A 72,089-nucleotide genomic window follows, 5' to 3' on the forward strand; every position below is an offset into this window, starting at 1 on the left:
TTGTCTCATCTTTCTTTTTTTTAATTTATTTATTTATTTTTATTAGGTATTTTCTTCATTTACATTTCCAATGCTATCCCAAAAGTCCCCCATACCCTTCCCCCCACTCCCCTACCCACCCATTGTCTCATCTTTCAATGCTGAAGATGGAGCTCCTTGTTTGGAGAGCTCACCACCTGCACCTTACTTTTGAGCCTCACCCCAGTGTAGTGTTCTCAGCTTTAATATCTTTCTCTTTCCAATGCATTGTTCTGGAGCAGCCTAAGATTAGACGCATTGCTCTGTGCTTGGACACATGCAGCCTTGTGGGATTTTGGTGGTGGTTAAACGACCATGCTCTACCCATGAGAACCTCTCTGTTATGGCTTGGATCCAAATGTCATCCCTGCAGGCTTATATGTTAGATCCTGTTTTACATGTGGTGGAATGTTTTTAGAGGTGGTGGGATCTTCAGGATTTAGCTGGCAGAAGTGGATCACTAGCAGCAAATTCTGAAGAAGATAATAACTCTGGCCCACTTCTTTTTTTAAAAAATAAGATATTTTCTTTATTTACATTTCAAATGTTATCCCCTTTCCTAGTTTCCTCTCTGAAAATCCCCTATCCTCTCCCCACTCCCCCTGCTCACCAACCCATCTACTCTCAATTCCTGGCACTGGTATTCCCCTACACTGGGACATAGAGCCTTCACAGGACCAAGGGCCTCTCCTCCCATTGATGACCAACAAGGCCATCATCTGCTACATATGCAGCTGGAGCCATGAGTCCAACCATGTGTATTCTTTGGTTGGTGGTATAGTCCCAGGGAGCTCTGAGGGTGCTGGTTGGTTCATATTGTTGTTCTTCCTATGGGGCTGCAAACCCCTTCAGTTCCTTGGGTCCTTTCTTTAGCTCCTCCATTGGGAATCCTGTGCTCAATCCAATGGTTGGCTGAGAGCATCCACCTCTGTACTTGTCAGGCACTGGTAGAGCCTCTCAGGTTCCACACTTTAGTCTTCCTTCTTCTTGAGTTTCATGAGGTCTGTGAATTGTATCTTGGGTATTCCAAGCTTCTGGGCTAAAATCCACCACTTATCAGTGAGTGCATGCCATGTGTGTTCTTTTATGACTGAGTTACCTCACTCAGGATGATATTTTCTAGTTTCATCCATTTGCCTAAGAATTTCATGAGTTTATTGTTTTTAATTGCTGGGTAGTACTCCATTGTGTAAATGTACCACATTTTCTGTATCCATTCTTCTGTTGAGGGACATCTGATTTCCAGTTTTGTTGAGTATAGGCTCTTATAGTAGGATCTGATGAGTTTTTTGGTTTCCTCGGTTTCTGTTGTTATGTCTCTCCCCCGGCCCACTTCTAATGCCAGATCTTCTCTGCTTTCTATTCTGTCACTCTCGAACATAATCATTGTCATGAAACCCACCATGATGGACCTGCAAACCTGCCGGGCTGTGTGTCTGCCTCAACACTGGGACACCTGAGTGGCAACAGCACGATGCTCAGGGGAGGCAGAGCGTGGTCTAGAATGGGGATCCTCAGTCCGTGTTTTCTTGGGTAAGAAACAGCGGAGTCTGAGGGTTGCTGTGCATCCCTGTCTCCTGTGTACACGGACACCACTGGAACTTGGGAACAGGGGTCCAAGGTCCGGGTTGTCCTTCAGGGTATCTACTTCACAGGCAGGAAAGGGAAGGCAGAGCCCAGGACAAGGCAGAAACTGGTTTGGTTATGAATGAGAGCCAAGCATCTGGAGGGGCTGGGAAAGAGAAAGCCTTCTCCAGGGGATTTAGGCTCAGCTCTTTATGATGAAGCCTCCTCCTTCAATCCTTGATGAAGAGTTGGTCTCTGCTTGTCCAAACTGTCTTATCTGATGGTGGATATGAATTCATACATCTTACTCAGGGTGAACCGGGTATTAAATACCCTTTGGGTGAAGAAATGTCCAGTAAGGGAAGCTTACTGGTTGAACACTCTACAAGATACCTCATTATCATGGAGAACTCCAGATTTTCATGCTATGTGACTGACTGCCATGTTCTTCTCAGTGGTGTGTCATGGTCACCTGTTCCAGATCAGGTAGTTTGGCAGAAGCTGGCTCCACACCTGCCGTTGTCAATTCTGAAGTTTTCTGGGGTCTCAGCCTGCTCAACCTAACCAGTTCTTCTGTCTAGTGGCATGGTCTACTTAACCCCAAACAAATCCCTGTTATCATGTACCAAAATATATCTTTCTTCCCACAAGATAGTTTCATAAGGCACTCTGTTAAAGAAACACACACACAAATATACTCACCTCTGTTCAAAGTTGACAAGAGAGCAAAATTGGAGTATTATCTGATGTGCATTTAACTCAAAATTTCACTCATTTTTTACTTGTAGAGGCTATCTGTGAAATGTACCAGATAGGCACACATGTTTGGACAGTTATTTCCTGGTTGTGGTTTGATTGGGAAGATGGTGAAACTTTTATGAGGAAGAGCCTCACTTGAGAGACTTTATCACTGGGTGCAGCTTTATAGCCTGACTTCACTACCTATTCTTTCTCTCCTATTGACTGTAGATGCCACGTGAGCAGCCAGGTTCCTATCTTCGTTTCCATGACTTCCTTGATGTGATGATGTACTGTATCTCTCAGAAATGACATCTAACAAAGCCTTCCTCCCTTAAGTTGCTTTTGTGGGAATAGTATCACAGCAACAGAAAATAGCTAAAACAGGGTGTCATCCATAAAGTTGGTAATCTTTGCATCGGTGGTATTTTTGGTTTGTTGTTGTTGTTGTTGTTTGTTTGGTTGGTTGGTTGGTTTTTTGTTTGTTTGTTTGTTTTAGCTGTGCATCCTGAGATCTTTAGGGTAGAGAGGCCAGAGCAACTTGGTGAAAAAGTTCCTTTGAGTAGAATTATAACTTGAATCAGATCACTGTGGTGTATTCCCCATGGAAGTGATTCAAACAGAATAAGGTCCACCCTGGCCAGAATGGACAGGATACACTTCCTACCTGGAAAATAAGAAGTGGGTTGACCTACTTCTGATGAGGGGATAGACAGGTCAAAAGGGAATGAGCTGACTTATTAAGTCTGAAGCAAGAAGCAACACAAAGACATGCATGCCTGCTGCTAGAAGTTTGCTAATGCCAGTTAGCTACTCCATTGGCGGGAAATGGTTCCCCCCTGACAGTGGGGCTGGAATGGAAGCTTCCTTTGTAGCTTTTCTAACCCAGAAAAAAAGGACTTCAGAACCTTTACAAACAAAATGGAAAATCCTTCCACAGCTCTAGCTTCAAGGTAGATATAAATGTGAGTCATAGCAATGCTCTGCCATCTGACCAAGACGCAGTGGAGCATGGAGGTTAAAGATGAAGATTCTGTAACCAGCTGACCCAGGTCCACATCCTGTTCTATCACTTGCTGGCCACACATAGAGACATTAATTTCTTGATGCCTTGGTTTCCCCAGCCATAAAAGAGGAGTGCTGATAATTTTGTGTAACAGGAGTTTTGTAATAAACAAGAGCATGGAGCTATAATGGGTTTGACCAATGGTATCTAAAACTTAAGACAGGATTTTTATAAAAAGTATATGCACTAGTAAACTTTTTTTACTTTAGAAGTACAACCATGCCCTACTACACAAACCATTAGCCAGAGATTCAAGAAAGTATCTGACTTCTTTATCTCTAGAAGAAGCTACTGAACAATGACAAAAGAGATAGAAGATAATGGGATTTTTCCCCCCATGGAAACGTCTAAATAGCCTTGTCTCCTTTGCTCTGTCTCGATGAAAAATACTTAGTGTTCTATATGTTACAGTTAAGAGCACAAAGAACAGATATCAAGGCTCTTTAGCACATAGTCTATGTAGGAGCTGACTATGAGTGTTAGTGCATGGACAATGGGAAGGGCGGAGTGGATGAGTGAGCCTCAGACCTGTCTTGCTCACTTTCAATAAACACTGGACTTGAAAGCAAACCTTGTCCTCCTAGACAGGATGGACTGGATTGGGGTTTGTCTCCCAGATGGAACACTGAGGAATGTTGTTCTAAAGAAAGAGCCATAGCAGGAAAGCGAAGGTATTTCAGAACACTGAACTGCCAGGGCCTTAGCCATGGCCTTTATGGAGGCGTGAGGTGGCATGCATACCAAGCCCAGTCATAAATAAATCATTCATTTTTTTTCTAAAGGATGTTTTCCAGTGTCTCTGTTGCGCTCCTCATGATAGGCTCTGGCTGCAGAACTGCATAGCTCTATGAGGCTTGTTATGCAAAATGGATATATTCCATTTTGTGCCAATATGAAGACAACACGTGGATACAGACATTCTTCCATCTTCATCAGTCTCCATGATCAGAGCAAATGAAGATAAAACTGATAAAAACTGATAAAGGGATAAAAACAGCAACAGCCATCCACTATGCCCAGGAATCCAGGAAGAATAATTCCTGTCATCATTTTAAAACTTATTATTCTGTAATGACAAATGAATATTTTAATGACATTCTCATTCTCAGGTCACATTCTTAGTAACTCATCTTGAGGGAGAAATTGAAGGTCAACCCCAATGCACTGAAAAATAGACCTCTTGCTTTTGCATTGATCTTCTCGGTGTCTCATTCGGGAGCATCTCAAAGACATTGAAGGAGCATCATGTTAAAAGCATCCCAAATGATATGTCTTCATGGGATATGAGACTTGACTGTAAGAACACGTATCCATCCTTTTCTTTCAATCCTACAACCCAGGGTTTGCGCTATGTGTTTCTGATTTCCCACATTGTAATGGATATTCCAAGTTGTCAACTAGACTCTATCTGGAATGAACTACAATCCAGAATCGGAGGGCTCACTGGTAATCCAGATCTTCAGGCCAGAAGATACAAGTTTCTGACCTGGATGTTGGCAAGGAGATCTTGAGGCTTTGTGGCTGTGAAAAGCTTAGGCCCAGTCCAGGTAGTATACGCCTTTAATCCCAGGATTCTCAGACTAGGAGATCTCTGAGGAGTTCAAGATCAGCCTGGGACAAAGCAAGTCCTGGGTCCAGGTGTGGTGGTACACATGTTTAATCTGTGCCACAGCCTCTGCTAGAGACCTACATAAGGACATTGGAAGAAATATGACTCACTCTTATTTGACTGCTTGCATCAACTTGCCAGCAAATCTGTAGGAACCTCCTTCCTAGAGAAGACTAGTTGAAACAACTAGCCTCGTGGGACTGAGAAACTACTCCATTCTTAGACTTCCCATTCACAGCTGACCTTTGTTGGGTTGTTTGGACTACAGACCTATGGCTGCCACAATTTCAGTGCAAAGAACTGCAAAGCCTAGAGGGCCATTCATTCAGGCCACCTGTGCACTGAGCATTTTTTCCATTGTGTTTCTCATTGTGGGAAAGACTCGCCCTCTGGAAGTTGTGATTTGCTCTTGAAGAAGAAGATGTCGCTCACCAGCTTTTTACCTGTGCCTACTCAGCTGTCTGAGGGCCAACATGAAGCTAAAGAAAGGGGCAAGATCTCAGAGATTATTGAAGACCTCTCTGGATTCCTCTTGAAGGGCGCCTCCCTCATATGGATACAGGAAAGGCTGGATTCCATGGTTGCTGGAGGAATTTGGAGATGGAGGTGCTTTCCCTGAAGTCCCTGTGCCCCAGTTTCCTCTGGATATGGGGCAACAGAAAAAAATGTCCAATGCTCTGGCCATTCAGCTGGATCAGGAAGGAAAAATTAAATATGACACAATTGCTAGACAGGGACATTCCAAAGACAAGGTCATTTATAGCAATGTACTGATCTTGTTCCAAAGGAGGTTATGAATCCAGATGACCCAGAACTGCCAAAGTCTGATGAAGAGACGATTAAAGAAATAACAGAAAGGACAAGAATGGCCTTGGAGAAGAATATCAAGGAAGAATGTTGCAGCCCAGCCTGTCCATGCAGCTGAGACACTGCCTCCTGCTCAGTATATCCACTACACGCCATCTCAGCAAGGAGGAACATTCAATTCAGGAGCTAAATAGAGGGTTATTCGCATCATAAAAAGGCAGAAAGACCCAGTGGAGCCTCCAAGATTCAGGATTAGTAAGAAAACTCCCCAGGGACCACCATCTCCTCCTGTACCTGTGATGCAGTCTCCTCCTGGGAAGATGGCTGTAAAAGAACAGCAGGCATAGAAGATCCCACCATGTGTATTCAAGTGGAAGAACTCGAAGGGTTATACAATTCCACCAGATAAACGGCTGGCTGCTGATGGAAGAGGACTTCAGACTGTCCACAGAAAGGAAAAATTTGACAAACTGGAGGAAGTGCTATCCATTGCTGAACAGAAGGCCAGTGAAGACGTGGAAGTGTGAGCCCAACTGGAGTAAAAGATGGCTCAAGAAGAAAGGGGGAAACACAAAGAGAAACTTAGAGAAATGGCCCAGAAAGCCAGATCTTAATAGCGTTCTCACGCCCGGCCAGGAAGAACACAACAGACCAGAATCTTCTGCGGCAAAACTTTATTGCTTACATCTTCAGGAGCTAGGAGCGCAAACCCCCAGCCCCAAAAGCGAAAGCCACCCCTCTAATGAAACCGAAACCCCTTTCCTATTTAGGAGAGTTATATTTCGCCTAGGACGCATCACTCCCTGATTGGCTGCAGCCCATGGCCGAGCTGACGTTCACGGGAAAGGCAGAGTACAAGTAGTCGTAAAATACCCTTGGCACATGCGCAGATTATTTGTTTACCACTTAGAACACAGGATGTCAGCGCCATCTTGTGACGGCAAATGTGGGGGCGGCTCCCAACATCTCCCCCTTTTCTTTTAATAAGAGCAAATAGGCCACCCATATTAATGAGAGTGGAGATAGAGGTCAAATCCCCAGTGTGCAGGTAAAGGAGCCATGTACAGGATTAGCTCTTAGGCTCACAGGCTTTTACCCAGAGCAACCCTGACCTGCTCCCGTGTCGTTTTGCCTGGAGAGAAGGACACTTGGACACTCAACCTTCTTGAAAGATGACATGTCTCCCTAGAATAGGCTCATATATGCCGCAGAGCCTTTCTACTGCAGTGCTTAGCCGTGCAACTCTCTCGGGCTGCTGAAGCACACTCACTCTATCCCGTGCAATGAGACTAGCCTCATGGGATATAAGAGCTGAGTGGCCAGCGACCTATTGCCTAAGCATAGATATATCAGGGGAAGCTCCATGTTCTAGTCCTGCAAGCGCCTGGGCAATAACCACCTTGTCTCTCCTAGTTTGGGCCTTAAGCTTACAGACCAATCAAAGAAGCAACACTAATCCACAGCAAAGTGTATCTCCAAATAATATCAATCCCACCCATTCTTTAAAGAAGGAAAATGCTGAGGAGATCCAATTGGGTAATCCTTTGGTCAGGGACAGGTCCAAGCGCGTGGAGTTGACCTGAAGTCTCAATTCCCGAAGGATCTGTTCAAATTCAGCCATCTAATTCTGTAACATATACTGAAAAAGACTTTTTGACAAATTAGCTGCCCTAGTAAATTTAACATACTGAATGGAAGTAACACACAATCCCGGAAACTTTTGTTTACATCCCAGCTGAGTTATTTGCCATAATACATCTAGTTGTTCCTAGACAAGATCTATGAGTTGATTAACCAGCATGAGACCTCTCTGTATCTTGACATTAGCTGAGGCCTGTTTATCTATGACTGTAGTCACTGAGGCTGACAAAGTGTTAATGGTGTCAGTCATCTGGACCTGTCCAGACAGAGCCAAGGCTGTCTGAATCAAGGCTAAACCCAGTTCCTAGTTAGTGGTAAAAAAGCAGGAGAATACTTGAGCATTATACATCACCGTCATTGGGAGTGGAAATGTCGACATTATTCCCCAACGCTGCTCTCTCTTTATTATTGACGCCCTGGACATCACCAAGACGAGGGACATCAGTATTCCCTTGGTCAGTCTGGATTTTTTCGGGTGAGTCTTTCTGGTATCCAAAATGGGTTGTCTTCATTCTGTGGGAAAACACAGACCGCTCCCCTGGATCTTATCAAAATAGGATCCGGGCCATACCATTTATTATCAAGGACATTTTTCCACTTAACCATCTCATTGGGCCTATCTGGCTCTGAACAATGACGTTCAGCCGCAGTATGGCCATGAGCATCAATATTTAAAAAATTGAGTGTAAAGAGTGCCATAGACACAGACACTCTTGGTGCTCGGGGTACAGTCTCCTCAAAAGTTCCCCTCTTCTGTTTTATAAGATAGGCTTTGAGGGTGCGATGCGCACGCTCAACAATACCCTGTCCTTGAGGGTTGTATGGAAGTCCAGTCAGGTGGGTCACGTCCATCTGACGGCAGAACTGCTGGAATTTTTGAGATGTATAAGCTGGTCCATTATCAGTCTTAAGGAGTTTGGGTTTCCCCCAAGCACTCCATGCCTCAAGACAATGTTGAATCACATGTGAGGCTTTTTCTCCGGTTAACGGAGAAGCAAACATGATGCCAGAACATGTGTCAATGGACACATGGAGATATTGAAGTTTTCCAAAGGAAGAAACATGTGTAACATCCATTTGCCAGACCTGTAGAGGTTGAATACCGCGTGGGTTAATTCCCACATGAGGAACTGGCAAGAACTCACAGCAGCTTTGACATTGAGTAACAATGTCACGGGCTTCTTTTCTTGTCAAGGAGAAACGACTGCGTAATGTTTCAGCCGTCACATGAAAATTGTTATGAAAATTTCTTGCAGCCTCTACCGGGGATGATAGGGCAGCAGCCACCACTTTAGTGGCCTTATCTGCCAAATCATTTCCCAGAGCCATGGGGCCAGGTAGGCCTGAATGGGCTCTAACATGAGTAATATAAACAGGAAATCTTCTAGATAACAAAACTAATTGTATCTGCTGAAAAATATTGGCAACTCTACTGGAAGGCTTAATCACTCCAGCCACTTCTAAAAGATTTACTGCATTAACCACATAACAGGAATCTGACACAATATTAAGGGGTTCTAAAAAGGTTTTTAAAACTTCTAAAACCACTAAACATTCTACCACTTGAGGTGAATTTTCATTATATTGTTTGGATACCACTTTACCATTAGCCACATAGGCACCTATGCCAGTTTTTGATCCATCAGTATATACCACAATCCCATTTTTAAGTGGGTTTCTTACTGTTATTTGTGGAAAAACAACAGATTGATTTTGGGCAAACTGTAAAATTGGATGTTTTGGATAATGGTTATCTATTTGTCCTGAAAAGGAGGTAACTAAAACTGCCCAATCATTAGATGTGGCTGCCAAGGTTTGAACCTGTGCAGCGGTATAAGGTACAATTAAAAGATATGGACTTCGCCCAAAGTGGGTGATTGCTGCTTTTAGGCCTTTAAGGGCAAGCTGTGCAATTGCATCAGGATACCAATCTATTATTTTAGCTGGGGATACGTTTGGATGGATCCACAACAATGGCCCATTCTGCCACAAAACTGCGGTTGGCAATTGTGCTGTCTTAAAGACACACAAACTGAAAGGCTGCGAATCCTCAATACGTTGTAATTGTGCATTCTGTAAGGCTTTTTTCACCTTTTGTAAGGCCTGGTTAGCAGCTAGAGTAAGGGCCCTAGGGGAGGAGATATGAGGATCTCCTTCTAAAATACCAAACAAAGGCCTTAACTCAGCGGAAGGAATCTTTAAAAAAGGTCTGAGCCAATTAATATCTCCCAACAGCTTTTGAAAATCATTTAAGGTATGGAGGTGATCTCTTCTTATCTCTACCTTTTGGGGCACAATCTTATCTGGGGACACCACAGAGCCCAAGAATTGTCCTGTATCAGAAATTTGGACCTTTTCTGTGGCTATCTGTAAACCCCACTGACTTAAAGTTTTAAGTAGAAAAGGATATGCCTTTTGTAGCATGGTAAGGTCTTTATGGCATAGGAGGATGTCATCCATGTAAAGGAGCAAAATTAAAGAGGGGAATTGTTCCCTCACTGGCAAAAGAGCTTCTTGTACATAAAGTTGACACATAGTAGGACTATTGGACATTCCCTGTTCTTGATGTCCTAACCCTTTTCCTTCTTTATAACCCATCTTTGCCATGATATTTTTTGCTTTAGCTGAATACCCTCCCGATGGGGCGTTTTCATTGGACAAAATAAGGCCCAAATGCTGCATAATATCCCTTCCCCAGAGGTTAACCGGGAGTGGGAGCACATAAGGTATGAATTTCCCTTGCTGCCCTTCAGAGGATTCCCACGTCAAGGCAATGGAGCTTATAGTGGGACATGATTGATAACCTAGGCCCTGTAATGAATGAGATGACTCTGTAGTGGGCCATGCTTTGGGCCACCAATGTGTAGAAATTATACTTTTATCTGCTCCAGTATCAAGGATGCCTTCAAACTCTTTTCCGTTGATCTTAAGGCGGAGCTTAGGTCTATCATTCAAAGATACAACCAAATAGGCAGAATCATTTCCTGAGGAGCCCATTTTCTTTATCTCAGGTCCTGCAAATTTCTCCCTGGTATTATCAGGGAGGAGCAGCAGCTGAGCTATCCTATCTCCTTTACTAATAGAAAAAACGCCTTTAGGGCTTGAGCACAGGACCTGTATTTCAGGGGAATGTTGACAATCCATAACTCCAGGGTGGACTACTAAGCCCTGTAAGGTGAGTGAACCCCGGCCGAGAATAAGGCCCATGGTTCCCGGGGGCAAGGATGGTATAGGCTCCACTGGCACCGGCTGAATACTCATTTGAGGCATTAATAGGAAGTCGGAGGCGGCACGCAGGTCCACCCTTGTGGGTCTTCCTGGGTCGCCTCTCTGACTGCTTCCTGGGTCCTGACAAACCGGTTCCCATATCTTTGAGGGCCCTGGGACCGAGGGCCCGATGACCCGTTTTTTGGCACATAAGCTGATTGACTATCAGGTGGGGGAAGGATTCTGCCCTTTATATCCCTCACAGAGCGACACTGGTCGGCTCTATGATAACCCTTGCCACACTTAGAGCAAAGAGTGAGAGTCCCTCCCTGTTTATCTGGAGCTCTGCAATCTTTCTTAAAATGCCCAGGCTTTCCGCAGTTAAAACATGTCCTCTGATTATTTCTGCCCATGGAGCGGTTTTGGGATTGAAGGATGGCAGCCGCTAAACCTGCATTGCTGAGAGGTCCCCCAAGCTCTCGACAAACCCTGAGCCAGTCTTGTAAGCCTTTGTTCTTTCTTGGGGCTATGGCCGCTCGGCACTCCTTTGTGGCTTGCTCATAGATGAGCTGTTCTACCAGAGGCGCGGCTTGCTCTGACTCTCCAAAAATACGCTCTGCTGCCTCTGTCATTCTGGCCACAAAATCTGAGAAGGATTCCTGAGGTCCCTGGATTATCTTTGTTAATTGCCCAGTGGCTTCCCCTGCTCGGGAGAGCGCCTTCCAGGCCCTAATAGCCGTGGAGGAAATTTGGGCATAAGCTCCCCAATGGTAGTTTGTCTGATCAGCAGAATAAGCTCCCTGACCCGTTAACAAGTCAAAAGTCCAATCTCTCTGCTCTGGAGTCAAAGCAGCTGCGTTTGTTCGGGCCTGCGCTTGTGCAGCTTCGTGCCAAAGCGCTCTCCATTCCATATATTTGCCCATACTAGGGAGAGCGGCTTTTACAATCGTTTGCCAGTCAGCAGGAGTTAGTGCCATGCCGGCGAGCCTGTCTAACTGCACCAAGGTAAAATTAGCATTGGTTCCGTATTTACGGACCGACTCGGCAAGCTCTTTAATTTGTAAGTATTCTACCGGAGCGTGGACACGCCCACCCTCGGCTCCTTCAAAGACCGGAAATGCCTGTTGTATTTTCCTTTGTTCCTCTCTGGGAATGAATGAGTCTGCGCACTGCCTCTCTGCGCACTGCCTCTCTGCGCACTGCCTTTCTGCGCACTGCCTCTCTGCGCACTGCCTCTCTGCGCATTGCCTCTCTGCGCATTGCCTCTCTGCGCATTGCCTCTCTGCGCATTGTCTCTCTGCGCATTGCTGACGCACTACGCAGGGCGGGGGCTCCGCATAGGGCGGACCTTGAAACCGACTGCCCGGAGGTTGAACAGTACGCTGGCTTTCGCCAGCCGCTTTTGGCTTTTTTCTTGACCAATTAGCTGGCTGGTAATGGGCTGCTTTTTCCTCCCAGTCTGTTTCCTCAGAGGAGAATTCTTCATCTGCTTCAGAGCTACTAAGAGCTGGCTTCCTGAGCTCATCTAGTGACGAGTATCTCCTAGAGACCTCCGCTAATCGATCTTTTTTCTTTTCTTTTTTCTTTTCCTTTCTTCTAATCTCTCCCCAGGTATTCTTACCTGACCTAAACTTTTCCTCGGGTTCAAGACCCTTGGAAAGGCCTGTATACTTATTTTGTGTACCATATTTTCTCTTTGCTCCTACTCTCTCTCCCCGCTTTACTTCTGATAGATTGCCCTGAATTTCATCTAGAATCCGCCCTGCCTTAACCACTTGATAACATGTGAAAAGGAACAAAAGGGCTTCTAACACTAGAAAAAATTCAAGGCCAAACATTTTCCACTTTACTTCTGATAGACTGTCTTGAATTTCCTTAGAAAGTTCAAGGCCAGGCGTACCTCGTAAAGCTGTACTCACTGGTACTCTCGTTCCCCAGCTGAAAAGTTCTGAATTCATGCAGTTGAATCCTTCTTAACAGTCTGCTTTACGGGAACCTTTATTACCGCGACCCGCAGTTCTGGTTCTGGAATGAGGGATCTTCCTTGCGCCGGTGAAACTCCCGTCCCGAGTTTCCTCCCGGGTTTTTTCTTCCCGGATTTTTTCTCGTCCCGGAATTTCTCGTCCCGGATTTCAGCACCAATTCTTAATAGCGTTCTCACGCCCGGCCAGGAAGAACACAACAGACCAGAATCTTCTGCGGCAAAACTTTATTGTTTACATCTTCAGGAGCTAGGAGCGCAAACCCCCAGCCCCAAAAGCGAAAGCCACCCCTCTAATGAAACCGAAACCCCTTTCCTATTTAGGAGAGTTATATTTCGCCTAGGACGCATCACTCCCTGATTGGCTGCAGCCCATGGCCGAGCTGACGTTCACGGGAAAGGCAGAGTACAAGTAGTCGTAAAATACCCTTGGCACATGCGCAGATTATTTGTTTACCACTTAGAACACAGGATGTCAGCGCCATCTTGTGACGGCGAATGTGGGGGCGGCTCCCAACAGCCAGAGAAAGGGGAGCTGGGATCAAAACCAATGTGGATAAAGAGGATGGAGAGGCCCGTGAAAGAGATGAAATCCGTCATGACAAGAGAAAAGAGAGGCAGCATGACCGGAACCTTTCCAGAGCAGCTCCTGAGAAGAGGTCAAAACCACAGACAAATGAAAATGGAGATATCAGTGAAGTCATTGCTCTTGTTGTGCCCAATCCTAGAGTTTCCAATGAAGTTCAGTATGACCAAAGACTTTTCAACCAATTCCAGGGTATGGACAGTGGATTTGCAGGTGGACAAGACGAGATTTACAATATTTATGATGAGGCCTGGAAAGGTGGCAAAGATACAGATCAGAGTACCTACAGGCCCAATAAACATCTGGACAAATCATGTATGGTGATGACCTCGAAACCAGGATAAAGACCAACAGATGTGTTCCTGATAAGGTGTTTTCTGGTTCAGACCATAGACAGAGAGGCCGAGAAGATCCAGTTCATTTGAGGAAGGTCCTTTTGGTTTGGACAAGTTTTTGGAAGAAGCCAAACAGCACCATGGCTCTAAAAGACACTCTGTTAGCAGTCACCCCATGGAACACAAGCCTGAGGGCAAGAAAAAGGAGAAGGAGGGGGGGGGAGTGAAGGAGGGAGGGAGGGAGGGAGGAGGAGGAGGAGGAGGAGAAGGAGTAAAGAGGCCTCTTAAAACTAAATCTGAGCTGGGTGTGGTGGCGCACACCTTTGATCCCAGCACTCAGAAGGCAGAGGCAGGCGGATCTCTGAGTTCGAGGCCAGCCTGGTCTACAGAGTGAATTCCAGGCCAGCCATGGTTACACAGAGATACCCTGCCTCGAAAAACCAAAAACCAAAACAAAACAAAACCAACTAAATCTGACATATACAGCTGAGGACTGCCTGGTCTGGCCTCAGTGAGAGACACTTGAGACCCCAGCGAGTGGGAACATCCTCTTGAAGCAGGGCAAAGAAGAATGGAATGAGGAACTGTCGGAGGGAGGACCTGGAGGGGAAAAAAGACTGGACTGTTAAAAAAAAAAAGACTAAAGATTAAAAAGTAATAATAATATTCTCAAAGGCTCTCTATACAGGTAATACTTTTCCAGCCACATCTAAGGCAGTTTTTATTCGCAGAAGTCACATTTTCAAGACATTTAATCTTATTTCCAAACCATATTTACACTTACAACTCAATTTAGGCTAAGCATCTCTCCACAGACCCTGTTCTGTGCTTCCTAAGGACCAGCATAGCTTTGTAGGACTCTGTCGATAATTCCGTGGAGCATTCTTTGGTCAGAGTCTAAGTTTAAATGGCACTAAAGCTGGAAGATGAGTGTGCAATCAGTCCGACTGTCCCATCACCAAAAGAGGAATGGGAAAGGGGGATGGGGAGAGGGGAGGGGGAGGGGGAGGGAAGGGAAGGGAAGGGAAGGGAAGGGAAGGGAAGGGAAGGGAAGGGAAGGGAAGGGAAGGGGGAGGAACAGACCTAGGCCAACAGAATCAGGAGAAGTACAAGTTTTCTTTAGAAGTTAGATAGATTTGTGGCTATGTAGCAGAGCACCAAGGACTGGTAAATAGCACAGTGGGAGTATATGGACCTAAGTTCAGATCCTCAGATTCCATGGAAAAATTGAGCATTCACCAGCCTGCAACTCCATCCCTGAAGACAGAGATAAAAGGACAAAGAAAGATAGAACCCAGGGCTCACTGGCTAGCCACTCTGGCTGAGATAGAGAACTCCAGACCACACAACGAAACATCCTCTTCCCAAAGAGAGCTTAAGAGCCACTGAGGAAGGTGCCTGATATATCCCTGGATTCCACGTGAAAATACACACTCACATGCACACACACACACAAACCTTTGTACATGTAGACATACATACTTATACCCAAAGACACAATTTTAGAAAAAGAAGGAAAAAGGAAGGAAGGACGGAAGGAAGGAAGGAAGGAAGGAAGGAAGGAAGGAAGGAAGGAAGGGAGTTCATATATTATGCTCCAAAGCTAGTAGTGACCTACTTGGGAGTCTATAGAATCATGAACCATCATATTCAATAAGCTAGAGCACAATTTGTACTTGAAAATTTAAAAATACAGCTTAGACAATATAGTGCACTGATTCTATTTAAAGCACATATCAGGTTTCAAGACTTATGCTGGGTGTATGCCACCCTAGCACCTGAGAGCTTTGATCAAAGATAGTTCTTTTCCAAGGGAGAGGGTTGCTCATCTTGGAGAATCTCCTTGAAAAGAACAATCAAGGAAAATAAATGTTTCCAATATATATTCAAACAAATTTATCAACATGTATTTTAAAGGATAATCATTGAGTACATTCTATAGCAAGAGAAAATGAGCAAAACTGGACCTCATTGACATTTTTTTCCCGATGTTGGAATTCTGCCTTCTCTACAGTTGTTTTTTTCATTGTGAGATACATGATTCCCTACTTTCTTGTTTGTTTTTCAGATATGATTCCAGAGCATGCTTCACTCGTTTTCATGGGGACCAATGAGAGGCTCCTTTGATAATTCAGACCTATGCATAAATTACCAACCTTAGAGCTAAGGATTCAGTCACCCTGAGGTTAATTAGTAGGTAATAAATTTCCAGTTCATGTCCATCTTGAGAATTTAATGTACTAGTAGGAATAACATTGCTTTTTTTTTTTTTCAGAAGCAATGCTGCAGACTCATTATCAATGGTGTATGCACCTGGATGGTTCATTTTTATCTCTATTCTCTCTGTAATGGGCTCCTTTTATATCTGGTGGCCCAGTTTCTGGTCAGGAACACAGCCACATCAAGAATTCATGCAGGGGCTGGGGAGATGGCTCAGTGGGTAAGAGCACTGACTGATCTTCCAAAGATCCTGAGTTCAAATCCCAACAACCACATGGTGGTTTACAACCACCCATAATGAGACCTGACACCCTCTTCTGATGTATCTGAAGTCAGCTACAGTGCACTTATTTATAATAATAAATAAATCTTTGGGCCAGAGCAAACAGCGAATGAGCCAGCAGAGTTGACCAGAGCAAGAGGGACTGACCGGAGCAAGAAAGGTTGACCAGAGCAAGCAGAGGTCATAAAATTCAATTTCCAACAACCACATAAAGGCTCGCAGCCATCTTTACAGCTGCGGTGCACTCACATACATGAAACAAATAAATAAATCTTTAAAAAAATCATACAGTATCAGTTCCACAATTCTGTCTTTATTAGCATTATTCTTTGCACAACTGAGCTAAAGGGATGCTTTCTAAACTAGGGGATGCTGTGAGAGGAGGCTGTGTGGATTGAGAGTTCAGCCATATACAAGGAGTTCAGCATCCATTTACCACTGTGAGGCAGCAGGCAAGTTCCTTGTCTCCTGTGTGTCTCATTATCCATTTATCAACACAGAATATTTGCCAAGGCCTTCCTGTACTAGGGCTGTGCTAGACAGCCTCAGATGAAAGACTGGCAAACAGATCAAAGATGCTGTGGATAGACACAATAAAAATTCATGTAGATAAAAGACAGCATTACACAGGCACCATGTCTAAGAAACCAAAAAGGGAGGGAGAAAGCAGGGCAGAAAACTCACCCCGACACAACAAATGTTTAGCAAACACTTCCTAGAGCCAATGATGTAGGCACCACTCAAGGTGATTGAAAAGGTAGAGAGATATACAAAGATAAATAATGGTGGGCTCTGCTCTCCACTACCAGCTGGGGAAATAGTCACAGAAACAAGTCAAGGCAGACTGAAGCAGTACTTGTCAAACTGTTACTATTTATTCATTCTAACGGGGGATTGCAGATGTAGCAGCTGGGCCAAGCTGTGAAGAAGTCAGAAAGACTTACCAAAGAGGACATGAAATATGGACACCACATCACCTCCCCAGCACAAACCCAACTCTATTCTGAAGGGTGAAGACCGCTCTCCTTTTGTTCTGTGCTACACTATGTGGCAGGTACTAGGATGTATGTGAGAAGGTGGACTCTACCCTTTTCCTCCTATACCTTGTCACCTAGTGGTGAATACAAATGCATACAAATAGGTAGTAGAGATATGTGTGCATTTTTTTCTTCCCCTGTCAGTTGTAAGTTCCCCTCCCTGCATCCTTGTGGCCTAGAAGAAGTGAAAAAATAAAGGCTCCTTAGGAAAGGAGTCAAGTACAGGGAAACTTACTCTATAAGGTTACCAGTCCAGATCCACCTTCCTCAGCCCAGTTTACTGTAGTAAGCAAAGGCTAACAATGGGATATGGCTGGCATGAGTGCCCTGGTTTCCTCTTCTCAGAATAGAACATGAACGAGATATAAGAGAGAATGAAAGAAAGATCCAGAGAGTGGATCCTGCGAGTCATTAGCAGCCTTAAAGAGACAATGACCTGCTTCTCTGGACATAATTCTAGAATTTGAGGTCCAGTCATTAACAGTAAAGTGACTAAAGTGACAAAGTCAGTAACATTCATGGTGACACAACTGATGTCAGTTTTTTGTCTAAACCCCAGGAAATGAGTATCAAGATGCTTTTAAAAATCTTTAAATACTTAAGGGTGTTGATGTTGTTGTTGTTGTTGGATTTTTAATTTTTTTTATGAGTTAACCAAGATAGGCCAAGTCTTTGCTATGAGGTGAATCATGTCTTGAAGCTCTACTCTCCAAAGTGATGGTGCCGAAATACGGCTTCTCTTCTGGGTTCAAACATCTAGGTTCAGGTAAGCATGCAATCAGGCTGGGTTTGGTGCTCTTAGAAGAGGCACCATGTGAGGGCACAGTGAAGAGGTGACTTCCTATTGGCAACCGAACTGCCCAGCCTCCAGAAGTGAAAGAAATTTAAAATGCTTTTGTCTAAGCCTCCCGGCCACTGTTACTTTGTTATGACAGTTGTGTTGATTGGTGTAGTCATGCTGCTATGACAAACACCCCTCAGATCTCAGAGGCTTCACCTAACAAAGGGATAGGCACTGCTTTGTGCAAAGTAGCTGTAGTTCCAGGCAATTCTACAGAGCAACCTCCTGCAACAAGAAGTCTCTGTAACTCAAGGGAGCTGCCCTGATGGTTACCATCTCAGCATGTGGCAGGGGTGGGAGGTGGGTGGGGTCTGAAAGGTTTGGTCAGCTGTCAAGGCAGCTTCCAAGGAAAGGTTGCTCTGGGAGAGAGTCCACTATGGGTAGAAAGTTAACACATCTCACTGACTTCCTGTGAGAAGTAAGAGAGAGAGAGAGAGAGAGAGAGAGAGAGAGAGAGAGAGAGAGAGTGTGTGTGTGTGTGTGTGTGTGTGTTTTATTCTGTGTGTATGGACAGAATGTATTGCAAAAGTAACTTTTCTTCACGAGATGGAATTGTCATCTCTGAGGCTTACTGTTGAATAACTCACCCTTCCTAGTTCTCTCTGAGCTCTGGCTGACTGGTTCAACTCAGCTGTTCTGGATCAAACTCCTCTCCAAGCTGACTGATTCAACCTGGCTTCTCTCAGCTTCTGACCGAATTCCTCTGCTTGGCTTCAAACTACCTTTGGCAATCTGTTCTAATCTTCTGGTTCCTTCTTATTCTCTGGTTCCTTCTGTCTTCACCAGTGTCTAGCTTGTTCTCTCTACTATCTGTCTCCATAAAAAAAATGCCCAGGTAAAAACTGTCTCTGTACTCCACAAATTGAACTGCCACCAACCAAACTGCCTCCTAACACTAAACTCCACTGTGCTGCCTCTCCACTGACTCCTGGGTGCTGGGATTAAAGGCATGTACCCCAATGCCTGGAACTAAGTTTTCTGTGCCTGGAACTCGCTCTGTAGCAGGCTGACCTTGAACTCAGGAATCTATTTGCCTCTGTCTCCTGGGGTTAAATGTGTGTCTGTATTCCAGCTAGAGTGTCATGTTGCTGGGTTAAATACCCTCTACATGTGTGTGAAGGTCAAAGTTTTATATTTTTGGTATCTGCCTAGATTTTTTTCCACTTTATGTATTGAGGCAACATCTTTGGATAATCCCAGAGATCACTGTTCTGGGTAGCTGGACTAGCTGATTGCTCTGTGAATTTCCTGTCTCTGCCTTCATGCTGGGTTACAGGCAGTTGGCTGTGCCCACTAGGATTTACACAAGGTCTTAGAATCTGAAGTCTGGTCCCCACCCTTGCAGGGCAATACTTACTCACTGAGCCATCTCCCCAATCTCAAATCTCACTCTTTCTCTCATCCATCCATCTGCGACATACTCATGAGGGTAAAGAAATGACAAAACGAATCAGACATATATTTCTCTCTCCTTCCTCTTCTAGTGATCAGGTGGCTACCTGGAGCTTCTTTTTAAGATTTATGTTGTCTATATACTCAATAATCACTCCACTTCTGCAAATCAGATTACAAAATAATTATAAACGCCAAATGTGATTCAAATTGCCTCTTACAGTTTGAGGCAGACAGGAAGATGGTGTTAATTTGCTGCACAATTGCTCCATGCAAGTCTGGGGCCATTAAAATAAATGTTACATCACAACAGCACACAGCATCCTGCGCATAGGAATTCATGGCCCTGAAAGTTCCAAACGCTGTCATTTTGTGTGAACCTCTCTAACTTATGGGAAGCAGGGGAGTTGTATTAGCAGAATTTGAACTGACAAACAAAGCGTGTGACTCAGAGACTGTGTGTTCCTGAGTTCCCATTAGTATGAAGTAATCAAGTCTCTTCCCTTGAAGTGAAATTAAAAACCTAGAAAGAATGTTCCCTTTTTTCATTTCCTCTGGGTCTGTGATGTTTAGAATCAAATTTCTAGCTTTAATGATGAATGACCCTATTTAGAAATAGAAAATTCATATTAGAATTTCTATTCTTCTTTCTCTTAACTCCAACACCTCTTTCCCTAAGAAATGATGAGTCAAGGAAGCAGGATGGAGCTGAGACTTTGATGGGAAGACTTCAAGCCTAAGAGAGATTCCAAAATATATCAGGTACAGATTTTTCCATGTTTAACCAGGACCGAAGAAGCACATCTGCACAGATCACATGACCTATTGCTTAAGTCACTGTGTTTGCCCCTGTTGTACATGCCGATGGTTAGTCAAAGTTATAGAAAAGGATTCTATTTCCAATACTGGTTTGAAAACATATTGGAATGACAAAGTACCCTTCCAATACTGAATTAATGTCATTGAAAATCCCTAAATCTCCGAGGCATACAATTAAAACTCAAAGGACATAGCGTGCTGCTATAGAAATTCCCTGGTGAGACTGGGTGCAGGCTGAGAGGCAGACACACTGGTTACTTTTTCATTGCTATAACAACACATCTGTCTTGACTCATGGTGCACAAGGGTAGAATACTTTATGGTGGGGAAGGTCTGGAAGAGTTCACAGTTGCAGCAGTGTGGTTATGATTTCTTACATCTGGACAGAACAGGAAAGAGAGAAGAGAATGATGATACTTCAATCACACCTGGAACAGCTGTGAAAATCAGATCAACTTTACTTGGAGTGATTCAAGGCTTGTGTAATTTGAGGGAATGGGGTAGCAATATCCAGAATTGTCAAAGGTCACTGGCTGAAGGCTTAAGGTACCAAAATGCCTCATTAGTATGGGGGAAGTACTTCAGGAATCTCAGGTGCTAACTGAACAGGATCTTATCAGGAGAATAAAAGTTGATCCTGTAATCTAACTAAGGCTACTTGCAGACATTCCTCAGGTAGAGGGTTTTGAATTCCCAAGACAAGGTCAGAGAAGGAGACACCCTGCTAATGAAGGCAGTCCTTCATATTGCAGAGTCCCAGAAGGCTATCTGATCAGTGGTGGACTTTGACTTTAATTAGCTGAGTTTTCCCACCCAGCCTGTAGACCCATCCCATAGGATACTACCATCTATATTCAAGGTAGCTCTACCAGTCTCTGTCTAACCTTTCAAGAAACTTACTTAGAGATAAACCCAGAGGTGGGCACGTAGTCCAGCTGACAAAGAGAATTATCTTTAGCAAGTAGTATGAGCTCTTTGGAAGGAATATGAGCGTTACAGTGGTACCCTATGGGATATTTTTCTCAAGTCACATGCATTTAATTATCAATAGTAGTTATTATTATCAATAGTAATCATTAATAGTAGTGTGACCATGGGCTCTTTGTCAGGAACACACTCCGTTGTATTAATTATCTTAAAAGCCACCGAGGAAATAGATGGCTGCTCTTATAAAACTCCAAGCACGTGGAGCTGCCAATGGCTTACTTTGTTCTGAGACCCACATGGCAATGGCTGCCTGTAGAATTTGGGATCCAGAGGAAGGGAATCATCTGTTTTGAAAGGCTTTGGAATCGAGTGTGAACATTATGTAAGAAAGAAGAAGGATGAGAATGAGGAAGAAGGGAAGGAGAAGGAGGGAGAGAGGAGGAGGAGGAATGTAAGTGAATAAGTTAAAAAATAATTAAAAAAAGAAGAACTAATACCATGTGACTAATAGATTAAACAAACAAACAAAAGTATTAAGATATATTAACACAGCTGATCACTACTTCCACTTTTATGGATTCATAAACTAAAACTGTCATCAGATAGCATCTTGGACCTACAGAAAGATACCCCCCCCCCCCATCTCAGTGTAATTGCCTCTCTGTATACTCACCAATTTTTTTCTTTCTATTTATTTATTCATTTTATATCCCAATCACTGCTACCTTTCCTGCCCCCTGCCCTATGGTTCTTCTTCAAATCTCCCCTCCCCTTCTCCTCTGAGAAGATGGCAGTCCCTGGATATCCCCCAACCCTGATATATCAAGTCTCTGGAGGGTTAGGTGCATCCTCTCTCACTGAGACCAGACAAGGTAGCCCAGTTAGGGGAATGGATTACACAGACAGCCAACATGAACGGATAGCTCCCACTCCAGTTACAGGGGCACCCACATGAAGAGCAAGCTGTACATGTGCTACATATGTGCAGGAGGCCTGGGTCCAGCCCTTACTTGTTCTTACGGTATCACAAAGTTTTACTCATAATACCCAGAAACTGGAAACAACCCTGATGTCCCTCAGCTAAAGAATGGATACAGAAAATGTGGCTTATTTACACAATAAAATGCTATTCAGCTATTAAAACCAAGGACCTTCTGAATTTTTCAGGCAAATAGATAGAGCTAGAAAATATTATCCTGAGTGAGACAGCTTCCTAGAATAACTGTCCTGTGAGAGAGTCCACCCAGAAGTCAATGGAAACAAATGCAGAAACCCACAGCCAAACATACAGGCAGAGCTCCTGGAGTCTTGTGGAAGAGTTTGGAGAAGGTTTGGGGGGGGGGGGGATAAAGGAGATAGGCACTCTACAAGAAGACCAACAGAGTCAACTAACCTGGAACCTTGGAGGCTCCCAGAGACTGAATCGCCAATGTTTTTTGAACTTGCCTTGATTCATGACATATTTTTGCTCTGTAAAACTTTAAAATTTCATAAAATTTGCTCTCATGTTGGAACACGGAATTCGGGGTAACCTAAATCTGTGTGTCCTAGCCCACAGCCATCCAAAATGGTTCCAGAATAATTATCTCTTACTCCCTTTAAGTTGAAAAAAAAAAGATAACTGAAATACACCTTATAGAAACAAACTAGTGACACAACACATTGCATTTGTCTGTGATGACAATGTAAATGGAATTTGGAGATGCCCAAGTCAGCTGTGGGAGCACAAAGTGTGACTCTGTTGATGGAAAGCTCCTGCAGAAAACCCAGAGGTTCTGCTCTCAAAGACCGGAACCTCAGCTTTTTAACCATAGATACCTGCTGTCCTGGATACATTATTTTATAAAATATAGAACTGAGAGTTAGAGAATCACAAGATTCTCACAGAAGGGGAATAGTAACCAGTCAATAGCTATGGATGTCACGTATGGGCTTCTTAAAAAAGAGGAAAGAGACAGGAAAAGTGAGAAGACAGATTCTCCCTTAGTGCATTGTCCTCAGGTTTTTCCCCTCCCCCCACTTATATGCAAGGCTAGAGAAGAACTCAGGCTGTCAGTGCCCTGCCATCGGCATCTTAAGCAACAAGCTTCAGATGTTGATAAAAAGAAACTGCTATGCACAAGCCAGAGTTGTTAACACATTTCAGAAACTGAGGGAAATCTTTCCCCTATTTGCATATGTCGATGACAGCAACCAGAGTAAGCCCTTTATGTGGTGCTCTAGGGACCCAAGAAACTCAAGGGGGCCTAAGGAAGGAGAGCAAAATCTGGCTAGGTGACAAGCCGAAGGGTTGCAGTTCAGCTATCTCTTTCCCTTCGTATGATCCCTCCCCACCCTACACATAGACACACATGTGCATATATACCCACTTCTTAAGTCTCTTCAGCCTCATCATGTGATGAGGAGTCTTAATATAATTTAGCTTTTACATTGCTTCAGTGACATTTGAGATTCCTAAATTCTAACTCCATTCCCTCCATTCGGGTGACTGAGCCTCACGCATGCTAGCCAAGTGCTCTAGCAATTGAGTGATATACCTAGGAATCCATAGATCTTATTAAAATTATACGATCTATACAACCAAAATGTATATTTAAAATTATATCATATGACCAACACCCAATGCAAATATTTTTCTCCAGTGTTGCCAGCTTCTCAGTTTTAATGACATAGATTAATTTTGCTAGATAATGTGCCTCTCATAAATTAATTTCTATGCCATTCTGTGTCTGACTTCTTCAATTGTCGAGCTTGTGATCTTCTTTGTTTCATGTAGTTGTTGATTATTTATTTCCATTGCTGGGTTTGTTGTGTGACTATAAGAGTGCACGTATTCATTCATATAATGGTAGACATTAGGCCAATTGTAATTTTTTGTCTCTTCTTCATGGTACCTCTGTGACTATTCTTAAGTATTTTTGAAGGAACATGTACTTCTTCTGGCATATGTCTGATGAAGATGACACTGTTGAGTCTTTGTGAAGGCACAAAGCTTAAGGAGAGGCCATTGGATTTCCAAAATGACTATACAACTTTTACATCATAGAGAACCACAGTTACTCTGCACTCTACTCGTTGGCTTCTTCCATCTCAGCCATTCCCATGGCCACGGTCTAGTCAAGAGTTTGTTTATTTTTCTAATAAATAGACCACTGGGTTGACTCTTTTATTCCTTATTAATTTGTAGTAATTCATTTATCACTTAAAATGTGTAATGGGGGGTGCACAAGTATAGCAGGTGCTTTTGTCTATGTGGGGCTATGTGGGAGACAGAGGCAGACAAGTGTCTATGTGCAGCTATGTGAGGACAGAGTCAGACATCAATTGTCTTTGTGCAGCTATGTAGGGGATAGAACCAGACATCAAGTGTCTTTGTGCAACTATTTGAGGACAGAGGCAGACATTAAGTGTCTGTGTGTGGAAATGCAGGGGGACAGAAGCAGATATCAAGTGTCTTCCTCTATCAATTCTCCAGATTATTTCATTTTCCTGTTTGTTTGTTTGTTTGTTTATCTGTTTATTGTGGGAGGGGGTCAGAGGACAACTGGTAAGAGTCAGTTCTCCCACAATGTGAGTCTTGGAGATCAAACTCAGATGATGAGTCTGGGTGGCAAATGCCTTTACCCACTGAGTTACACAAACACACACACACACACACACACACACACACACACACACACACACACACACACACACACTGGCACTCCTCTTCATTTTGTCTTTGAGACAGAGTTCTCATTGAACTGGGGGCTTACCAGTTTGGTAGACTGGCCATCCAATGAGCTCTAGGGATTTGCCTATCTTTTCTTCCTTGTCTCCTCAGCATTGGAGATAAAGATACCTACTGCCACCCCTGGCCTTTGCCTAGAAAATAAAACTCACAGCATTTGGAAACAAACTGGCTGGCCTAAAGAATTTGGGCAAAAAAATGATTTATACTGTCAGACGTCATCACTATAATTATCAATATGTCAGCAATTATAATATGAATTTAAATATTATTATATATCACTCAAGAAATTTAAAATTACCCCAAATCAAATTACAAAGCGTAATGTCATGTGTAAGAAGGATTCAATTCCAGAAGGATGGAAAATGATTAAAGATCCTGCATCTTGGAATTGATGGTAAACGGTACATTTTAGCATCTGATCTTCAATGACATAGACTAAGGAGCCAAGGTGCTCTTCACTCATGCCTCCTGTGTTAAATGCATGTGCTTCCTTGTCTGAACTCTGTATGAATTTGTTTTATTGCATCATTTTCCTAGAGATCTGACAGTCGGCATACCTGTCACATACCGATACTTGACTGGGGTGTTTCCCTTCACATATCAGCCACAGCCATGGTTATCTGCTATTCCTGCTACTGGCCAAGTCCGGGGTGTTCAACATGCATGGAGCCCTGACAACTGATTTAAAGAGGCTTAATATATCAGAGTGGTAGGGTTTTCCAGAAGCAGTGACTGGTAGGATGGGAGCTGCAAAGCATCAACACCCATCATGCACTAGAGGGTGCCAAAGTCCTGAGCAACTGAGTCTATCCAGGAAGAATTTGTCTTCACCTTGAAGCCTCAAGAAAGAGAAGCACCATCAAAAAGTCCCAACTCTTAGAGATGGGCTGGAACAGAACCATCAGCACTTTTGATATCAGAGGGATGATTCCAAAACATGGAACAGGTGAAGGTTGTTGCTAGTGTTAGAGGTTTTCAATGGCAGGCTCACTGATTTTATTTTGATGACTATACTAACGGCTACCTATTTGTATAGTGTTTTGAAGTTCTACATGCAATGTGACCATTTTATGGATATGAGCTTATTAAATCCTCTAGTTTATAAATAAGAACCTAGGAGTAGATAGGAAATTTGTTGATGACTGCAAAGCTAGTAAGAGGCAGGGCAAGCTCAAATCTAAGAGTCCAGCGTGCCTGAGTCTGCCTTCACCACAGGTCAATCCTACAGGGAGAGCTCCATTTCCAGGTTTCTTCTCAGAAGGAAACAGTGCTCCCCATGCAAGCAACCATGATGCTTAACATGGCTTACTAAGAAATTCTCCAATACTCCCTTGAATCTGGCCCCATATCTCACTGTAACTCCAGAGCCTCATCTTAACAATGTATTAGCATTTCTATTTCATCCTAATTTTGTTCATATTATGGAATTTTGATTAAATATGTCCCCATCAGCAAATAGCTTCTGTATGCCAGGGTTCCAAAACCACAATTGACAAACATGTCTCTCAGATTTCTGATCTCTTAGGGCTTATGTCTCTAAGTCCTGTTCCTAAGCTATGGGGAAAGAACTGAAGGAAACCTGGAGGGGGAGGGTCAATGACCTGTGTAATTAACCTCACAAAATTCCAGTCATACTGACATGGAATATTAGAAAAACAACTGGGTTTTTAAAGAACCAAACAACATAAGATTCTGGGATTGTTTTTGTGGAATGAACAAATAAACAAAACACAAAACAAAACAAACAAAAAAACCCAGCACATACATTTAAGGTTTCCTCCTTTCTTCCTTTATTGTTGGAAAATCCTTAAATATATTCAGTACTAATGAAGCTTGGGTTATTTTTAATTTAATTCCCTTTCTGGATCATACAGCAACCTGTTTTCAGACATCACTCCAAAGTTTCCTCATTCTTTGAAGACAGAGAACATACCATACCTATGATGGTTAGTATTGGTTGACAAGATTGAGAGTCCCCTTGAAGACAAACCTTGGAGCCCATGTATGAGGAAGTTTGTAGATTGGTTTAATTAAGGTGTGAAGACCTACTCTAAATATGGATGCTACGATGGGCTCAGCCAAGTGAGCCAAGATCCTAGACTATATAAAAAGAAGAAAGGTGGGTGAGAGACATCATTCATCTCCCTCTGCTTCCTGACTGTAGACACAACGTGGCCAGTCATTCCTTCTGCCATGACGCCTTCCATAATGGACTGTTGTTATAAACTGTGGCTCAAAACAAACCTTTCCATGTTGAACTTACTCTTGTTGAGTATTTTGTAGCAGCAATAAGGAAAGTAACTGATACAATATACTTTCTTTAAAAAGCCACAGGTACATTAATTATGGAAAATCAAACCATATTTTTAGGGCACTTGCAAGGAAAGATTCTATTCTAAGGAACCTTATGCTTATAAAGTGAGGGAGATGTCTCTCTTCTTATCTCTAAGTTCCAGTCTATGCATACCAGGATTTTCTTAAGATGTTCAGGCCAAGTAGACTCCTTGTAGACATGTTAACGCTAGAAAAAAAGCCAACTACTTCTGAGACAGGAGTATAACACAATGCCAAAACACAAGACCTGCTAGATCTGGGTAATGTGGTGGGGTTGGATGGCTTGCATTCGAACCCTAGGTTCTCTGCTTGCCTGCTGTAAAAATCTGATCAAAAGCTTCATTTCCTTATCTTCTATAGAGTAAATAGCATCTATAATACTTCTATAGGAGTAAAATAGCATCTACCCTCTGGAGTGGTTGCTCAGGACTGAGTAAATTTACACATATGTAAAGCATTTTTAACAATGCTAACTCCAAAGACTAAAAAATTATATATGTATATATGTGTGTGAGAGTGTGTGTGTGCTCACACGCATGTATAATGTATATGCATGTTACTAGTCACATTTATAGTGAGAGCCACAATTTTCATTTCATAGTTTTCTAGGAAAAAAGAGAGAGAGGGAGAGAGGATGGACAGAGCCTCCAGGTTGCTGCCCTTAGAAGGTACAAACAGAATCTGTAATAAAAAGGGAGCAACTTTCTCAGAATGCCTGTGCATAGCCTCACTCGCAGGCATCCTGCTGTGGCTCTGAACTCCGTTGAAGGCTGGCAAAGCAAAGCTTCAGACTGTAGTTCAGCAACAAGGTCAGGCTTCTCTTGTCACCTGAGTCATAAGGCCATTCTAGCAATGCTCAGAAAAGAAGTTCTACTAATGTGCCTGCTGTTTTGGCAACCAGGTCACCCCTCAAGACTCAATCATCTGACTCACAAACCCCACCCCCACCCTACCCCACACACAACTCCTGTGGACTAAATTGGTGGCCAGTGATTGTCTAAACTGAGGATAGCAACTCAGTTGTAACTAGGAGCTTTCCTGCTGCTCAATGAACTGATAACCAGATCTCAAGACTAGACAGAAAGGGTACATTGCAAACACGGTCTCCAGTGATGGCAGATATCTAGTCTAATGATAACAGAGCCAACCTTAACTTGTAAATGCCAACCATTGAGCACCTGCATTTAGTCAGTTTAAAACCTGGAGAACTGTAGAAGGAGATTGTGGACACCATTGACATCAGCTTGTAGGCTACCTCCAAACTGAGAAATCCCCCAAGGAAATTAATAGATGAACTGTTAGTACCTATGAAGACTGAAATATTCTCATCTTTAGATTGGATATCAATTAAATATCCAATCAGAGAGGATATTTATTTTGTCTCTGAGACTATCTGAAAGAAAGCTGGCACAAAGGCAGAGTGAGGTCGAGTTGGATGCCCACACAACCACCATCAGTGACAGCAGGCCTGAAGATGTTTTAATACACGTTTGATGGTTTTATTCATTTATAGAATGTAGTTCAGTCATTTCACCCTATCCCTTTTCTCCTTCCTCTTCCACTGAAACTCTTCTTCTCAGGAAGTTCTTTCACTTTCCTGCCAGTATCCTCTACTGTTCCGCATCCATTCAGGCTTCTCCCCTCCCCCATCACCCTCTAAGAGCCCTTTTCCTGGCATTTAGCACTGCTTATAATTAAATACACTACTCTAAAGCTTCATATTAAGGGCATGCAAATAAGAAGAACATATGGCATTCTTATATCTACGTCTAAATTACTTCACTCAGTCTAATACTTTTCAGATCCATCCATTTTCCTGCAAATTTCACAACTGTATCCTTCTTTACCACTGAACAAAGTTCCATTGTGGCTATGTACCACATTTTCATTATCCATTGATCCACTGATGGACACTTGGGCTCCATTTCTTTGCTATTGTAACTAGCATGTGACTAGCATGTGAATAGCCACATGAACACACAAGTACAGGTCCCTGTTTGGTAGAGCATAGGATTTTCTGAGTATGTTCTCAGGAATTGTTTGGCGGCTCTGTTGTAAGCTGTTCGAGGAATTTCCTTATTGATTTCCACAGTGGCTGCAGCAGTCTGTACTCCCCCAGGAGTGAGTATGAGCATGAGTGGGCCTTTCCTACACATGCCTGCTAGCATTCACTTTTTTGTTATTAGCCATTCTTACTTGAGTAAGATGAAACATCAAAGTAATTTTATTTTGCAATTACCCAATGGCTATATATTTTAAACTCTTTTAAAGTACTTTTGGTCATTTGTTTAAGAACTCTCCATTCGGTTCCATGGTCCATTTTTAGTGAAGTTGTTTGTTTCCTTGACATTTAGTTTTTAAAGTTCTTTTATATTCTAAACACTAATTATTTGCCAGAAGTACAGCGGGCAAAGATGGTCTCCCAGTCTCCAGGCTGTTCCTTCACTTGCTTAACAGCCTTCTACTTTCGTAAGCTCTCCTTTGATTGTTCTTACTTCCCTAGTGACTAGCATCCAGTTCAGAAAATCCTAGGCTATGTCTATATCTTTAAGTGTACTCTCTCCTTTACCTGATAGCAGTTTGGGATGGCCTGTTCTAACACTTAGGTCTCTGATCCATTTGGAATTGATTATTGTGCAGAGTGAGAAACAAGAATCAAGTTTCATTTTTCTAAGTGCATACATTCAGTTTTCCCAATACCATTTGTCAGATAGGCTGTCTTCTTTCTAATGTGTATTTTGAGCTTTATCAAAAATCAGGTGGCTATGGTTTATATAGTCTTATATCTGAGTTCTCTATTCTATTCCATTGGCCTGTGTCTCTAAATGTGTGCCTGTCCTGTAATTTTTTTCTTACAGGTATGTCTCTACAATACAACTTAAAGTCAGGTATTATGATACTTCAGCTTTGTTCTTATTGTTCAGGATTGATTTGGCTATCCAAGATCTTTTGTGCTTTTACATGAATTTTTATTATCTTTTTTCTATTTCTGTGATGAATTGAGTTCTCAGTTTGATTTGGATTGTGTTAAATTTGTATATTGCTTTTGATAGGGTGGCCATTTTCACAGTATTAATCCGACCAATCCACAGCATTTTAGGCCTTTCTGTCTTCTAAAGTCATATTCAATTCTTTCTTCAGTATTTTAAACGTTTTTATTGTAAAAGTATTTTACTTCCTCAGGTTAATTACAAGTTATCTTTTATTTTTTAGTTTATTTTGAATAGAATCATTTCCCTGTTTACTTTCTTAGTATATAGTTGGCATTGGTGTATAGGATGCTATGGATTTTGGTATGGCCTATAACCTTCTATTTTGCCGAAAGTGTTAATCAACTCCAGGGGTTTCCTGCAGTAGTCTTTATGCTTTCTTATGTATAGAATCATGTCACTTGACAATGAAGATGATTTAATTTCCTGATGTCCCTTTTATTCCCTTCTCTTGCCTTGTTGCTTTAAGCCCCAGGTACTGTACAAAAAGGAGTAGAGAGAGTGGGCATCCTTATCTTACTTCTGACCTTGGTGAAGATGCTTTGGGTTTTTCTGCATTTGCTATGATATAGGTTTATCACATGGATGTTCTATTGAGTTGAGATATGTCTCCTCTATTCCTAGTCTCTCTGGGACATTAAAAAAAAAAAACCTTTCTACTAATTCTTTAAATTTTTTATGTAATGTATTTTGATCTTACTCATCCGCTACTCCTTCTTCTAACTCCTCCCTGATCCAGGCTCCACCTCCCCCTATTTCCAACTTGTGTCTTCTCTTTTAATAGCTCACCAAATCCAGCTAGTGTTACCCATACATGTACGGGAATGTGGTCATCCATTGGCGCATGGGCAACCTTCCAGAGGTCACGCCCTTACAGAAAGCAGAATCCCCAGAGTGATGTTGGATTTTATCAAATTCTTCTTTACATCTATTAAGACTATGATGTGATTTCTAACCTTGAAACCATTTATGTTATGGGATACATCGAGTGATTTACATATGCTAAGTTAGGGGATGTACATGAGTTCTCTTCGGGCTAAGCAGAGGCTTCAGAAGGATCATGATGTAAGTTATCTTGCTGTTACCCCTACTAAGAGGATTGAGCTATGAGGAAGTAAGCAATTCTAGAAGTCAGAAAGCCAGTTTGCTAGAAATGATCAAACCAGAGGTAGTATTTTATGTTGGAAAGACAAAGAATGGAAAGCACTTCCCCACCCTACTCAAAGCCTGCATCCTCAAATGACTATATTCAGGGGCTGTTAAACAGGAAGCTTTAAGGAACAGTCATCGTGAGTCAGAGGAGAAGTAGCCAAAATGGGGTTCTGACAGCATACTGGAGGAACTGACTTATCCTGAGCTGTGAAGAAGCAAGAGAGGGTATTAGCTATTAGGTATCTTCAGTGTAGCAGGCCTGTATGTCTCAAGAACTAAAATGAGTGACACACTATGGGATTTGTCTGAGATGTCAACAAAGACAAGGAAACAGGGATTCAATGAGCAGAACATGTGATGAGAAAATGTTTAATATTCACATGGAATGAAGTTCAAGCTGTTAGGGAGATATGGAACACTTCAGCAAGGACAGTTTGCCTCTAATTAAGCCTTAATAGGTGTCTGGCTCTAATTGGTTTTGATTCTTTTTAGCATGTACTGAAATTATTCCCCATTCAAAGATGGTCTCAAGGTCTGACTTGCCAATTTGGGAACTAAAGAAAAATTATCTTTAATGTCTTGTTATGGGCATCTTCCAAGTGATATTATCTATTTGCAGAAGCCCACAGGTGAGTCTCTGCCCCTAATTCTCTATTTCTTATGTAGACTCCTACCCATTCATGGTTTTTTTCCATGTCTAGGGTTCATGAGATATTTAGCTTAATTCTCAGCTGCTGAACAATGACGACAACAAAATCATAAAGTATCCTAGATATAGGTCACTTGATAGGGAAACCAATAAGATTCTCACTTTCAATGTTTTCTCCTCTTAAGAGCTGTCCTTTCAATTTTATATTTACCCATAACCCTTTAGGAGAGACAGCATGCCATAATGAGAAAACAAACTGCCCAGAATCTGGGAAGCCATACAGAACAAGATCTGAAGGTTCACTGTACAATCTATGTTTCAGGTTCCAGGGCCACAACAGGCAATCTCCAGGCTACAGGTCCAAGTGGGGCCCACCACCCCTTCCTGATGGTGTATTCATAATAGGAGAGAAACTCAGGCAGAAACCAAAGTGGGAAGACTAGGAGAGGAAATTAAAATCCTTTAGTTGTTGTGTATTAAGTCGTTGCAGCACTCAAAGGCAGCCATTCAAATCATTCAGAAAGTCCTGAATAAATGTTTCAGTAATGAGACATGCAGAAGGGAGCTTGTCACCCTGTGATAGTCTCCCTGCAAAGAGTTTGATTTAAGGTTGGTATCAAAGCATGAACCATGCTAAAATACAATTACAAAAGAAACAGGAATTTCATTAGTGGGTTGCAAGGAACAGCTTGGGAGACTGGAGAGAGCTGATAGGTAAAGGCAGGATGAAAGAGGAGAGAAAGAGGCAATATCCATGGAGACAGAGTCCACTGGTCCTTCTGCTGCCACACTGGACAGAAGGGTGGAGAAGCTGACTTCAGGGAGAGGAAGAGAAGAGAGGATGTCCTTTCAGTGTTGAGAGTCATGAGTTTGAAGGAGAGCATCCACTTCCTGTGATGGCTGCCACCAGGATTTCTTTGCTCCTTTGTCTCCAGGCATCCAGCATGCCCTGCTTCTCTATTCATGTGATTCTGATAAGCCATAGAAAATGTAATTCAAGAGAACTGAGGTAAAAGGATCAAATGATTAGATGTTGAAGTCCAAGCTCTCCTACTTATCAGTGTTATCACATGGGTATCAATAACTTCCTAACTCGTCTTCATCTCCTACCATGTGTAGTGTCTGTCTATGAAACAGGCACTGGTACTTATTGAGTACTTGACAGACAAGACAGTGCTTGTAGTCATTTGGTTCCAAGAGGGCTGATGTGAATGCTCCCAAAAGTAAGGAAATGCAACCCAAAGTGCTGCAGAGACACCAAAGTCATGTGACAAGACAGTCTCAGAAGTTACACTGACATTTATATTTTAAAGTGAAAGAAAACAATTAAGCTTTTTTCATATTTACTTGAGTTATTAATTAACTAGATAATTATGTGACATATTATGTTTACATAAGCATTGTAGAAATTGGTATCAATTACATAATTTGTATATATGTGCATGAGGTAAGGGTTTAAAATCATCTTGTTTTTCAATTCTTCTCTCATACAATGCATCCCAGTGACAGTTTCCCTTCCCTCTATTCCTTTCATATCCCCCTTTTCCCCTTCGCCCCATATCCACTCTTCCTCCATTTCCCTCCAAAAAAAAAAAAAAAAAAAGAGAAGACCTCCCAGGGATATCAAACAAACTTGGCAAAACAAGTTGCAATCAGACCAGGCACAAACTCTCATATCAGGGCTGGGCAAGGCAACCCAGGAGGAGAAAGGGATCCTAAGAGCTGGCAAAAGAGTCAGAAACACCCTCCACCCTCAATGTTAGATGTTCCACAAAAAAACACCAAGCTAACAACCATACCATGTATGCCAAGGACCTAACACAGACCCATGCAGGGTCCATGATCGCTGCTTCAGTCTGTGAGTCTCTCCAAGCCTTGCTTAGTTGATTCCGTGGGCCATGATCTCATGTTCTAGGGCCCCCTGACTACTATGATTCTTCCTCCTTTCTTCCTTGGGGTTCCTCGGACTCCAAAGAGAGGGACCTAGTGGAGCTCTCCAGCTGGGCACTCTCTCTGCCCAATGTTTGGCTGTGGGTTTCTGCGTTTGCTCGCATCATCTGGCAAAGAAAGCATCTGTGAAGATGTTTGGGCTGGGCACCGATTTATGAGTATAGCAGAATATCATTAGGAAGAGTTTCACTGATTTTTTTTTTATTTATAGAGATAGTCAACTAAAAGTTTTGAGACTGTTGCCTAAACAATTAGTGATCTAGGCTTAAAGATGAAGTAAAAGAAAATAAAGCATTTTTTAAAATGAAGGCACTATCTCAAGTAGATGCAAGTATCTACAGACAAACAGTGTGGTAAGCAGTCTTTATTGTCAAGTTGGCTGGATGAAGATGTGTCCATGGTGATAGTGTCACATGCTTCTGGGTGTGTGTGTGATGATATTTCACAGACCATTAGATGACAAAGTTCTGAAGTAATCAATGGATTAATCCATTGATTGATTTATAACATGATAGTATTATTGGCAGGTACTAAAGAGAAAATAAATCACTGAGAACATGAGCTTGGAGATATACCATGTCCCCCCGGCTCCCTCCTCTAGTCTCTTTCTGCTTTCCATTCATCAACACTGAAGAACAGCTTCTGCCACATGGCTCTCACTTGTTATGATTTTCTTTCCAAGTGCATGGGGCCAAACTGCCATGAAGGGAGCCCTCTGAAACCTGGAAACTGTTGTAAGTTTCTTCTCCATTAAGCTGTTTCTACGGGATACAAAGTCACAGGAATGAGAAGAGTGTTTGCTACAGAGAGTGTCTGTTCAGGATTCCCCTTTCCTCTCCTCTCCTCCAAACTCTACAGAAAAGAGTCCATTTTGAATCATTCTTCTATTCTGAGAGTGACCCAGAAATTCCTATTCTTTTTGAAAGCGTGAGTGGCTGTTACTCTATTTTAGGAACAGAGGACATATTGTAAGTCTTTCTTCCTGTCCCCTCTTCCCAGGTGGTGGGAATTACACAATGGTGGGAATGGGTGGGAGTTATACAAGGGTGTCAGGGATCTTTTCACACTAAGATGAGTATCTTTTAATACATAGTTTTACTATTCATCTAATATACTCTCACACAGGATAGGATTTCAGTTTCTAACCCTGATGAAATGAGAGATCTAGTAATTATAGAGATAAATGGTTTAACGCATCACAAACAACTATCAGAGAATTCTGAAAGTAGACATTAATGTTCAGATTAAGTTGGAAAGTCAAAGCAACCAGTACAGAACTTGGGGAAACTCATTAGATATTTGTTCTCTTTAGTCTCCTGGTTTTGACTCGAGGGCTCCCCTGTTGTAGAACTAGACAACATGGATGAGCAACAAAATGGCAAGAGAAAACAGTCAATCAAGATGTACAGTACAAGAGGGAGCCAGAGCTTTAAAACAAATTAAAAACAAATGATAGTTACATAAAAACAAAAATCTTTATCTGGGGAAGGGGAACAGTATGAGTGTGTGCCTGGTGCGCAGAATCCCTGAGTTTACTTCCTAGCACCAAGAGAGAGAGGGAGAGAGAGAGAGACATAGAGACAGACAGACAGACAGACAGACAGAGACAGAGACAGAGAGACAGACAGAGACAGACAGAGACAGAGAAAAAGACAGAGACAGAAGAACACAAGTGAATCTGATACAAATTTCCACCTTAGGAAAACAAAACAAAGAGTAAATTGAATCTGAACCAAGCAGAAGGCAATAATAAAGATCATGACAAAAATCAATGATTTGAAATTGAACGATCTGAAAAGCAATAGAGTGAATCAATGAAACTTAGTGAAGCTTTTTTTTAAAAATGGATAAAAACACAAATTACTAATATCAAGAGTGGCATTGCCAATATCAAGATACCACTGTACCTCCCATTACCAGTACAAATCTATCAAGCGCATGCTAATAATTCTGAAATCTAAGGTGAAATGGATCAATACTTAGATAGATACAAACAACCAAAATTGTTCAACAGAAATAATCTCAATAATCAGAACTTTAGGAAAGAAATTTAATCTGTAGTTCAATTCTCTCTCCAGCTAAAGCTTCGCATTTGTGTGGCTTACTTCATGAGTTCTGCCAAGCATTTAGGGAGGAAGTTACATCAATTTTATACCAACTGCTTCACGAAGCACCTCCCAACTTGTTTTATGCCATCATTGTACTGACCACATTCAACGCTGTAAGGAAACAAACTGCAGACCCGTGTGTACTTAGGAACCTGAAAGCAAATGCAACAACAAAGCAAAAGTCATTCCCAGTGATAGCTAGCATAGAGATCCAGCATGAGCAAGTGGGACTTAATTCCAAGACTGTAAATCTACCGATTTATAAAATCCAAACAACATGACCTCCACTTCTATCGGGGGACAAGGCCCTATAGGTGATAATGGGACACAGTGGGGCACATGAGTGGTATCAGGATCACCGAACTTCTGTTCCCAATAGAGGTCATTTATATTAATTATGTTTCTCATTGTTGTAACCAAACACCCGACAGAAGCAAATTAAAGAAGGAAGGGTATTTTGGGCTCATGGTTTAAGAAGGGATACAGTCTACCACAGAGGGTAGGCAGGGAAGTGGGCACACGAGGCAGATGGTCACATTGCATCTGAGTCAGGAAGCAGAGAGCTGACAGGAAGTAGAGCTCAGACAGAAACCTCAAGGTTCATCTCCAGCAGCCCACGTCCTGCAGTGAGGCTCTGCCTCTTCAAGGTTCCATAACCTTCTGAAATAGAGTCTCCCATTTGGCACACTTCTCTTGAACCCACAGCCCACGGTGATCTCACAGAACTGCACTGGTAGCCTTTTCTGGTTGTTGTTGAACATAATCACTCAAGAAATTCTTAGGAGCTATCTCTGGAGAGCTGGACACAGTTGTGGGTATAATGCTGCCTAGAGAAGAGACACAACAATACCTCCCACAGCCTCCTGGGAAAGATCCAGTCTCAGGCCTCAATCCAGATCAACAGAACCAACACCAGCTCAGAAAAGGACAAGCAAAAAAAATTTTTTTTTCTGAAGAACTTAGCCAACATAGAAGCTTTCTTTAGCGGATAATGCACTTATACAAACATCTGATGACCCCTTTCTTTCTAAAGTGACACTGAGACCTGGGGACTGGCTGTTCTTCTCTTGACAAGAGGTCCTGTTACAACAATCCCCTAGAACTGAATCACAGACTGGTACAGGCCTGCCAAGAATCCTGACTCACCAGCCAAATGGTACTCCAAGGACACCCAAGGACATGGCTGGAGCTGCAGCCACCTGTGAAGCAAACTGAGAACCAAAAGGCTGCCCAGACCCAGGCTCGGTCTGTGGGATGTTTGCTGGGAAGGTCAGCCAGATCTCAGTTCCACCCTCCTCACCTCTTATGTCTTTAGTGGCTAGTTTTAGTTCTCAAAGCTAACTAGAACACCAAATTCCTTTCACTAAGACTCAGACTAAGACACAGACTTAAAAGAATGAGGAAAACCTGCCTTTATGGGAACTTTGGAAAATTAAAAGAACTGAACAGCAGTCAGAATTGCAAAGCTGGTAATATATATTTTATAAGGGTTAACTTTCTCATACTTCCTTTTATAGAGCAAGAGATATTTGAATTCCTCTTCTAGTCAAAGAGGGAAAGTAAGCCTTGAACCTCCAAATTTACTCAACAATCAGATCAGCTCAACCCGAAATCTCACAAATTCCATCTTAGACCTGTCAAGGTCACATATGCCCATTGTCAACACAAGTTAGTTCTCAGTAGCCTGCCCTCCTGGAATCCCGAACCATGTCAGTCAGGCATTTAGCCCAGGACACCATGAGCAGCTTGGATGCTGTGTACACTTAAGTTTCTACCCATCTTGGGGTGTGGGGAATCGATTCAACTCTTCAGCTGTGTCACATCACATGGTCCCTGGTAAAATGTTTCACCAACGAGTTTAGTGTAGAAGGCAAGACGAGCTTAGCAAAGCTTTTAGTTATACTACGCACTTGATGCTGTATTAACTGCTCCTGAAGTCAAGACAGAGGATACAGTCCCCGAACAGTTGTCTCCATCCCTAGTCAAGTTAATTCCATCTTTTTTTCCTGTTTTCTTCAAAGGCCTTATGCACTAACCCTTTCCCTGTGGCTGTTTACCCATCAGAAGCCTCACTCAGCAGAGGAGGAGCCCTCTTGTGGCCAAGATGGTATCTTATTTGTCCGTAGAGGCCCAGATCCCAGCATGGTGCCTGTCACGTAGACTCAATAAATGTTGAACGAATGGGCAACGTCCTGCTATGTGAATGAGAATATTCTCCAGTAAGTGTGCCGTCCTAACGATCTTCTCTGAGGGCATTGGCCTGCTGTTTCCCCGTGGTGTTAGAAATGGAGAAGGCTGACTGAATAATTCCACGGCTTCCTTCTGAGCTCTTCCCTTAGACACAGACCACTGTCAGGTTGCTAATACTGTTTCCCTGGGCCCACCACGAAGGATGCCGAGCCTTATCACTCTAAGGTGTTTGCTTCACGTAGCAACTTGCTTTTTAATGAGCTTGTTTATCTCACCATCTCGGATGTTAATGTGGTCGGGAGGGAAGCATGCTGATTGACTATTACCAAGCAAAGTGGAAAGCCTCCAGGGAGAGCATCAGCTACAAGCTATGTGCTAACAATTATTCAATAACCAAATTTTCTTAAAAGAGAGAGAGAGAGAGAGAGAGAGAAACAACACAAGAAGAAGTTGGAAAAAGCACAAAATGAGCCACAGAAAAATAGGACAAGTTTGAAAGTTGCTCACATATCCAACTCTCAGCTTCTAGCTGGAGCCTGCTGGACTGTAAAGTGACTTCTGGCACGTCTACTTTACAGAGAGAAAATAATCCTAGGCATAAAGAAAGGTAGGTTTAAGGCCCACTGCTCCATCTTTCTCAATCTTTCCTTTTCTGATTTGCTTTCATGGTAGCAGTCTGGTTGTTGACATCTGGCATTTTCTTACAGGACAGCTCCAGCTCGTTGCTCTGTATTTGCAAACTTCCCCCCAGCCCCCTCTAGATGAGTTCTCTACTCTGTGATATGATGTGACCATAGGCTGGTCTCATTGTCAGCCTAGCCTAGGCTGCTTTCCTTCTGCCTTCTACTGGACTCAGCTTCTCCTGTCCGGTGCCGCTACAGTACCAAGTCCCATCACAGAAACTTCATGCTTCGAGGGCAGTCACTGCTGCCAGAGTTCCTTCCTCTCAATTGTCCCTAATAACATTGTCTTTCTCCCAAAGTCTTTGAGATTATAACTGCCTCTCTCTATGGCTAAACTCTGTGTGCCTCCATACATCTTATCTGTTGTTTTAACCTTGTTCACACTTCTGTAGTTTTTAAATTCACATTTCTTAATTTGCACTACCTATTTGGTATAGGTTATTTATGCAAATATTATGCAAATAATATACATCAAATCAGCAGTGACACCTAGCTGTCACTTTTCATTTCCTAGTTCTCTATAGGTTTTGGTAGCTTACCCCATCCTTCCATCAACATGTTTGGGCCTCCACTGTAATCAAATCCTTATCCACAATGTATAATTAAGGAAAGTGTGACTCTGAAGCTAAGCCACTTATCCAAAGGTATTTAGACATCTAATTACTTTTTCCTAAGGAAAAACAACTTCATGCAAAAATAACACAAACATACTCTGAAACAGGAAGAAACTTTAAATTCTCCTTAGGGAGGTGAGGAAAGACAAGAACAAAGCAAAAATTAAAAAAAAAATGTGTGTGTGGAGTGGATGGGTGGACTGATCTCAGAGAGAAGCCAGGCCATTTCTCTATGGCAGGCACCTACTAGAAAGACTGTGTGCCTGTAGGTTCAGTAGTTTGGAGAAACTGTCTCAGATAGTGATGCACATTTGTCTGGCTGTCTTATTTGAAGCAAGCACAGCAACTGGAGGGAGTGAGAGATTGGAGAGAAAGGGGGTGGGCTGGCATTCATCCATCTCAAAGGCGGGGGAGGTGAATTTCTCCATTTAGAAAACACAGTTGGATGACATGACATGGCCAGGGTAGAACAGTCCTTCAAGGCTTGTGGTCGGAAAGCAATTGAAGATGCCCAGAAGTCTTATTTGCAAACATGCATCCCTGTCTTTCATCCTCGCTCAGCTCCTCTCGGGCAAATGGAGCATTTGTTTCAATCTCAGGGCAACTCTGCTAGCTGTTTATCACAGGGAACGGGGAGAGAAGCCAGGAATTTTTTAGGAAGGATTGTCTATAATGCCAGAATGTGGACTCCAGGTGAAGAGGAACGAGGCCAAGGTGGGGTGGGGGGCCGAGGGGGCTGGGAGGGCTGGCAGATTGTTAGGCTTAAGGGGGTAGAAGGTAATTTTTAAGTAAGTTAGCTGAGCTGAGCGGAGTTAACTTTGTACCTGGAGTTGAAATTTTGGATGACCTTGTGGTCTGCAATATCTTGTTCTCAGGTTTGTCCTCACTATTGAGTGTGATGCTTGATGTGAAGCCAGCAGTGCCAGATGACGCATGAAAAAGGAGGCTTGCCAGGCTCAGGGGAAGCTCGGATTTAGAAGGGGAAAGACAGTCTGTCCAGAGCTTCCATCTATTTTATAAGCACATAGGAAACCTCTTTTCTCTTCCCTCCCCATACTCTCAGCATCTCTCCCTCTCTGTCTCTCTGTCTTTCTCTCTCTGTCTCTGTCTCTGTCTCTGTCTCTCTCTCTCTCTCTCTCTGGCTCTCTCTGTATTTCTGTCACTCTTTGTATCTGTCTCTCTCTGCCTCCCTCTCTGTCTCTGCCTCTCTCTGTGTCTCTCTTTGTCTCCACCTCTGTGTCTTTGTCTTTCTCTGCCTCTTCCTCTCTCTCTCCCTTCCTCTCTCCCTCCCTTCTTCCCCTCTGCATAAGCAACTCCACATTTCCCAGAATACTTTTTCTCTCCCCTTGTTCCCCTTCCTATGATAAAACTTTCCTGATAAAAGTTAGTCCAAACAGAAGTCATCTTCTCCCACAGCTGTGATGTGCCACCAGTGCCCCTGCTGTGACCCCTTCTTTGTCTTGATTTAATGACTACTCTTTGCTGTCTTCATTTGACCATAAGTCCTTCGAAGGGAGTTTTCCAGGCTGATTCAGTTTTGCAAATCCCACACTGTCTACCACATAGCAGAAACTCCATAAACCTTTGTTAAATAAATACATGATGTGGCTAAATGGAGTTCTACAAACGGGCGGTGCTGCCTGATCAAGTGAGAAACCAACCCAGTTTAAACTTAGGCTAAAGGAGACAATGGAACTAATGAATAATGAGCGCCTCTTGAATACGGGGAATCAAAGTCAGCTCTTATATTTAGCATCAGAGGTGGGAACTGAAATTACTGTCTCAAAAAAAAAAAAATCAGTCTATTAGGTTAGCATTTACATAATGGCAGAATCAAAGCAGCTTTGGCTCTTTGAAATCTGCCACAACTAACCTAGCAATGTTTGTTCAATATATTAAAATTAATAATAATGGCAGACAATAATAGCAGCTAACGTTTAAACCCATGTTACTTGTTAGCTATTGTGCACACTATTGACATACTTTATTCCCACAGTGCTGTTTGTAACACACAGCTCTATAAACAAAACAAGGCCACAAAGAGTTTGTTATTTATCTAAACTTATGCAACCAACAAGCAGCCGAGCTAAAACCTCAGCTCCAAATTTTGTGAGTTCAATTATTTACATCTGGAAGACTTGTGATTTTGATGTTTATTTGAAGAAACCCTGCATTCATGTGGAACATAGATACACATGAAGGCAAAACACCCATACACATGACATAACAGAATTAAGTATATATTTTTGGCTGTTGGATGATCTTATATTGAAATACTTTCTCTTGTTGCTTCTTAAGTAGATGAACACCCCACTGTAGCACTGTGATGTCATGAGAGTGGCCACCATACACACTGCACCATACACGATCTCCTTTATAGTTCCAGAAGGTTCTCTGGCCAAAGACTGGTATCTGCTGGGCAACACTGACAATTTCATTCAAACTGACATTTCCACGGTGTTTAATGTTCTGCTTCTTCCTGTCTCTTGGCGGCTCCTTACTGGTTTTAGGATGAGAGCAGAGGCAGAAGCTACCACGTTATCTGGGCTGACTGTTCTGATTGGTCAGTTTCACTATGACCCTCCATCCTCCCCAGTCACAGCTTGCTTTCACAATGCCATCGCCTATGGTTTGGGGAGGCCAGTGTGGATGTGGTGCTGACCTCACCTCTGGTGCGTGTCTGGTACAGCTAAGGCACACAGGCTGCAAGAGCACCGGTCCTCCCTCCTCATTTACACACATGGAAACTGAGACCCAAGAGCGAGCCGCCATGGCCCGAAGCCCATTCTGGAAGAGCACACCGGTGAAGACTCTGCTCACAGCCAGGACACACAAGGTGTGCACCTGTTTGATCTCACCGGAGTCACACGTGGGGCACAGGATGGAGAAGGCTACTTTCATATGAGCCCGGATTCAGAATGGCCAGAGAAAGTTATCCATAGTCTCGTCCCAGTTCCCACGTTTAGTTCCTGTTTTCTCCCACTTTCTTTGCCTCTGAGCACAGCTCTGTGTCTGCTGCCACCATCTTGGTCTGAGTCATTGTCATAGTACTTCTGCATCACTGCAAAAAAAAAAAAAAAAAAGAGTTCTAATCAAGGCTAATCACTGCACAGTCCAACATCAGTGCCACAGCCTGGCCCCTGCTAAATCTCACACATGTCCTGACACGGCTCGTCTCCACATCCTCTAAGCAAATCCCATCTCATTCAGATTAACTGCCCGCCCTTCCAAGGTTTGACTGCCCGTTACCTTGGGCCATGCTCCCGCACTGTCCCCTCGGCTTCCACCTCAGGTACTTGCAATCTTCCCACTGACCCTTCTCTCTGCCTGGCCCTTAGTCCTCACTTCCTTGCTGCTTTTGCTCAGTTGTGACCTCCCCAGGGATACCCAGTGTCATGCTGCTAACAATGACAGTATCTGTCCAGGTTTCCATACATAACTGAAAAATCTACTTATCTTGCCTGTTTGGCTTTCACATATTAACTTCTAGCATGCTATACACTTATATACATATGAATTTTGTTGTCTTTTACTGTCCTCCACCATCAAAATTAAGCTCTCATAATTTTTAAAAAATACTTTATTAGTGTGGCCCAAGAAGTGCCATCTGGAACATAGTAAGTTCTCAGTGAACAACTTTTGAATGAATAAATTTAGTACCAGTAATATTAAATAGGACATCTGCATCACCCCTTCAAGGCTTGGGAATCATCATAGAGCAGGCAAGAAGATTGTAAGAGCTAGAGGATGAAGCGCTAATACAAGTCTGTCTTCTGGACATGGCATGACCACTGCCATCAGGAGCACATAGAAGCTGTGACCACCCACACAAAGTTTTCACATACCCACAGACAGAGCAAGAGATAGACAGAGACAGAGATGTGCAGAGACAGAGAGAGATGGAAATAGAAGGGAGATTAGCTGGGAAGAAGGGGGTCAACAGGCTCAGGAGGGCATCAGAGATGACAGTGGGGTGGGGCGAGGATAATCATAATACATTGAATTCATGTGTGAGATTGTGAGACTGCCAAAAAAGTTAAGCATGGAAAAGAGTTAAATAACAAGTCTTTCCCTAATGCTCTGTACCCTGTTTACATCTAGGTCAACTACATCCTGTAAAACAGCACCATCCATTAAACCAAGTTAATGCCCATTTGAATTTGAATTTCACTTTGGCTTAATTTATGAATTTATTTCTTGTTTTTGTAGCTGTGCGTGGATTGATGACCACGTTTTTTTTGTTGTTGTTGTTTTTTAATTTAGTTTCATGTGACCCCATCTTACAAGTCATTTTAGTTTACACAAACACAGAGATAACTTCAGCAAGTCCTAGGGATCCACAGGAAACTTTCTCCCCCTGTGGAAGACTCCATGGTCATTTAGAAATAGGGCATATCTTGACTATCTGGGGCTGCGTGTGAGAGAATGTCCTTAACCTCTCTCACCTGTGCAGATGTGAGGCAAATTGGACTCATTGGTAATTCTGTCTTCTAGGTCAGCCAAGCTCATTACCACCCTCAGCCCCGGCAGCTCAATGATTTGTGCCATTAGTCCCCAAACATAATTAAGTGTTCACCCTATGCCAAGTCGTGACCCAAGTGCTGGGTATGCAAACGGGGATATCTCTGAATATCTGCTGTCCACTTAATCCTTAACATGAATGCATTCTGTAGCCCACAAAGTGCTTCAGTGTACACTTGCCCTCTGTAGCAAGAAGAACAGACAAGTATGGGGACACTCTGAGGGACTGACCAGCTCAAGGTCATGTGTCTTACAATGCAGACGTAAAGTCCCCATTTTTAGCCCTTTTGCTCTTTTGCTAGCCTCTGCCTTTTACAAATTCGGCCTGTTTGGCTCCATTCTGAAGCTCACACTGACCTCCTGCCTTGGCCAGAATTCCTGGTTCCTTCCTACTTCCGAGTGGGAGGATCACAAAGCAAGAGCCACGTCCTTGTATAGTCTCCGTCCTTTCCCCCTTAGCAGTGAGCACATTGAATCAGATATAAAGTATGCAGCCAGGGTCACTGCTAATGCGATCTCAAGTCCAGAGGGCTCTGTGTTCACAGATCCCGCAAACACAGACATGCTGATGTGTTCCAGGAAAGTCAGATTATGGCTCAGGAAGGATGAGTATTATGTCTGCTTGGCTTTTAATAGCATCACCTGGCAGATGGGACCAAGCCTGCATTCTTGCTGCACTCTCAAATCCACAGTACACGCTATGTTAAAAATGCCATCTGGCCATCTGGTCACATAGTGTCACACAGCACCCTCAGGGCATCCCACCAGATCGGATTCTTCCTAGATTTTGGCCAGCGCCAAGCCTGCACTGCGGGAAAGATTTGTAAGGACCAGGACACCTTATTTCACTTGAACTTAATGTTGCATGTCTATAGTCCTGAGCAGGCAGCTGAGGCCTTCTCCTGCTTCTACAGAGCACACTGTTCAGAATGATTCTGTGGGTTGTTCACCCCTTGCCACGTCTGTGCATCTGTTAAAACAAAACAAAACAAAACAAAACAAAACAAAACAAAACAAAACAAACAAAAAAACAGCTAAGAAATTGACACTTCACAAATGCATGGATTTTGGATGGATATTTTCCCCTGAAGGGTGCTTTGTATAAGACATTGCTTCTCTTCGGGGATTTCAAGGGCAAGTTGCTCCCTTCATCTTTATTTGCTAGTTGGGAAAATGGATGAGGAAGGAAATGAAAGCTTTGCTGATAAGACGATGAATTGGGAGCAGATTTTCCCAAGAATGAGAGCCTAGGCAAAGCACTCTCAACAGGAGTCTAACCCTGAGGACAGGGACCACAGGGGGATGGGCTAATGAAACAATATCCAACGTCTGAGTACAGAGGGGATGCCGGATTTAAAAGAATATCATCACATTCATGATCTGCTGTGGTTAGATAGGGCTGCAGTGTGTCCCCATAGGCTCATGTGTGGGAAGTTGAGTTTTTACTGGAAGAAGAGGAAGTTGGGGGAACTAGGAAGGTCATCAGATTATTAGGGAAGCTTCCATTTAAAAAGGCTTAACGTAGTTCTCATGGGACAACAATTAATTACTGAAAGAATAATTATCATTAAAAGAGAAATACCAGCCACTCCCTGGGTCCTGACTCAATATCTCTTCAAGTAAGGATTCTCTCGATTCTCTCTGATTGCCCTTTTGCCATTGTGAAGCCGCTTGTCATGATATCCTCAGCAAGGCTGAGCCACTGCAATCATTACACCCTCGAACCTCCAAATCTGCAAGCTAAAGAGGTCTTATTTCTTCATAAGTAAGTGTCAGGAATTCCATTACAGCAGCATAAAAGAAAGCTAGCAAACGCCTTCATTTTGTTTGGCCTCACAATTATCTGTGTAATAAGGCAGAGAAGGTGTGATTGTATGCTCTATTCTTTATACCTTACTTATAGACAAGATATTGAAAGACCAATGATGTGGTCAACTTTATACCACACAAGCAGGAACAAAATTTCCTAGCTACAACACCAAGGCCTTTGGTATGTGGAACTGTTTTAGAGTATGGACTCTTCACATACCAGCCAGCTCACTGGTTCAGGAGCTTCGTCAGCAACAAAGCATAATAATAATAATAATAATAATGACGATGATGATGATGTCCTTTGGTCTATGTGAAAACTAGAGATAATTTATATAAAAGAGTTAGCCTAGTTACTGCCTTAGAACAGAGAACTAGTGAACAGTTATTATAATTCATATTTTAGAACATATCACACGCAAACACAATCTTATTATCTTTTTTTTTCAAGCAAGGAAGATGAAGTATATAGAGATTTTAAAATGAATCCCTAAGGAATTCTGGAGTCACACCAACATCCTACTGTAGGGGAGGGTAGAAGCAAAGTAAAAAGAGACAGGGGCGTGCAGGCACAGACAGGCCAGGGCCAGTGGGACATCCTCAGGACGGCATTTCTTCTAAGGGACATTTATCCACCATGCATTTCTGGCTGTAGTATGGGGCCTTTCTGTGTCTACATTGCTTCTGACTTATTATCGCACCTCGCCTGGCCCCTCAACAAGTCCCTCACTGCTTCTCCCTGACTTCTCTAGCTACAAGCCTATATCCTAGTGGGTTGATGAAATTGGTGATGTTGCCAGCTCTGTCCAGCTGAGAATGGGTTCTGGAATCATTAAAACTTCAGCAAGAGCTGTGCTATTGTTAGGACAGTAAGGTACAAAGAGATGTCACGGCTAGCCTTGAAGCACTCGGTTGCAGATGGGAGACAGATAAGCGGATCATTATTCAAGGATAACCACTTATTGTAGATAATTGGAACTGATAACCTTTGTGAAAGAGGCTATTTGGAGCCACTTTGCTGCTGTGAATGGCTTCCGATTCCACCTTGCAAACTTTATAAATGATATCCAACTTGACCTCGGTGACAATGACCCTGGAATTATTATATCCTGTTTTTAAAAGTTGAGAACATTTCAGCTTGGGTAGGCTAAGTGCCTAGTTCAAAGTCAGACAGTTCATCAGCAGCAGAATAGTCTTCAGCCCTAATCTACCCATCTTTATATAAAAGCATCCCCAGGAAGATTTTTTTTTAAATGTTGGCGGGAAAAAGACAGGTGTTTCCTAGCTCAGGAAAGTGACCACTTAAATATCTTAATAATGAGCTCAGGGGCTTCCTACACATTTCCACTCTAATGTTTTGTTCAGGCTATGGAGTCTGATGCCTGGACACAAGCCTCGGCAATACATTAATACTCCTTGTGCCTCAAAATTGCCATCTAAGAAATGGGACTAACAGCAGTACCTCTTCTCAGGGATTCTGGGAAGGTTTCAGATTTTCATCTTGCCAAGAACTTGGCACAATGTCTAATGGATGTGAAATGTCCAGAAAATGGTGTGTGGAATGTTGAAATAATAGTTACTACTTCCTATTGAAGCCTCAACTTCCAACCACATCCTTCACCACATCTTATACTTTCTGTCTCCACACTGTTGATCAGAGTTCCTTCCAATTGAGCTGTCTTTTACATGGTCTCTCCATCTTGTTTCACTTACCCCAATTTATCTTATCATGTGCCACAGCATCCTACGAGCAGCAAGGACTCCATAAATCTTGACAATGCTACTAATGAAAGGTTAAGCTAGAGTTTATCCAAGATTCAATTAACTGCACAAAACCAGAATTTCTTACAGTATGTTTTTTCATTGACTGCAAGGTATTAAAGTGCATTATGAGTCAAAGAAAAGCTATGTCCCCGATAGTAAAAATATGGTATGTCTTGCACTGTTATCTCTTTAAACAGTAGTCATCAATCTACAAAATATATAGCTTTCATCTGCTGCCTCTTCTTCAGTAGAAAAGGAAGTTAACTTGGCAGTTTGAACTTATAATCAGGAAGATGACATTCATGTCTGAATTTGAAGTTTTCATAAGCTTGCCTGTCATCAGATTCCATTCTCTCAGAGTTCTCTGTATTTACCATCAGCCTGGCTCAAATTGTATCAGGGCATTAACCCAGTCAAGGCCAGGGACCTTATAACATCACCCACAGCCAACACTAAAGCACCAGAAAAGCAAAGTAGGGTTTTTGTGAGAGAGCTGTTCCCTTGTAGACAGTAGACCCAGGGATTTAGCACCATCATGAGGAGAAGGAAGAGGAGAAAGAAGAGGGGGATTAGGGAGAAGAGGAGGAGGAGTAAGAAGAGGGATAGGAGAAAGGGGAGGAGGAGGAGAAGAAAGGGGAAGAGGAGGAGAAAGGAGAGAAGGAGGAAGAGGAGAAGGAAGAGGAGGAAGAAGAGGTGGAGGAGAAGGAAGAGGAGGAAGAAGAGAAGAAGGAAGAGGAGGAAGAAGAGGTGGAGGAGGAGGAGGAAGAAGAGGTGGAGGAAAAGGAGGAGGAGGGGGAGAAGGAGGAGGAGGCATCCAGCTGAATTCTGGGCTTCATATGCCCTTTCTAAAACAGGTAGAGATCCCCTGCCTGAAATACACAGCACTCCAATAGGTAGAAAACATGTTCTTCTTGGCATTGACCTCTGTCCACTGAGAAACGTCTGGTTCAATTGAATATATATAACTCAGTCATAAAAGAAGGAAGAAGTCCTGTGATTTGTGGCAACATGGATGAGTGTGAAGACCATGTTAAGTGAAATAAGCCAGGCACAGAAAAACTAATACCATGTAATCTCACTCAGATGTGGAATCTAGAAAAGCTAATCTCATCCGTTGAATGCAAGAGTACAGAGGTCGTTACAGAGCTTGGGAAGAGCTAACGAGAGGAACAGGTTCTAGTGTTTTCTTGCATATAGAAAGGTTAAAGGTTGCACATTTCAGAATGACTAAGGAAACAGGATTTTCAAATGTTCTCATCACAAAGAAAGGCTAAGTATTTAAGACTATGGATTTGATTCCTGCACAATGTACACATTGATGTAAACAAATTTTTGAAAGGAATAAATATGAACGATTTTAGTGATAATGAAATTTCAAGAAAATTAGCTAAAAATTTTCACTACAGTGAAAGTGTGTTATCGGGTGTCACACTATCATTGGCCAAGTCAACTTCCATTCCATTATAGTGACATATTCTGAAACCAACCAAGTCACCAAGTTCTCCGAGCTCTGAGAACCCATGAGAGTTCATGCTGCTATCCATTAGTAAAGGCTGACTTGTTTCATTAGCTCAGTCTCAAGCACTTTATATGACCCTACCATGTGAGGAAAGAAATAAGAAACATCTCTCATGTTAGCAAGCAGAGAGAACTACATGTCTGACATTTTAGACTAACATTTTCTCCTTGTAAGAAAAAGACTTTCTTCTTGTTTCTATCCATTTAATACTACAGATAACAAACACTGGGTATTGATCAGTCTAATCATAAATAACAACAAAGTTACAGTATAAAATTAGCTGTATTCATGACAGTTTCTAACAACTACTTTGAGCAGATATGACATAGATGCTCATTTTAAAGGGAGGAATAGCTAATATCGAGAACTCACTAGGTGTCCAGTGCTTGTCTGGGCACCTTACATGGATGTATGAATTTAACTTTCACAATAATAGCAAATATTCATCATATCTCTTATTTTCAGACACATGAAAACTGAAGAAGTACCAGGAATCTAATATACCCAAGATTGCACAGTCTAAAAATTGGCATAGGTGAGAGTTGAATTTGTGTAGCTTGGCTCTGTGGTCCTTGGTGGTTTTCCCCTTATATCCTACCTTTCTATTGTCAAATGGCATGTACAGTTGATGCATGGAAGAATAAAGTATTAACTAATTGCCTGGGTCTGTTGTTGCCTAAGGAAGCCTCTATCTACACCCCTACTCTAACCACACAGAACATTTGGATTCTAAGGCAGAGCGAGCCGTTCCCATCTAGGAGCTCCTTGATCCCATCCTAGGAGCACGGGGAAGGAAAGATAGCAAAAGCCAAGTAAGTCACAGATCCTCAAAGACAGATAATGACACATCCTGACAGAATGCCTCCACCTAGCCAAGCAAATAATAACTATCCTGGGAGAAGTTGGGCCAGCTGGACCACTCGGAAGCAGGATCCAGGAGATGCTGCCCAGGGTTCTGAAGGACTCTGGAAGGCGATTCCCCTGGAGAGAGATCGTTCACCTCAGAAGAGCTACAATGTCCTTCTCCCACCTCCGTTGTGAAAGTGAACCCCAGAAATCCAGGGTAAGGGTGATAATGAATCTTGAATCTGTAGGAAGTGTGGCACATGCATTTCTCTAGCATGTGTGTTTCTCCTCTGAGGTTGTTACAGATCAAGTGATCAGACACCACTCTAAGCTCTGAGCTATAGTGGAGGGAAGAGAAGGGAATGCTATTGAGAAACCCTTAGATTCTCATGGAGAAGTCTGACACAGGCACAAGTGAAGCCTGGAGGAAATGAACTGAAACAGAAGTGGGGGCTGTGGGGTATGTTATGGGGGGATACCAATGTGCAGGAGTGGAGAGAATGGCTATAAAAAAGATATCTGTTTTTCTCACCTTAAGTCAGTAAGTCAACTGCACCCTGTCCAGTTTAAGAGCAGGTTCCCAGCCCAGGAAGCCACTGGGACTCACAGAGAAACCACTGGCAAGTCTCCAATCTTTCCTGAACAGAGAGGAGCTCCCAGCCACTGCCACCATAGCAACTAAGCCCACTGACGATGCATTTTGCTTTTGTTTTGAGGACAGTTGTCTCCCTGGCTGCTGGAAGCGGTAGTGGAAGCTACTCTGGTACTTTCCTTGTTTTTATTTCTGCCCTTAGGAATGGTGATGGAGTTCCTTGGGCTGACCCTGGCACACAGTAGGCTTGCAGGAAGCACTGACCCACATTCCAACTTGTAAGGCCTGTTTCCTAAGACTTCCACTTTGCTATCTGCAAATGATATTTATCTACGTCCTTCGTCTACCAAACGTCTCCCCCATGGGACATCTCTCAGAAGTCAGGACAGCTAGAAACTGAGCCCAAGAGAGAAAGGAAGACACGGAGGGTCATGTACTGCCACCACTAGAAGAGAAAAGTGAAGCCACACCACACCAAACAGGTCTGCCTTCTCAGGTACAATGAATTGTCTGCAGCTTCCTGTTTAACAAAGGCATTCCCCCAGAGATTTCCTAGCTATAGATGGAAACTGCAGAGCTGAAAGGTCTTTGGAACGGATGTTCAGTGCAGTCCCTGTGTTCCAGGCACTGTGACTTCTGCTTGGTGCAAGTCTATTACAAAAGCACCTAAGTAAATCACCATGTTAAACATGGTGTGTGATTACAAGTGACACCCAGCTAATAGAGTGATGTGCACCAGCTCCACGGGGCATAAAGCTTGCTGCTACTTAGCCATGTGGTTACCGCCCCAGGGTGGATGTTCTGGGTAGAGGGGATATATTTCCACTAACAAGTCCAGGAGACTGTTAAGAGGTTGCCCACAACTGTTACAGAGTGTTATGACAGTGTGCCCAGGTAATGGCTGTCCCTTCACAACCCCTTGGCAATTCCCTTACACTATTTGAGGGAATCTGCATGTCTATTCCATTTGAGGGCATCCCAAGGTTGGATCTGGAGAAAGGAGAGCTGACTGGCTTGTTTGGAGTTTGGACTGCTTCTGACTTTTTATCTGTTAGCAGTCACTGAGTACCTATGCACCAGAGACTATTCTACACATGGATGACACAAAGATACATGAGTCTCTTCTTGTAAGTCTCAGTGCCTTTAGGAGGAAGATTCGGAAGTAAAGGAAAGTGACAATAAATTTTAAAACTCACATTTGTACAAGGCTGTCTGTGTTATTGTCCATTGATATTTATAGCAAGTCTCTGAGGTCAATAAGTGGGAGAGTATGACTGTGTCTGGATCCAGTGGCCCAGCCCCTGAGAATACACCCGTACTGAATAATAGGTAGGCCATGACAAGATCTGTGAGGGACCTCCAAAGTGAGGAATGAGAAAAGAGGCCTGTCTGGAGCTCAAGCAATGGAGTCAGCCATAGGTAGGCTGGGCAGGAATGACTTACAGGCTTACAAGAAGAATCTCACAACTTGTGAGTCTCTGGTCCCTGTGAAATCCAGCCTGTGTGTAGTTTCATCTCAAACATCAGAAGTCTGGGCTATCTGGTGTGAAGGAGTCTAAGTATGTCTTGTGAACATCATAGTTTTGGTATGTCTGATGCCGCATATGCTGCCAAATTATAGCTCAGTCCATTATGAAAGACTGTAATTTCCCTTTCAGTTCTCAGTGACCCCCTTTCTAGCCCAGCTGCCAATGGAATTCCACTTACTCTCATCAGTTACAATGAATTCTGATTTATAAGGACAGAAGCTCAGAAGCAGGAATGGCTGTCATCTGTAGCATTCAGAGCTGCTGCAGATGGCCCATCAACCCCTGGACTACTGACCTCAAGTGGGATAAGTACACTAGTTCTCCTGACCCAGGCCATCAACTCACTGTAACCTTTCTTTTGCTCCACATCACTTTACCTTTCCATCAACCTCCCCCACTTGATGAGTGACAACCAGGGATTATGAACATGTAGCCTAGTAGGTAGCAGTGTGGTCTTCAAAAGTGGCCTGTCCAGCCCCATACCCTGAATCTGTTCTACTTGTATCAAGTCGCCAACATGTCTTCTTTCTGGTACCTCCTGAACTTTAAAATGGAAATAGTGTTAGCATCTCTCCTGTAAGATCATTGGAAGAATAAATTAAGTACCTAAAATGGTTCAGGGGAATTTCTGCTGTAATACAAAGTGCCTGATAATGAACTTAGCAAGCCCATTCTCTCCTGTCTCTGTAGGACTCAATATAGTATTCCGCAAACTGATAGCTGTAGTGTAGAGGAGCCTTCTAAAATTTTAATTTGCATACAAATCATCTGGAGATCTTGTTAAAATGCAGATTCTAATCTGGCAGGCCTGGGTTGCTGCAGTTCTCAGAGCTCCTGGGTGATGCCTGCCTGCACTTCGAACAGCAAGTGATTCTCCCAGCGTGTGGTTTTCAGACCATCAGCTTTAATGTTACCAGAGAACTTGTTAAAATACATGCAGATTCTTGCATGTGTCCCTTTACCTTCTCTCTCTGACCCAGTGCTCTGGAGTAGACCTGGTGGTCTGTGTTTTCTTGAGCCCTCGTGTAAGGATGCTCATGGCTGTTGACATTGGCTGAAGAGGAGAACTGAAAAGAGCCTGGCCTCTGGCGTGGCACTCTGGATTTGCTGATTGGTTGTGTGGTCTTGAAACAGTCACTTAACCTCTCTTAGCCTAGCATGGAAGGCCCCCAAGTACCAAATTTTTCTAACCCACAGTATGGCTGCCTAAGACCTCAACTGAAATCAGATTCCAGCAAGACTCCCTGTCACTTCTTTAATGTGGAACTCTTTATCAGTATCTTCTCAGAAGACTCTTTTTTTTTTTCCCCAGGATTTCTCTGTATAGCCCATGCTGTCCTGGAACTCACTTTGTAGACCAGGCTGGCCTCGAACTCAGAGCTCTGCCTGCCTCTGCCTCCCAAGTGCTGGGATTAAAGGCGTGCGCCACCACGGCCCGGCCTCGGAAGATTCTTGCATGGCTGTGATGAGCTTGTTCAAAAGCATTTGGGAATTTTAGGAGATAAGACATAACTGTGAAGCAATGAAACCATACTTGACCAGTGTTCACAGTGCCCCATGGGTCACTAACACAGCTTTGGAAGCCAAACTACTACTAAACAAGATGTCAATTATTAGGAGAGCAGCATTTGAGCTTTCTTACGAGCTCGGCGTTTTCCATCAGAGTAGCTCTCTGATCACAGCTGTCTTAGATGGGGCTAGAGTATTTGACTGTGGCACTATCCATGGGTCTGTGAGGAAGACAAATGGTGGAATGGTGACTCACTCCAGGACCCAAGCTCCTTAGTGTGATCACTTCCTTCCACGGCTTAAAAAGCAAGCAAACAAAGGAGGGGGGAGGAGGAGGAGGAGAAGGGGGGAGAAGGAGAAGGAGGAGAAGGAGGAGAAGGAGGAGAAGGAGGAGGAGGAGGAGGAGGAGGAGGAGGAGGAGGAGGAGAAGGAGAAGGAGAAGGAGAAGGAGAAGGAGAAGAAGAAGAAGAAGAAGAAGAAGAAGAAGAAGAAGAAGAAGAAGAAGAAGAAGAAGAAGAAGAAGAAGAAAAAGAAGAAGAAGAAGAAAAAGAAAGAAAGAAAGAAAGAAAGAAAGAAAGAAAGAAAGAAAGAACTCTGTCACAAATTGGCAGTCTGTTAAGCTCCCTGGGTTGGCTTCAGCAATCATTCCTTCTTCCAGCCATGCCATCCACTCATAGAGGAAGCTTTCTATCTGGCTCAGTCAACGCAGGTCCTGGCTAGAACTGTCTATCATTAAGTAAATCCACCTACAAAGTAGACTCTGTCACTTCCACCTTCATCAAGAAATACTAATCGAGAAGGATGATGAGAGTTTTAGTTTTGTTATGTGTTCAGTAAGTTTTCTTTTAAAGTTTCAAATAACTATTAGTGGATATCTACTAGGTTCAAGATGCAGTAATAGTAACCTAGATGTGTTTGATACTTACCCACCACCATAAAACCACCTAAATGAACTTAAATATGTGCATCCCAGGTACCCCTGAGCAAACTTCCTTCTCAAGTAACCTTAGCTAGCTAGCCCACAGCTGAGAGTCTCAGCAGATACAGAACATTTCAGTACAAGGGGCAATGGCAGAATCCACAGGAAACCAGGCTTCTTTTCTCAGTCCTCTCCCTGTCATCTGGCCTCTAAGCCAGTTCTCTTATCTGCACCATGTGACACTGAGATGGTCTTGTGCATACGCCCCAGGCGAATGTCGCTTCCTGTGCCTTCTCCGTTCCACCTCTGAAGACTGCTCACCTTTCCTCTGCTTCAGGAGTCAGAACAGCTCCTGAAACTTCCACCACATGCCATTGCCTCAGGGGGGGCTTGATTTCATTGGCTGCAGCTGTCCAGCCATCCAGCTGTCCTTCTGCTCCTAGCACAACCAGGAAATCAAACTGTTTTCCTGCTAAACACATTCTTTCTTGCCTAGCAGCCTCTCCCTCTGGTCTAATGGGTCTATGCCATAGCCCATTATGAGATGAGGACTCTGAAGATGACGGCCCTACTATCATTTTTCAGGAGAGATTCACAGTTCCATAGACATGCCTGTCTAATATGGGAGAGAACGCTGTGCTGTGTGCCCTGTCTTGTAGCTGCTCACTCGTGAGCACACTGCTTGTTGGTAAGGTCACATCATAACTAACGCCTGTTGTCAGATCACGACACATCCAAATTCTCACTGAGCTTCTTTGCCCTTGAAAGCAAACTAAAGGCTTGAGCAAAGAAGGGATGATTCATCTACCTGTTTCCCCCTCCCATTACTCCCAGGACACTAGGGGTATGGATTCAAGTAGAGAGAGAAGTGTAACGTACCAGACACTGCAGATAAGGATGGGTGGTTAGATAGCTTTATCTTAGCTGTCTCTGGGAGAAAGCCATGTTAGATATCACATTAGCTACAAGGAGGCCAGTGTAGAAAGTAACCATGTGGCACTAGAGAGATCTGGAATAGAGACAAGTGCTATGGAAGATAGTCAGGGGCGTAAGTATATTATACACAACAGAGGGATCTGACTTGGCTACCTCTACAGCAGAGAAATAGCATTGTCTTGTGGGTCCAGAGTTGGATCGTGAGTCAGCAGTCTGGCAGCACTGTTTAATGAAGCAAGAACAGAATTCAGAAGCAGGAAGAGACGTAGACTATGATGTTCAGCACATTTGAGTGCCCTCGCTCGCTCGCTCTTCTTCCTCTCTAATAGCATCTTCTGTCTATGTCTTGTCTCCCCAGTGAGATCAAAGACTCCCAGAGGACAGAGTCCGGGTTTGAGTCTTCCCTTGAATCTTTTTACCAGTGGCAAGAAAGTATGAGGAGAAAGAGAGAGAATATGAATATATATTTGGAATCTTAGAGCATAGGTGGAATTGTGCAACTAGTGCTGGGATTCCAGAAGGCATTCACTTAGATGAGTGATAGAGCTAAAGCTCAAAGCTGGCTTGACAGAAGCACGCAGAGGTGATGACTAAAAGGACGATGGCAGTTTTATCAATAACTTATCAAGGGCCTGTTAATCTGCAGGTAATGATCACCTATAATCTCCAGTCCTTATATCTATATCTACCCTACAGAGTAGGTTTTAGTAGCCCTGCTCTACGGCTAAGAAAGCTAAGACCCAGAGAACATGAGTGCTATAACAATCCTGCGCATAAAGCTACCAACTGAGTGAGTTAGAGATATTAGAGCCCAGGGTTGCCTGCCACTGATGATCAAGTTCCTTGCATTTGCCCATATGCTGGAAGGGAGACTGTGCGTCATATACATGGTAGGCTAAGGAAACAGACTGAGCCTGAGGGTGCGCTGTCCTTCTGGTCAGCAGGATGGTCACAGCATACATGGCCAGCCACGCCCGGCAGCTGTGTCAGCTGAGCTGCAGGCACCACAGGTCCGTGCGGGATCCTGTGGGATTCAGGGTACCCTGTGGTCTCAGTGAGAGGCAAGCTGCACACACTCTGGGGAGGGCCCAACACTGTCTATTTGTGTCTTTTTTCCTGCTGCTTTAGCTGACTCATCTCATTGAACTGTGAGTCTGTCTTGTCATGATGAAATGCGACATCTTCAAATAAGCCTCCCTACTGTAAGCTGCAAAGAGAAGCAAGGACACCCAAAAAGAAAAAGAAAGAAAAAGTGGAAAAAAGACAAAAGAAAATGTAAAGTGTTAGAGTTTAGGGTTTTTGGTTTTTTACCCCATAAACTTATCTGAATTTCCCAGATTTTCTCAAAAATAAAAATCCTCCCTCTTTTTTTAAGAGTATTCTTCCTCCCTCCCCCCAGTTTTATTAAAAATAGATTCCTGGCTACAGTTTCCCCTCCCTCTACATCTCCCGGTTTGTTCCCAGCTCCGCAGCCCTCCAGATCCAGTCCCTTTCTGCTCCTCAATAGTCAAGAGCAGGCTTCCGTTTTGTCCCATTGATGGTGTCCTTTGCTGTACAGCAGCGTTTCAGTTTCATGAGATCCTGTTTATTAAGTTGTTGATCTTAGTGCCTGCTCTGTTGGTGTTCTGTTCAGGAAGTCGTCACTGGTACCTGAGTTCAAGACTATCCCCCACTGTCTCTTGTTACACATGCTATATTCACTTGGTATCCCTAGGAGGCCTGCTCTTTTCTGAATGGAAGTGGAGGAGGAGGGGATCTGAAGGGGAGGGGAAGTGGGGAGGACCCAACTGGGAGGAGCAGAGGGAGAGCAAAGTATGGTTGGGATGGAATGTATGAGAAAAGAATAAAAAAAATTTTTGAAAGATAACAAGCTTTTAAGAGACAACGCTCAAACAGGACAGAATAAGATATTGTAACTAAACTTATTCTAAGTATTAATAATATTTAATAACATTAGTATTTAATATTATAACTATTAAAACAAAAAACCATCACACTGAAGTTGGACAAGGTCTCTCATTCTCACCCCAAGAGCAGGCACTTGTTTACACATTCAGGAGTCCCATAAAAATACTAAACTAGAAGCCATGATATAAGCACAGAGGCCCTGGTGCAGACCCAGGTTGGCCCCGTGCTTGCTGCTTCAGTCTCTGTGAGTTCATGTGAGCTTTCCTCAGCTGACTCTTTCTCCTCATGTTCTCCATCCTCTCTGGCTCTTACACTCTTTTTAGTATTAATTTTTAAATTTATTTTCATGAGTGTGTGTCTGCCATATCTATACAGGTGCCCAGTGAGGCCAGAAGTGGGTGTTGGATCCACTGAGCTGGAGTTAGACGTGACTGTGAGTTGCCCAGAGTGGGTGTGAGGAAGAGAAGTCTGGCTCTCCACAAGAGAGGCAAGTGCTCTTACCTGCCTAGTGCTCTCTTGACACCCCTTCCACACAAATACTCTTCTTTTTCAACTAGGAAAACTTACAGACATATTTAAAATAATGTAAAAGTGTGGGAATAAAGAAATACCTAATGCTACAAAAGGTTTAGGAAAATATAACTAATTGTACTAACTTACAACTTTTCTGTTGCTCTTCCATTGAGAAATAATCTCTGTTTTTACAATCTGAAACATCTCCCATTCTATAAGCAAAATATGAATAGCAATTTTTAAAACAAAATACATAAGCTATCAAGTTGACTAATGCCACAGCAGCCTTTGGAATTCACAAACGATCAGGCACCAAACACGGTCGCAGAGATGCAAAGTCAGGTGAAGGTGATGTCCTCCACAGGGGATTTGAGTTAGACTAGCTAGAAACTGTCACACAGCAGCCTGGGATTCCATCCTTCTGAGGTACCAGAGGCCCCCAGAACAGAATATCCTGCTCTGTCAGCACAAAGCTAAGAACAAGTCTCCTAGCAAGAAGCAATGTATTGACCATCCAACAGGACGCTTCAAACTTTATCCTTCTCCCTGGCTATTCATAGTTAATTCCAAAAGGACCCTTTCAAGTGGTACCAACCTCTCACTCCATGGACCAAAATAATCCTGAAGCCTGTTTTAGAGAAATTTCATAGGTGCTCCAGGTAATCTGAGGGAGAAGGACGAGGGAAGCCCATGCTTGGATCCCCGAGATGGAGAGATTCTAGACCACAAAATCATAGGGAATTGCCAAGAGCAGGATCTTAGAGTGTAGTTAATCACCTCTGGGTCTGGGGCAGATTCTGACAACTGTAGGTCTGAGGCAAGACCTGAACTTGTAGATTGCTATCAAGCCTCCAGGTGGTGGCTTATACTGCTGGATGAGGACCACGTTTTGAACATTCTCAGCTTTCTTCATTACAGGAAAGCTGAGACTAAAGCTATACCTAGTTGTCATTTTTCACCAAGGTCTCATCATATACATTGTAGCAGTATAAAAGAGAGTGACAGCTGTTAACCAGATCCCTCCCTCATTTCTTGTGGGAATGTCAGATGTTATAGTGACTTTGTAAAATATTTGGCAGTTCCCTAAAATGAAACATAAATTACTGCCATGTCCTCATTCCTAGAATAATCAAGACAGACAGTTTATTCGAATGTATATGGTACAGCCAGAGAGTTGGGAGGAGACATCTAGAGATATCTATAATGTGATGGAAAGAACCCTTATCTTCTAGTCAAAGGTCCTAGTTCAGACTCCTAGCTGGTCTTAGCATTCTGGATCTTGTTTCTTTTAGTACAAATTGAGAACAAGAAAGCCTACCTGAGCCTGTTAGATAAATTCAATTTAATTAGAAATTATGTAAGCTCTATGAACCTTCACAAATGTTATCTTATATCCTGTGATTAAGTACTTTGTACATAAGGATGGCTGGCAGCTCTGGAGGCAAAGAGGTAAATACATAGTATGTGTGTACAATTTGATTCATAATGTCTACCCAGAGGGCTGGGGCAAGCCCAGGCCAATGGCCTGGAGGATGTTACTATTTTTTTTAAAATGCCATAAAGTAAGTATTTAATTGCTAAAGAGAGTCAAAGAGAAAACTAGCTAGCGTTAGGTGGAAATAATTTCTGCAGACTGGCAGGAAGTTGGAATTGATCTGGGGCCATGAAAGAAACGAGAGAGAGAGAGAGAGAGAGAGAGAGAGAGAGAGAGAGAGAGAGACTGACAGGGAGGTGAACAAATAAATCACTTAAGCCAGCTCCGTAACTGTTTTCTCATCCACAAAACGGAGATTAAACTAAAACCTCGGAGGACTCTTGTGAGGATTAAGTGAGATGATGTGTTTACAAGGTTAGCCTGTTTTTTACACACATTATGTGCTCACCAAGGGTTTCTAATCCTTTCTGCTTTGTTTGAGAGAATAATATAAACCGTGATAAAAAAAAATAACAAAACTGACCTCATAAAATTGCAAAGCTTCTGTGAGGCAAAGGACACTGTCAATAGGACAAAAAGGCCACCAACAGATTGGGAAAAGATCTTTACCAATCCTACATTGGATAGAGGGCTAATATCCAATATATACAAAGAACTCAAGAAGTTAGACTTCAGAAAACCAAATAACCATGTTAAAAATGGGGTACAGAGCTAATCAAAGAATTCTCAACTAAGGAATACTGAATGGCTGAAAAGCACCTAAAGAAATATTCTATATCCTTAGTCATCGGGGAAATGCAAATCAAAACAACCCTGAGATTCCACCTCATACCAGTCAGAATGGCTAAGATCAAAAATTCAGGTGACAGCAGATGCTGGCAAGGATGTGGAGAAAGAACAGCAGATGCTGGCAAGGATGTGGAGAAAGAGGATCACTCCTCCATTGCTGGTGGGATTGCAAGCTTGTACAACCACTCTGGAAATCAGTCTGGCGGTTCCTCAGAACATTGTACATAGTACTACCGGAGGACCCAGCTATACCACTCCTATACCACCCAGAAGATGCTCTAATGTGTAATAAGGACACATGCTCCACTATGTTCATAGCAGCCATATTTATAATAGCCAGAAGCTGGAAAGAACCCAGATGTCTCTCAACAGAAGAGTGGATACAGAAATGTGGTACATTAACACAATGGAGTACTACTCAGATATTAAAAACAATGAGTTCATGAAATAACTTAGGCAAATGGCTAGAACTTGAGAATATCATCCTGAGTGAGGTGTCTCAGTCACAAAGGAACAAATACAGTATGTATGCACTGATAAGTGGATATTTGCCCAAAAGTTTGGAATACCCAAGATTCAATTCACAGGTCATATGAAGCCTAAAAAGAAGGAAGACCAAAGTGTGGATGCTTCCATGCTTTTTAGAAGGGTGAACAAAATACTCATAGGAGGAAATATGGAGTCAAAGTGTGGAGCAGAAACTGAAGAGAAGGCCATCCAGAGACTGCCCCACCTGGGGATCCATCCCATATACAACCACCAAACCCGGATGCTATTGTGGATGCCGGGAAGTGCTTACTGATAGAAACCTGATGTGGTTGTCTTCTGAGAGGCTCTGCCAGAGCCTGACAAATAGAGGAGGAAGCTCGCAGCCAACCATTGGACTGAGCTCAGGGGTCCCCAATGGAGGAGTTGGAGAAGGGACTTTAGAAGCTGAGGTGGATTGCAGCCCTATGGAGAGAGCAACAGTATGAACATGCTGGACCCCCTGGAGCTCCTAGGGACTAGACCACCAACCAAAGAATACACATGGAGGGACCCATGGGGTTGGTCACATATGTGGCAGAAGATGGCCTTGTTGGACATCAGTGGGAGGAGAGACTCTTGGGCCTAAGGGTGTTAGATGCCAGGGCAAGAGGATGGGAGTGGGTGGGTGGAAGAGCACCCGTATGGGAGATGGGATGGGGGTTTCCGAAGGGGAGACCTGGAAAGGGAAAAATATATGAAATGTCAATAAACAAAATATCCAAGAAAAAAATGACAAAACTGACATTTGAGAAGCATATCTTTCATCACCACCTAATAGACTCCCCCTTTCCTCACAGGGCACCTGTCTTGCGTAATTCTGCAGTGTTTCTTTACACAGATAGCAGCAACTACGAACACATTCAACACTTCCCTCTGCTATTCAGATGGATTACACAGTATTCAATCTTGCCACCTATTTTCATTTGTTTGCTTATTTGATTTTTGTTTCTGAGATATTTGCCCAGGCTGGCTTTGCCCAAACTAGCTGACACTCTGACCTTGATCCTCCTGCTTCCCTGCTCCTAGTGTGGGACTAGAGGCATGCACTACCATACCTGGCAGATGTGTGTGTGTGTGTGTGTGTGTGTGTGTGTGTGTGTGTATGTGTGTGTGTGTGTGTGTGTGTGTGTGTGTGTGTGGTGTGTCCTCCTGTGTGTGTCTCTATGTGTGTGTATACCTGTTCATATGATTACATGTATGTGCATGTGTATGGTATGCATGTGTGCTTGTGTGTACCTGTGCATGTGAAGGCTAGAGGAGGACCTTAGTCCATTCCACAGGAAGCTTTGTTCACTTTGTTTCTTTCTTTGTTTGAAGGGTCTCTTACTGACCTAGAACTCTTCCAGAGTGGCTAGGCTGGCTGCTAAGCCAACCTCAGGGATCTTCCTGTCTCTGCTTCTCCATGCTTGGGTAATACGCATGCGCCCCATGCCTGGCTTTTTCACATGGATTCTGGAGATTGGACTCAGGTCTTTAGGCTTTTGCTGTAAGCTTTCTTCACCCACTGAGCTCAGTAACGGCTGCCTCACTGCCTCGATGCCTCCCTGCCACTTCCTGTGTGGTGTTGAAACTGATTAGCATTCGAATGTGCAGTTAGACCACAGTTTATCCAGGCTCCCATTGCCAGACACTTGTACTTCTTACTATATATTGGCTAAAATAACTTTTGCACACCTAACATTTTTACATATGTACATTTTAATCTACAGACAAGATTCTAGAGGAAGGTCTGGTGCATATGTAGTTTTCCTCACTATGAGCAGCTCTCCCCTTATAGAATTCCAGTCTGTGATTTGTGGCACTTCTTCCTGTGTCCAGAACCTTGCCAATGGTGTGCTGTTTAATGTGGATTTTGACACACACACACCCTTCACTACTAAATCTACAAAATCATTTCCTTAGCTGGACCTTTTTCTAGCTTTTCTAGTCTGTTTTATGGTCTGTTTGTCCACTCAGATACCCACATCCCACTGTTTTCATTACTGAAGTTGTAGAACGCCATTGCTCTTGAGAAGAGGCTAATTTGCCCTCACTAATGTTTGTCCTCAGAAACGCCCTTGGTCGCTCCAGTTTGTCTAAGTTTCCGTGTGAACTTCAGAACCAGCTTTCTTGGTTTGTGGACAACTGGATTAAATTTACAAACTAAAGAAAGTTGGCGTCTTTGTGACTTTTATTCTTCCTCAGAGCACGGCATATTACTTGCATCTGCTGGGCTCCAGTCTTGTGTGGCTTGCGTCATTTCTGATCTCACACCAACTGCTGTACAAAGGCCAGGAGATGACGGATAGCAAGTTAGAGTGACAAACAGGAAACAGATTTGTCTGTGCAAAAGTCAAGGGGCTTCTGTATTCTGGCCGCACAGGAAGGGTTAAGATTATACCCCGAAGGAAAAAGGAGGAGAAAAACATTGTCTCAGCTTGATGCTTCCTGTTGGCTATTTCAGTCCATTCTCGCTTTACAGATCATAACAAGGCCATGAGAAAGAATGCCCTTGGGATTAATTTACCCAGAACTGCAAACCACGGGTTACCATATGCCTCACACAGGAGCTTCAACAAATGCTAGAGGTTATAGTGTTAATGAATATGAAAGTGAAGAAAATATCATATATATGAAGTCAATTGTCAAATATCTTAGAATTCACAATTCAACCCTCTGTCAGCCGGCTTCTGAAGCCCGGACTGGATACTGTCTGATTCTCTCCTGGGGAAGTTCTCTTAGGTCAGTTCGCTTTGACAATGTTTATCAACCATCTGCTCTAAAAACCTTGAATATTAAACTCCCATTCCTGAAGTTATGCTAGGGAAAGCGTAATAATTTGTAAATTAAAAAAAGACGGTCATGTCACGTGAGCATGAGAGACGTAAAGGAGATGTCAGCTGATGTGACAGATTCCAGGAAGGCGTAGAGTGAGGTGAGTTCCAGGAGCCTTACTCAGTGGAGTAACAGCTGTTGGGCTCAATCCTCTCCTCTGTGTCCCCTCTCTTCCAGTCCCTGGCTCTCTCATCCTTCTCTCCTCTCCATTTCTCTCTGCTTGAAGTTCTCAGGCTGGCTGTTCTGGGAGCCCAGGCTGACATGGTAGCTCCAGGATTACCCACCTCACCTGGGTTCTCTCCAAGGAACTTCTGATGAGTTATGCTTCAGCCTCTCTCAGCAAGGTAGCCAAAGGATGGAGGGGGTGTATGATAAGTAGGATCCCTCACCCAGCCCAATACCTGTCCCCTAATCACATGGCTGAAGTCCAGGAAGAGCAATGGTTCATTTGCTGAGGGCTTAACCTTTGAGTAGTGCTGGGGACAAAGAAGCAGACACGGCAATGGTAGAAGTAAATGGGAACCCAGCCCCTCTCTGGGCTATCATGCAGACACTTAAAAATGCCTCTCAATATTAATATGACATAATAACGTGGGGAGGGGTGGTGAGGTGGTTGTTCTTCTAGAGGACTCAGGATTGGTTCTCAGCACCCACCTGATTGGAACTCCAATTCCAGAAGATCTGCTCTCCTCTTCTAAGCTCTGCGGGCGCCAGGCACTCACATAGTATACAGACACATGTGCAAGAAAAACACTGAAACACATAAAGTAAAATAAAAATTATAAACAAATGACATGGGAAAATGTTATTTCGTGGTAATAGATGAAGAATATACAGTAGCCGACTGTATGAATACAGTTCTGTAAAATCTAGGTGTAAAATCGGAACAGTGAACATACTAAACTTTAAAACCTGCATTAAACGTGAACACTATTCTTAGGGGGATGTGGTAATTGCTGATTTTTCTCTCATCTTCTTCCTCTGCATTATTATTGCTTTTGTTGTGGCATTTGTTTATACCTCCCTCTCTGCTGTCTCTTCTGGAAGTCTTTTTTTTTTTTTTTAGTGTTTATTTTTCAGGCTGGAGAGAGCACTCAGTGGTTAAGAGTACATACTGAAGAACAGAATTTCCTTCCCAGCACTCACATGGGACAGCTCCCAAGTGCCTGTAACTCGAGAGCCACGAGATCTGGCGCCCTCTTCTGGCCTCCATGAGCACTGCACTCACATGCACATGCCTATACATGCATGCACATATTTCTTACCTTTTTAATGATAGGAGTTCATTACTTTCCCAGGGTTTTTGTTTGTTTTGTTTTGATCACAGTATTCTGCACTTGACTAGTGTTGTTCTTATGTTTGTAGGAATATGGTATGATTTTGGTTGTTAGCTTTTTCTGTTCTCTGAAGAACTGTCAGTTTTCTCTAGAATTCTGTATCTTTGTTGTTTCCCAGTACTGACTTTTTTTTAACCTTTCCTCAAATAAAATCCAATACTTCATCTTATGTCCTCTTTAACTTCACGACAGAAATGATCCTCAACTGTTGAGCTTCACAATAAATGTGGGTGGGGCAGACTCTTTACTGAGAACTCCCTGAATGTCAGTATGTCTTCAGGGAAGACTTCTTTGTTGTCCTTCCTGAAAGAAACAGAACAAGAAAGACAATTTATCAGGGCATGCAAATTCAGAGGAGAGAGACATGATGGTGAAGGCTCCATCGTTTCATAAGATTTCTCCCCTCCCTTTAGCCTTCTCTATATCCTTCCACTTCTAACTTGGAAAATAGTACTTCCTGGAGGAAGAAACAGGTCAGGAGGAGATGTGTAGTCATTTGGTTGTATAAAGTGAAAGGGAGATCTGGAGGAAGATCTCCTGTCTCTGTGAAGCATCTTGTAGCCAGTTCCCCTCTTTGTCATTCAAAAGAGCTATGTTTACTGAATTGAGGCACCATGTGGTATCTTCCTTGAAGACATACTGACACTTAGTATCAGTCCAAATAAACCAGTGAATCTGTTTATTTTCACCAGAATTCCATTCTATAGGCACTCAGCTTGGTTGGTGAGTCTCATTCTCTCTCTCTCTCTCTCTCTCTCTCTCTCTCTCTCTCTCTCTCTCTCTCTGTCTCTCTCTCTCTCTCTCTCTCTCTCTCTCTCTCTCTCTCTCTCTCTCTCTCTCTCTCTCTCACCTGCTTTCAATTTAGGAAAATTAGCTAATCTCATTGTGTGCTTCCAAGGTAGTACCTTTAAAAATCTCAGTCAGGGGCTGGTGATGTAGGTCAGAGGGTAAACCATGCCTGAGTTTGATACCTGAGACCCGCGGTACAAAGAGAAAGCCAATTCCTTTAACCTCTGCATGTGTATGACATGCACACACACTTGCTCAAACAATTCATTAACTAAATGACTAATTAATCAATATCTCAATCATTTAATTTTCTAGGACTGGAGAGAACATAAATAAGATTCAGTTGACTCACCATTCTGAATATGAAATCTCACTTCAAATCTTTGATTTAAGCTTTGCAAAATAAATAATGGACTATGTTTACAATTGGGGAATACAAATGTTTAAATGATTAATTAAATATTTATAAGGAAAAAGCCCTCAAATGAGATTGTAAATGGGGAGAAAAATTAATATGCTCTCTCTATATATCTATATCTATATCTATCTATCTATATATAGATATATATACATATATATATATTTACAAGTGTCCTTTAATCATGAAAATATTAAAATTTACACATAGTAAAACTGCAGCAAAGAGTATAGTTGAGCAACATTTTTTGCATTTTATTATCATATATATTTTACTAATCTATAATTGAAGAAAAGAAGGAAGGGTGAGAGAGGAAGAAGAAAGCTTTGGGGTTTAGTATTGTAAAAAAAATAGAAAATTCAATCGTAAAAATTTCACTTGTAGATATTAGACTTTTTAATATTTGAGGGAAATTGTTAAATAACAAGAAAACATCATGGAAGTAACCAACTGCTTTCTGTTTATATTTAAGTTACACTTCACAGGATGAAACCATTATCTGGCCCCATTACATGTTAAGAATATGTAGCTAGAGAGGCTGTTAGGACCTTGTGAAGAACCTAATACTATTATCTTGCTAGATGGACATGTATCAAATCTACCCCCAACAACTGAGAGTTATACCCATGAAACAATGCATCTCTCAGCCTTCATCAAGAGATAGTAATTAACACAGAGACCCACATTGGCCGAGGCACAGAAAATAAGAGACTGTAGAATACTCAACCCTAAAAAGAACATATATACTATCGCATTTACAGTAATATGTGTGTGTGTGTGTGTGTATAGTATATATATGTATATATGTGTGTGTATATATATATATATATATATACACACGTATATATGTGTGTGTATACGTATATATATATGTGTGTGTGTATACATATATATATATATATATATGTGTGTGTGTGTGTGTGTGTGTGTGTGTGTGTGTGTATCCTCCTAAGGCTCAGGGATCATTGCAGATGAGGTGCCAAAAAGAGTATAAAAGCCAAAGAAACCATATCTTCTAGGCACAAGAGTGTACCCACACATAGGAATCTACAGAAGTTGCAACAGCATGCACATGGCTTGTGCAAGCTTATGACAGACTGGATCCAAGCGTGGAATGGGGAATTGGACATAAGATCCCACCCTTAGCCATGGAGGTTCTGACAGTGGTTAGCACTTGGAGAGGGAAAATCAGTTTTCCCAGAAAGTATGATCCCTGGTAAGTTGACCATGCTCCCAGAGAAAGCCACACATAAAAGAATATTCAGGTAGCACAAACTAGTCTTGAATGGTTAAAGGAAAAGAAAAGGACACAGAATTGGAAGGAGTAGGCGTGGATATGGGAAGAGTTGGGGAGGGGTGGATATAATCAAGCATGAATGGAACTCTCAGAGAACTAATAATTTTTTAAAAAGGAAGAAAACACATTAAACAAAAAGCAAGTATATGCAAGTTCTAAAGTTTTAGAGATGACTGGTGCTTGGATACTTCTTTAATTTGGACCTGGGGAATATTTAAAATAAAGTATAACACAAAACAGTGTTTAGTTAGACCACAGGAAATTGCTAGCTCAGATGAAGTCAGTCTCAGGGTGACTAAGAGAGCAAACCCTGGGAATCGCTGTGACGGTGAATAAAACTCTGGATAGTGTAAGAGGCACCACTTTTGTTCACCCCAGTGAAACTCCCAGGAAACCAAATGGAAGTTTAGAACTGATTATTAAAATCTGGATATGTAAAAGGCAACGTGTCATCTGATCTAACTCAACTCCTACCTGTTTCTAGTTTTGGGAAAGGTTTGGAGGAAATGATAACCTAATTTGTCTTGACATATTATAGCTGAGTAAGTCGTTTAGAAAATGAGCAGGAAAAAAATCTTGAAAGACAAATAAATAACAGCTCTGCAGAGAGCCAGAAATGTTGTTAGTGCAGTGGTGTGTCAGAAGAAATCACTTTCACCAATACCATGCTTGACACATAATGTAGTGCATATTCTGATTAGGGACAGTGTCACCATACAATTTCTCTATCCCATCAAAATAGTAACATTTCCCCATTTTAATTGTCAACCCCACCTAACAGTGTCAGTAGTTAAGACTGTGTTGGTTCTGGAAACAGTTGAACAGTTAAGAACACTGGCTGCTCTTGCAGAGGTCCTGGATTCCTAACACCCATCGAGTGGCTCATAATTTTTAATTCCAGTTCCAAGGGATCTGATACCCTCTTTTGAGCCCCATGGGCACCAAGCACATGCATGATACACATACATATGTCAAATAAAACACTAACACACATTAAACAGACAACCAACCAGTCTGAGGATGAGGTTCCCATGCAAGTGTACCCCTCATTAGTTGCTTGTAAGCCTGGATACTGACCTCCTGGTTTCTTCATCTACAGCAATAGTAAACCATCACAGGGATGGGTATGGCTGGGAAACAAAATAAAACAGTGACGTATGGAAACAAGTTCACACACAGTGAAAAGTCAATAATGTAAACTGTGATTTCTTCTAAAATAGAAATGTTAGTAATGGTCATTAAATATTCCTCACTATGATGTGACAGGCATCCTACTAAACACTTAGCATTTTATCTTCATAACAGTTTACTAAGTGAAATGCCCACTTTCAGACAAGAAAAATGATCAAAGAAGGGAAGTAATTTGTCATAGCTTATAAAGTAAGTAGAGAAATGAGGACTCGGCCCAGCACTGTCTTATGCCAAGTCCCAAGCATACATTTTGAAGATGAAATTGCCTATGCAACTGACCACAGCTGATCTTACAGAAACTTAGTATGTGACCATAATCCAGTAATGTGTGATATTTTGTGGAGCTTGTTTTATAATGAAAACACTGGAAGATACAACGATGACGACGGCGGTGAACTCATGACCTTGACTCTGAAGCTTCCAAGAGGGCTGCAGAAACAGGAACATAAGCAGATTTTCTTTGGATGAAGCAACATTTTAAAAAAAAGTGCTAAACAGAAGAATGAGGTGGGCTGCGTGAGCACGGGGGTGGAAGCAATTAATTCTGGCAGAATGATAGGTAAAGGCTTCGGGGATGAGCTGTAAATGAGCTGAGCCTTGAAGGTTGCATAGATTTTGATTAGTGGGAGACGGAGCGGGCATTCCGGGGTAAGCACAGGTGAGGAGGTGGGAATGCGCTGCTTGCTTGGGGATCACGCAGGTGATCACTGAAGAAGGCTGCAGCGCGCACTAAGGGCTGCAATGGAAACCGAGACCGTTAAAAAGAGGTAGGGGATAAGTGCAGATCATGAGGTCCCTGAACACTTGTTTAAAAGACTGAGCTGTATTAAGAAGTCAGCAGGGAGCCATTGGGAATTTTATGAAGACAACTTTAGCAGCTGCCTCAGAGACCACTGGGAAAGGTAGATTGACAGAAACGGAAGGTGGGAGGGAGAAGGGCAGAAAAATTCGAGCAGAGAGAGTCCGCTTTGTCCTTCTGGGTAGCTCAGTCCTAAACAATTCCCCAAACACAAATGTGTGTACATTTACAAAACGTGTGATCTTGTGGGATCATGGTATCCCAAGAATTCTATGAATACTTCAAGAGCAGAGCAATGGGGATTAAGAAGGGTGTCTACACCCGAATCTTCTCTTCGTTCTACAGGGCAGTCACCGCTGTGGAGTCTGCAGAGTGCTGGCATTGTGGGGTGATTAGGGACAGGGATGGAAGGAGGAAAATGAACGGGGGCATTTTACTCCTGCAACCAGGGCTGATCCTAGACTAGAATCCAAGGGTGGGATTTTAGCTGCTGTTGTTCAACAGCATGTCCTCAGCTTAGCACAGTGTCCTGCATAGTTATTGTTCTGCGTTTGTGGAATGAATGGATGGAAGGACAGAATTAATTCCCAGAGATTATTTGAAAAGAAAAGATTCCATGCAAATGGAAAGAGGAAGAAGAAAGGAAGGATGCTTTAAATGCTGTCTCTGAGTAACAATGGTTGGTAACTTTTTAGGGAGGCCATGATAGTATCTAAGAAACTGAAGATGCACACACACACACACATACACAGACACACACACACACACATATATATACACGTGTATATATACACATATATATATATATATGAATGACCTAAACATTTATATTTTAGCCAGTTGTGCAATCAACTTTTCTCTCTCTTGCAAAGATGACACAAACTCACTGCAGTAACTATTTACTCTTGAATCCAAATAATAAAGCAGGTCTGTGGCTTTATTCTGCTTTTGCCCTTATCAACACTCTTTGTCACAGCACACAATGCATGCCATGAGTGAAATAATGTTTCCATGAGGAGATGCTGAGAGGTTGGTGGATTCGGAATGAAACAAACTCGGTGAAGGGATAGAGGTGGGATAGCCCGTGGCTCAGAGGGCAGCCTGGAGAACTGGAACAGTCTCTGTGAGCTGACTGCCTTAGTTTGCTAAACCTCCGTTTCCTCCACAATTAAAGGAGAACATTAAATCAACGCTCCCTATGAGTGTTTTGGAAATAAAGCTAAGGTAAGTCAAACAGCTCATATGGTACATAACACATAACACACTAATTGTTACTTTAACGGGCAATGACACAATGTACCACTGCGATTATAACTTTTCCTATCAAAGTTAATGTAAGATATTGAAAACAAATTTAAAAGGAAAAGCTAAGTGATTTAAAACTAAGACAATTACTTTGAGAGAGAGAGAGAGAGAGAGAGAGAGAGAGAGAGAGAGAAAGAGAGAGAGACTTATAGTCAAAATTTAAAAGAAATACAGATTGTATTAGAGTGCTTACAAGCAGCCCAAACTTAAAAAGTCTATGTAAATAAGCCAAGAGATCTCAAAGGGAGAAACACAAATGGCTTAGTAAAAACTTTAAAAAGCATTCAGTATCCTCAGCCATCAGGAAGATGCAGAGTAAAACTATTTTAAGATTCCATCTCAATCCAGTCCGAATGGCCGCCATCCAGGATACAAATAACAAATGCCGATGCGCAAGTGGGGAAGGGGCTGTTGATGGGACTAGCTGTTGTTGCAGACTAGTGCAGCCATTTTGGAGATGAGTCTAGATGTTTCTCACAAAGCTAGAAACCATATGACTCTGTCACATCCCTCCCTGGTGTGCACCCAAAGGACTCTATATTCTACTGCAGAGATATCTGCATGGCTATGTTCAACTGTTGATCTATTCACACTAGCTAGGAAATGAGAGTAGTCTAAATGTCTATCAACTGGTGGACAGACAATGAAAATATGTTACATGTACACAATGGAATTTTATTTGGCTATAAATAAAATAAAATTACAAAATTTATAGGTAGACATATAGAACTGAAAAAATTATGTTGAGTGAGGTAACCAGACCGAGAAAGGCGAACACCATGTGTTCTCTCTCGTATGTGGATCTTAGCTTCATTTTTAGTTCTGTATGTTTAATTGGAGTACCTGTGAAAGCCAGTAAATTAGAAAGAAACCATGATAGGTGTGGTGGTTTTAATAAGCATGACCTTATAGGCTCATGTGTTTGAACACTTGGCCATATGGAGTGGCACTATTAGGAGGTGTGGCCTATTGGAGGAGGTGTGGTCTTGTTCCAGGATGTGAGTCACTGTGGAGGTGGGGCTTTGGGGTCTCTGAAGTTCCAGCTACACCCAGTGTGATATATAGTCACCTCTGCTGCCTGCAGAGCAAGATGTACAATTCTCAGCTTCTTCTCCAACACCACGTCTCTCTAGATGCTGCCATGCTTCCCACCATGATGATAATGGACTAAACCTCTAAAACTATAAGCCAACCCCAACTAAATGTTTTCCTTTGTAAGAGTTGCCTTGGTCATGGTGTCTCTTCACAGCAATGGAAACCCTAACTAAGACAATGGGGTAGAAGCTGCAGTAGGAGCAGAGTGGAGGTAGAACACTGGTAAAATAAAAATATAAAAAGAGATTGAAGGGAGATAGCCTAGCTGGATAATGCTGCTTCTAGACACTACGGGTTGCCAAACCAAACTCCAAGAGTGGGGTGTGGGGTACTACCATGGGGGTTGTTGGTGGGAGAGGCCCTGAAATACCACAAACTCTTGTCATTCCTCTTGGTCTCCCACCAGAATGAGATGAAGTGGGTCTACTGATGAAGATACACATGACTGCAA

General features: G+C 42.7%; 1 pseudogene; it reads left to right on the plus strand.

The window, feature by feature from the left end:
* Gm4954 (predicted gene 4954) lies at positions 5,419-13,768 on the plus strand (annotated as a pseudogene).

Source organism: Mus musculus, chromosome 1 (genome assembly GCF_000001635.26).
Source record: "Mus musculus strain C57BL/6J chromosome 1, GRCm38.p6 C57BL/6J".
NCBI lineage: Eukaryota > Metazoa > Chordata > Mammalia > Rodentia > Muridae > Mus > Mus musculus.